The sequence below is a fragment of the Caloenas nicobarica genome, chromosome 2, assembly GCF_036013445.1.
Source record: "Caloenas nicobarica isolate bCalNic1 chromosome 2, bCalNic1.hap1, whole genome shotgun sequence".
NCBI lineage: Eukaryota > Metazoa > Chordata > Aves > Columbiformes > Columbidae > Caloenas > Caloenas nicobarica.
Genome location: NC_088246.1, coordinates 16128018 through 16188965, shown reverse-complemented (window position 1 = coordinate 16188965; position 60948 = coordinate 16128018). Strand labels below are relative to the sequence as shown.

At 39.1% G+C, this 60948-nt stretch overlaps 1 protein-coding gene across 2 annotated transcripts; it reads right to left on the bottom strand.

Annotated features, from left to right (window-relative positions):
- Positions 1 to 9933: 9933 nt before the first annotated feature.
- Positions 9934 to 45028, bottom strand: KIF5B (kinesin family member 5B). Of its 2 annotated transcripts, none has more exons than XM_065628052.1 (26): positions 44658 to 45028; positions 35935 to 36022; positions 34206 to 34279; positions 33630 to 33734; positions 33169 to 33217; positions 32777 to 32832; positions 32582 to 32669; positions 30982 to 31106; positions 29359 to 29463; positions 28786 to 28931; positions 27141 to 27289; positions 25636 to 25829; positions 24769 to 24837; positions 23454 to 23660; positions 21428 to 21571; positions 20590 to 20778; positions 19612 to 19729; positions 19207 to 19268; positions 18955 to 19064; positions 18665 to 18766; positions 17903 to 17963; positions 17724 to 17795; positions 17443 to 17547; positions 16716 to 16932; positions 14766 to 14898; positions 9934 to 12443 (listed from the first exon to the last, which is right to left on the bottom strand). In XM_065628052.1, exons 1-26 carry the CDS (start codon positions 44781 to 44783, stop codon positions 12437 to 12439), a joined length of 2901 nt encoding a protein of 966 aa, XP_065484124.1. In that variant the 5' UTR covers positions 44784 to 45028; the 3' UTR covers positions 9934 to 12436. The 2 variants fall into 2 exon arrangements, with proteins under 2 accessions (XP_065484124.1, XP_065484125.1); XM_065628053.1 differs by having other exon boundaries at positions 20590 to 20775.
- Positions 45029 to 60948: the final 15920 nt, after the last annotated feature.

Genomic DNA, 60948 nt, shown 5'->3' with positions numbered 1-60948 from the left:
GAATCAAAATAAAAGGTGGTCTCATTAAACTTTTCTAAAATATCTGAGGTCTATGTAAGTCCAAAAGTTCCCAGTGGACACTGAATTTTCTGTTCATGATCCTGCCAATGATGCTGCCCATTGCTAGTAGCAGCACCAGGCAAACTCTTCCAGTGCTGCTCTGTTAGAGGCTTTAAGCTATGCTAATACAATAAAATACTTGCTTAAGGTGAAAGGCTTTTCCTTTTTCAGGAAATATAGGGGCAGGGGAAGAAAGGAAATTGAGGAAAGAAAAGCTCTATATACCTTTAGTCCTTTCTAGCCCAACACAACACCCACTTCTCTGAAGAAGTCCCCTTGACATTGCCTCAACCACATGAGCTGTTTTGTCTTTGAAATTCTCTCCAGGCACACTGGTTCTGTCTGCTCTTAGGGACATACTTTACTCTTCCATTTCTGCTCTCACCATATAAAATTGCAAACTTTTCACAGTGACGCACTTGACTGGCTGAACTGGAAGCAAAGTATCACAGAGCCCAACCTTAACCACGCAGCAGACTGGTCCTTCCCGCTGATGTTGTACCCACCACCTCAACTCTTCAAACTTCTAAGTGTTAAAGCAGCGAGGAACCTGCCCTAGCAGGGAGGAGTGCTTCAACTAGCAGAAACAGATAACAGCAGAAGTATTTTGCTGTGTCAAATCCCTGGCAGCGCCATCACTACATATTTTCCTGATGGTTATCTCCTTCCCCGGGGTGCTCTGTGGGTGCAGCGCAGGGGAAACATGTTTCACCACGTCAGCGCCAACGCGTGCCAACTCACTCTTTTATTCAGCAGCAACAAGGTCTTAGCATCTCTTCCAGCACCTCTTCCAGCAACCAGCCCTTGGTATCACCCAAAGCAAAATGGAGACACAATTCACCCTCTGCCGCCGTCTGGGATGGGGTGGCATGTCTTTCCTCTCTCTTCGCCATGCCTTGTGTTCCTGCTTTCCCCGGGCTCCGGAGGAACAATCCCTGCCTTGTTCCCGCTCAGTGACCTGATGCTGGGATTAACACGCATGAGCGGCTGCATCATCTGCGCAGGGAAAAAACGCCGGGGCTGCGGTCGGGCGGAAGTGGCAGCCGCCTTTGCCCCGGCCGCCGCCTTCCGCTGGGATGGATGGAGATTCAACATAACCCAGGAAATACGTGTCAGAAAACACCCTCCACCCAGCCTGGTTTTTGAGCAGGATGAGAAGAAGTCGATCTATGTGTTTCTTGGATGGAAAGGGCATCTGCAGGGAAGGCCTTGTGCCGCCTTGCCAGCGGGGCTGTGGGGAAGAGGACTGCACAGAAGTGGGGCTCAAATAGATGATATTTAGAGCAGCAGAGCCCGCAGATGACTTGCCCTCCAGCTGCTAGCTGGATTTCGGTAATAATAATAGAGGTCCTTTGTGGAGTGCTGCCAAGAACCTCAGGCCTGCCTGAGGCTGTACGCCCCAGGGAGACCTCCCACACCAGGAGTGGGACTTGGGGAACACAAGTGCCAATTGAGGGAACATGTCAAGGCCACCAAAGCGTTTTGCACTGATCACCTGCTGGGAAGTTGATGGGAACAGTTTCCAGGCCCTACCTGGGGAGCGGTGGGGGGCCACAGCAAAGGAACCTGCCCTTTGCCCTGGGCAATTTTCTCAGGGCTGTGCTCTCCAGCACTTCCAAAGGGCTATTTTATTCAGCTGCTGAAAAGATTATGTCAAGGGTTGAATCTCTAAAATTTTTTTATACCCATATGTAGTTTCTTGCAGACCTGAAAAAGGCAGGCAGCCACAGCTGGATCTGACTTTCTGCTCTGGCTGGAGGCTGAGGGCGGTTCTCCACTTGCCTTGCTGGAAAGCCCTGAGGGAAAGCAAGGGAGGCAACAGCATCCACCCACCACTTCATTTGACTGTCCCAGCATCGTGATTTTCAAGTGCTAGCAGGATGCCGTTGTTAGGCAGGATGAAGAAATGCTGCTCCAAATGCTCTCAGAGCCAAACATCAGAGCTGGAAGCAGAGGGAAGAGCCATCCCGCACTGCAGACCAGGTTACCTGCAGGGCCCCTGGTTCAGAGGTGACTTGTGTGTGGACACAAGGTGTTTAGAGGTGTTTAGACAAACCTGAGAAAATCTCTGATAAAAACAAATTGCTGGTGCCGGCCTCACAGGGGTCTTTAGGCATCAGAGTGCACTTACAGAAAGTCATAATTTCAGTCTGCACCATTTCACCCTAACCCTTCGGCACATTTTGGGAGCACCTCTTGCCCCTGGGAGCTGGAGCAAGCCCTACTGACATGGGCAGTGTTTGAGACCCCTGCCTGGTTGGGTAGGGGAGAAAGGGCTGCGAATACATTCTCTGAAGTGCTGCTGCTCCAGGGTCTGCACTCTCAGCCTGTCTGTGATGCCTGTGGCCCAGCAGAGGACAGGACCAAGCACGGCCAGCAAAAAGCTCTCTCAAGACCCCACATGCATCCATGTTATTCTCTTTCATGAGCTTCCACAGCAGATGTAGCTGTCAAAAGATTTTGTTCCTATCCATTATTTACACTGTCAAATTAGAAAACTCAGAATTGGTTACAGAAAAAAAAGAGTTATTAGCTGCTCAGTAATGTAAATTATCTGCTCCCTCTTACTCCACTTTTTGCAGCGTTATGTTGACATTTAAAAAAAAAAAGTTCTGTTGCTATAGCTACCAAGATGAGCTTCCAGCCATGAGATTACGATCAATAAAGCATGCCAGATGTGGCTCCCAGGGCTTTCATTAATAAAAAAACCCAAGTGTGATGAGAATCTTTAGAATAATTTTAGGGGACATGAATGAGATGCTTTTAAATAACTAATATGATGAAAAGAAAAAAGCAACTACTACCCATAAGATTTTATCCCAAGCACTAACTGAAGCATTGGTCTCACTGAGAATATATGCAGAAAATAGCCTGTCACAAACATGCGGCACATACAGCTGAGCACAAGTGAAAGGGGAACCCTCTGTTGTAAGATCCTGCAGCTGGTCCTCCTCCCCCTGCAGAACTGCTGATGTGCAGAACAAAACCCTGGGGCGAGTCTAATAATGAAGGCTGAATTCCCTGTCCTTGCAAAATCTCTCTTCTTTGCAAGTTGTCTCAAGATCTCAGTATCTTGTTCCCTCTAGTTACCCATGCATATTATAAATTGAAAAGAAAGATGCACTCACTGTTGGGCCTAATGAAGGGCCACCAGATACGCATCCAGCAGGAGGGGACAAAAGCAGCAGAGGAGAAGCAGAGAGAGAAGCCTCAGATCCAGGGCTGGCAGAGGGCCAGCAGCTCCCTTCCCAGCAGCACAGCAGGGTGCTGAAGGGCTTCAGTCACCCATCAGGCTTCTACCACCCTTAGAGTCTCTCTGCTATGGATATCTGCTCTTGGCTCCTTCATGCAAGAGTTTCCAAACACCTCTGCGTCTGGTTCTCTACAGCTCTGCCTTACCCTAGGTTGCCAAACTCTGACCAAAGAATATGACAAACTCCACCATTTGCCAGGCTGGCAGCCCGATTTCTACCAGCTTCATCAACCAAGCATATGAACCAAGGATCCTCTTCTTCATCTCCATGCATACTCATACTCCTGCACTCAGGTGTGGATACAGTTCTCCTTCCCTGACAGCTCCTGCAGAGGTTCCAGTTAGAGGAAGATTAGAAGGAATGTTTATTAAAATTGACCATGCTTTAATGCTTATTTTTATGCGCCTTGGCTCTTTTTTTTTTTTTTAATGCACATTCTCTCATTTCCCGGTTCCCAGCTCATCTTCACTAGTGTGTCTCCAGGTTAATAAACTTACTCTAAGCTATGTAGATGCTTTGAGTCCAATTTGAACACTCCACATCCCTGATTAGCCCATAACAGGCGAGGTACTTGTTTGCTGCCATATTGCCATTGAATTATCCTGCGCTAGAACTAGATGCCACCGTTTGTCACCATGGGAATGAAACATTAATTTAATGCTATCTGCATTTATTAGAGAGCAAGCCCATTGTATGGGCTGCCAAGGGAAACTGACAGTCCTCTACAATAATGAGCGTGGGGGAAAAATCTATTTCTCATCAGGAATGACTCTTCCTGCATCTCGTGCTGCTCATGTATCTGTAGATCAATAGAGACAAGTCAGCTGGAGATGAGAGGAGAATATAAAAATGGCTCAAAGCTTCACCTATGACTGGATTTGATAATGATCTATCCACTGCACAGGTCTGGCTTCCTGCATCTTATATCACTCTTTTGCAGTTCAAATACAGATACCAAATTTTGTGATATTGCCAAGTATCTTCCGGGGGAAAAAAAAAAAAAAAAGAGTGGAAAATGTCTAGGAGAAAATTCTGGTACTTATTCAGAAATATGTAGCTTTTCATAATATTTTAAGGTTGAGATTCAATTGCATGCAGGTCTGTAGGATAGAAGAGCTTTACACATCACGATATACAAAGACACACAGAGGACGTGCTCCTGGTGCATTTCTTTGTGACAAACGGCACTTGGTCTGCATGCCGGCAGTAAAGCTACTTGGGCACTCAGCATAAGTATGAATTTTTCAGGTTTTAGTTAGATGACTTTATAAAGGTCACGCACGAGGGCAGCCCGCAGTGGTTCCTACACCTGCGGGAAGCCCACAGGGTTTCTCCCCACAGGCCGGTGCCTCAGGACGGGCCGGGAACCGAGGTGCTGAGTGGAGGAGGTCGGAGTTCTGGGGCACACGAAGTGTGAACTCTGTGTGAGCCAACAACGTGTGGAAAAGGCGAAGTGCTGAGCTGCTGAGCCCCCCCAGCTCCCCTGCAGGGGCCCGCGTTCTGTGTACGCGGCACCCGGGAGGCCAGAGACAGTTTTTCTGTCACCTGGGGAAGCGTCCCTTCTGGAATCAGGGACGGGGAAGAGGTTTGTGGGTTGGGAAGGACCTGTACAAAATACAAACACGTTTAAAGGAAGAAAAACACCCAGCAGGTTGCAGAGCGCTGGTAAAGCCTCAGCCCCCTGAGGAACGGCCGCCCTGCTCCCGGCTGCTGGCCGGCGAACTGAGGGGGCGAGAGGGACACAGAGACACAGGCGGGCAAGCAGTACCGCACAGGAGCCCCGGGCTGCTAAACACAAACCATCTGAGCTGCCACCTGCGGTGATCAACGCCTGGAAGTCCAAACGAACAGCCCTACAGCAACACCGGGCTCCCGCGGGCCGCGGCCGGGCCCTTGGCGCCCTCTAGCGCCCTTGGCGCCGGGTGCAGCTTCCACACGGGCTTCGGGCCTGGGTGCCCAATCTGGATTTCAGATTAAAGGCAGAAAAGAAAGCCGGGGCAAGGGAGTGAGCAGGGATTTGATAATCTGTCGATTTGGACAGCTGGATCCCTGGACCGGCGGCTCCCGGTGTGCAAGCTCCCTCTCCCCCGGGGCAGCCCTCTCCTCTCTCACTCACACATTTTGGGTTAATAAAGTGTCCACAGAAGGGGCTTGCATGGGGTAGGTTAGTTTCTGGTTGTTAATAACTAGCTCTGCACAGCTGAAATTTCAGCCCCAGCTGGGCAGTTCTGGTTTTACTGCCCCAAGCAGCGACATGACAAGCGTGGCTCACGCTTCATCACGACCTTGTAGGCTCATCAACAAACTAGTCCTTGCCTGGGCAGCTGGGAAGACCCCAGCGGTGACAGAGGAAGAACTCTTCATTTTTTACTGTAAGATGAACAGACCTAGTAAGTCTCACACATCAAACTTGGGACTTTTATTACTCCACAGCCTGGACTGTGTTTGTTCTTGTTCAGGACCTGTGCTCCAGCCCCTCTCCTGTTACACGGCCCTGTGGCATGTGGCTTCACAGTGCGGAAAACAGACCCGCAGGAGCAGGGATACAGATTTCTTCCAGGACAAGCACGCAGCTCCTCCTGTCCACCAGCACAGTGACAAGTCCCTCACGCCAGGGTCCCAAGGTGGGCAGGGGGAAGCCCTCCGCTCTCAAGGGGAAAGGCGAGGGGCTGAGGATGGCAGCAGCAGCACCAGGACTCCTGTCTGACCATTCATGAGCAAAGCGAGCTGAGCCGTCTCTGCAGAACCACCCACCAGGACAGGGAACCTGACAAGGCACAGCTCTGTGAACACATGTGAGAGGAGACCCTCTGCCAAAAGAGCTTTCCTTTCCCATCATCACCCCACTGCAGTCCCCACTGCAAACCAGGCCCTGGAAACCACAGACCATCACCAGGCTGCTGCACGCCGCCGGTACCAGAAACAGAAAGGCCTCGCAGCTAAACTGTGGTTGAAAGGAGTTTTCCTGGGCGGCAGACTAAGATCTGTCGTGGTTTCTGCTGAAGGGTATTTCTTGCAGTAAAAATACTTTAAAGAATCATTTACACCCTCTCAAGAAAAGACCAGCACAAAATACTCTGCAAATACCTGCTTTTTAATAGGATGCTGAGTGATCGTGTAAAACTGTCATGGCGGTACAACACCCCCACCCCGGGCTGATCCAAACTGGAGCTGTTGACAGAGGCGATAAGCAAATAGGAGAACACCGGCATTTATGCTTTGCTGAGCTAATTTGCTTTTTAACACACTTTTTAATGCCGCTGGCAAAAGCCAGATCAAGCATCCACTGCAATAGCGAGTGGCTTTGCAGGTATCTTCAATATGGTGTTATCAGGTGTGAAGTGTATTTGTCTCCAGCTGCAGGAGACAATGTGAGCTGACTTTCAGATCAGGACAGGGGCTCCCAGGTATTTGTTACTCACAACAGAGGCTGTGGAAATAGCTCTTCGCAACACACACCTGGGGGCACCTCTGAGTCATTTCCACACCTAGTTTTGTGGATTTAGGAATGTGGAGAATGTGGGTTATGCTGCTGTCTTTACTTGCTGGAGTTACATGTGAACAGTTTCCTGGGTACCTTAGGTGAAGACAACTGGTGGATTTAGCTCTATCCTGCAACACTGTTCTGCCTACACTGTGCAGAGCACCATGGACCCTGCAGGGACTATTCTCCTGAAATGTACACCTGCAAGGCATTGGGGGGCAGGTATGCCACACCATGCTATGCAACACCCCTCTCTTTCCCCTTTATAGTCATTAGCCTCTTATTTTCCTTTTCAAAGTTAAATAGACTAAGTATGCTCTATTACAATAGTCTCATTTGCATGTATTTTTCTTCTGCTTTCTTTTGCATTATATTTTTCTTCTTCAGGTAACTCTTCCTCTCCCCAATACACTGGATAGCCCAGCTGATACCCTCTGCACCTTCGGCCTTCATAATGAAACACTAAAAGGAGTTAGCAGCTCAAATTACTCTCCCTGCCCAGTCCTGCTTCACTTTGTCACTCCCTGCAGCAAGGACTGGTTAAAGGTAAAATGATGAACAGTCCTGTAGGGAGTTCAGAAAGATTAATCAGCTCAAAACTCCACAGGCAGAAATTCTGATGGACCCATCGGTCTTCAGTAATCATCTTCCAGACATGCTGTTATGTACTTAAGTGACTCGAGACGGTTTTGCACATAGCATGTGTTAAATATAGTGATGCATTTTGACACTTTGTAAATTGGCATTACAACTTCTCCATCCTTTCAAGAGGGAAGCCACACCAAGGCAGCCAACAGAACAAACTTGTTCCGTCAATGAATTTCTTACCAGTTTGTGGTTTATCAGTGTGGGTAACTGCAGATTTTCCCTTGTCAGAGAGGTATTAATATTTTTTCCTTATTTCAGAAGTAATTTCGGGTCATGCCATTGCTCATAAGAAACTTCAGAGTGAGAGACTTACTTTCCTTTTTGAGCATCCCTTAGTCCTTCTCTGCAATTTGTTTTGAGTTGGTCATCCCCTAGCAGAGACACAGATCTACTCAAGAGAGCACTTCACCGGCACGACAGAACCATTTTCTGTTAATAAGATATATTATGAAATATTTTATACTATCAGATTAGCTCATTATTGAGCAGTTTTACAGACATAGTATCTTCCTCCTGAGATCTTTTCTTTTACACGATTGTACTAGCAGACCTAAATCAGCCTCCTCTGTGCTTTTATATATATACTTATATTTCAAAGCTCTATAAATTTAGCTAAATCTTTTTCTGAGAAAAATATCCAGATGATTGCAGCATCACATAACTAGATTGCTCCATAAAAATCAGTTCAATACCACTCAGAAAAAGTAGAATCAACTGTTACAGATTACTGGGAAAGGAAAATTATGAGTCCTGAGGAACAAAAAGAGGAGAGGTCTGCAAAAGTCTAGGTGGCACAGAAAGGGACTAATCTCTCTTGAACAAGAACGAAGTGTGACCAAATCAGCAGAAGACAAGTTCAAAAAAGAGAGCAGTTCATTAATTCCTTTCCAACCAAAACCAAGTTTACATGGATTCCAAAGATTACTGTCCAAGCACATTGGATAAAAGGAGAACTTAGAGCATCCCCGTAACAGACAACTGACACCTGCTCAGGAAAGCCCCCAAGGTGACACATCTAGAGCAGACTGTTGAGAGGAATCATTGTGTTCGACTGATTTTCTGGGCAACCCATAGATCTGGCACCTCTGCAAACAGATTTAGCAAGATGAGCTCTTGGTCAGAGTGACAAAACAGAAGGGCTCCATTTCACTTCCCTCCTTCAGCGGCCAATGGGGAGCACCTAAAGCACAAGCAGCTACAGCTCAGGCTGAAGATACAGCAGGTGCTCCAGGTGAACAGGCAGTTGTCAGAACTGCGATCTGCAGGCTGAACCGCTGCAAGCAGACACCCATTCTTCATGCATCCCAACCCAGATAAATGCTGTCATCTTAGAAAGTCTTAAAATTGGACTTTACATTGCTCAGGAACTAAACCAAATGCGCATTGTGTGCCCAAATCCTCGATCAGCTTCTATGCTGTTTGATTTTAAAGAACAAACATGGAATGTAAGTGTATCTATGCTTCCTCAACTGCCAGTAGGCCTGAATTACGGCAGTCTCCTCTAGTTCTTAAATTGCCTTCTGCTCCTGGAAAGTATAACTGTCTCTAACCTGACTTCACCTTACTCTAGAATGTGTCCATTAAAAAAAAAAAAACCACCAACAAAAAACACCAAACCAAACACAAACAAAAAAACCCCACAAATCAAAAACCCCCTTGATGAACGGGACACAGCAATAACCTTACATACCTAACTCCCAATTACAGCTAAGAAATAACTACATGTAGACATAGCTGGAGGAGAGGAGACTTGGGTTTGTTGGTGAGGGTTTGGGGGTTTGTTTTTCAAGTTGTTGTTGTTTTTTGTTTTGGTTGTGTTTGTTTTTTGGGTTGTGTTTGTTTTTGAAGTAGCAGAGATCAGTGGTCTGGAAACAAACCAGCTGTTTGGAGCAAAAGAAGCAATCTCTCCTTTGAGAGAAAGAATGCTTGTGTCTGCACCCTGTGCCAAGGGAGAATTCTTTCAAGTGTGTCACTTACTGTATCCAAAATAAATAGTGTGGAAGTTGATGTTTAAAAAAACCCAACCAAACAACAACAAAGTAAAACATACACAACCAAGAGAAGCCATTAAAAAATGGCAATTAAGCTGGCATATTTATGAACCATGTAGTATGTGCCTTCAGGAGAGGTCAAAGTAATCCCAGTCTGATTTACCATGGCTGTAAGCAATTTCTGAACATTTCCACAGGAATCAGCGTTTGGGGGTTTTGTTGTTTTTGTTCTTTCCCTTGGTTTGAGGGTTTTGTGTTTGTTTTTTCTGTCATGAACAGTTTTTCAAAGACTAAAGACTTAAATATTCATATTTGTGTGAGGGAAAGCTTACTTGTATTAACAAACACTGGAATATGAGGCTAAGAGCAAGGGATCCTGATTAACCCAGAAATAACTAGTCATGAAACTTATCAAGTGGAAAATATTCTATGGAGACAATTTAACAAATAGGCATAGACACTGAATAAATGCACAAAGTTAAAGATTTTTCTTCTTTTTATTTAAACACAAATACATTTACAGCATGCAGGTAAGTTAAAACTATATGGCGTCTTCTCCAATTGTTTTAATGCATCTTAAGTGTACTGAAGTTAAATCATATTCCACAGGTAGACTTGTCCTCATGTCAAATTTAGAGTTACACACAGTAGTGAGTCAGCATTTAAGTTACGTAAATAATTTAGTTGTTCACCAGAAATAAATATTATTTCATCAAGTTCCTATCCTAAACCGTCTTTTAAAAAACATGATCTAGAGGAACATAAAAATAAGAACCATTTGAAGACTGCAAGTTGAAAGAGCAGTGTTGAACATTCCTCATATAGACTGAATATTTTAATTTACAAAAACCAGTAATTGTCCTGTCCAGCTGACCTAGGACAGCCAAATCAGGAAAAAAAAAAGTGTGGGTTTTTTTTTTTTCTTTTTTTTTTTACATTTCGAGAGGCAGTTCTCAATAAACTTCATAAAAGGTTTAAAATAAAAAGTTTAAATATAAAAAGGTGATGTACACTGAGCTACAGACTAGTTACCATTTAATTTATATTTTTAAACAGCAATTTTCAGCACCAAAACCTATTATAATCACCTATAGGAATGAAACCCCCATTCACAGGCATGAGGAAAAAAATCCTGCTTCATTTAAATGTATTTTAAAGAAGGTAGGTTTGTTTGTTTTTATGATTGTGTATTAACAAACAAAGGTCTGAAAACCTGTAGTTAACATTAAGATAACAGACAGTGCTGTTTGCATTATGAGAAATTTCATTCAATATAGTTTGTGGTTCCTGTATTTTTCTGTCCTCAGTATGCTGTCGTCTTTAATAGCGCTCAAAAACTGCAAGTTCGGAGTGTCTGACAGCCTTAATGAACAAAACAGTCTTATAAGCTGAAAACTCAAAAATAGTGAGATTTCTGACTGATGCACTCAATCTTTAAAAAACAAACTATTAAAAATTCAGACTACTGTAGATATAGAAAAAGGTGGTTCAAGGTCCAAAATCTGACTACACTCCATCATAATATAAATATTTTGTCTATTTATAAAAGTTGAAAGTGATTTGCTGCCTGAACAGTGAAAGAGTCTCTACTGTTTCCACAATAACTGATGAGTACCCAGCAAAAAATTCAACACACAAGGTGGTACCACCTGGGTCTGGGAAGCTCATTGAATTCTTTCAGTAATATAAAGTTCCACCTGGTGACTCACTTCATCCAGAATTCAGCTGTTCTAAAACTTAGAGTGGCTAAACCCTACAAATAAGTTAGGCAAATTATGCTATAAAACTTTAAAACCCAGATTCAGCTCAGTGCGAGTACTGGAGCTCAAAACCAAAAAAACTCCATGTTTCATTTTGTTAACCAGTTTATAGGACTTTATTGCAAAAAGAAGAAAAATATTCAACAATCACTACTTTGGACATTTCATATACCTACTTAGAAATGGATTACAAATACAATTCAGGGTAGCACTTTATTTTTTTTTTAAACACATCCCTGGGATTTCCAGATACATCAGTTTTAAAAAGTTGTATCCTTTATTAGTGTACCAGAATTCATTGGACAGTTGCTGAATTTTTTTTAAATTCTAAGTTAAAATTTTAGCCAAAAATTCCAGTATTGTGTATGCAGTGGAATATCAAGTTAAATTTTAGATTGCACTTACTTCACTATTATAAAATAGTGACAGTGAACCACCACAGATACAGACGAATGGATAGACAGGCTCATCAGAATGAAGCAGAATGTTTTCACTCCACCAGACTGTACTGTGTGCAGAATCAGGAACAGGACAGATGGGATCATCCATTGCCAAAGTATTTTTTGTAAACTTAGGTTTACTCTTATTACTGTACAATATTTAATTCTAAATTACCCAATAAATGGGCATTTAATGAGATAACAGTTAAACAGCCTTGTTCATATTGAACTCTTCAGCTCTGTGGTGTAGCGATCACAGTGCCTTATGGCAGTTGTCGTAAGCACACTTCAGTATTCTTACACTGTACAAATAAATTTAGTTCCAATGCTCCATGTAGCATTCCAAAAGAAAACTGCAATGTAGAGTGCCGTTCTAATTCAGTGGGACATGTAGTGTTATATGAAGTGAAAAAAATGAAAGTATACTTAAACACTGTTGCACATACCCTAAGACGGTAAGATGTACACAAAGTAAGCTAGAAAATTTCAACTAAGATTTTCTCAACGCACATTCAGCTTGGCACAGTGCAGACTAAATTTAAGACATGAAAGACAAACTGTGTGATGAGCAGAGCTACACTTTAAGTAACATGTCATTTTCAAGACGCCAAAATTGCACTCTAGGGTTTTTTTTTCAGAATCAGTTAGCAGAATTTGTAGAAGGGGGAAGAGCTGTACAGGCCAGGTATAATTTATACATTTTCAAAAAATAACCCTACAGTCCCCAAAGGGAGAGATTATTGTCATGGAATGACTCCCTCTACACGATATCCAATCCTTCTCACACTGCATTTCCTTTTCAGCAACTGCAAATGAGAGAAACAACAGAGTTAAATGCTTGTACCTCATAAGCCAAAAAAGCAGAGTTATTTACATTTACTGTAGACTATACTATTTACATAGCCTTTAAGAGTCCAATTCTTAGACCACTCAGACAATTGCTAACAAAACACCTACTTTATACTAAGAAATGCCGCAACGCAAAGCATTTTAGCAATACTGTCTCTTACCAACAAATTTACAGTACGATAAACTGACCGAGCATTCAATTCTGATTGCCTTAATAGAGTAAACATTACAAACATAAACCAATTACATGTTGCTATTTTTCCAGGCCAGTGAAAACTGTCTGGAAACCACCAACCAACTGCTGCAGAGTTTTCACTTTACTGTTTTGTGAAGATGAAATGGGAATGAAGAGATCATTTGGCATTAATCATCCTAAAAAAGTTTCATTTTCAAAGGCAAATCACAATTTAGAATCTCTGTATTTCTTTAATGTTTCCAGAATAATTTGTTAAATGGTGGTCTCTGAATGTAAAGTGGTACATCATGTTCCTACTGTACCAAAAGTTCTTCTCTAACCAGAAGTTCAGATGTTTAGTATCTGTATTAATCCCCCCCAAAAGTATAATGACAATACTACAGAGAAAAGCGATACTGGCTGACTATTCGGAAGCTCAGAACAAGTTTATATTGAATGGTAAAATAAAGTTCAAAAAGGTTTTGTTCCTTTACTTGTGTAAGGGACAGGTTCTGCCAAAAATAAGATAGGAAAGCTGGAGTAAATTGTGTCCACTCTCCTGCCTTTAAGTGCTAAACTCTGCATAGTTCTACAGAGAGAGGCAACATGCTGACATTAGAAGAATTATATGACAACTTGACAACTGTTTAAGAGATTCTGTAAGCATATTATGGAGTTTTTTTAATTTGTTTGTTAATACTTAGCAATTTTCAACTCCTTCATGATTTATCTACACATAGTCCAAAAGTCAAAGTGCTAAGTCTCCTAGATAAATTCCCCAGGACCAACAGTGAAAGCTCTTCTCCAAAGCAAGAGACAAGCTCAAAATTTAGTTATTTATTGTTCATTATATCAACTATTCTAAGTACTCTCAAAGTAGTATGAGACTAAATAGGTCCTATTCAGTTAGAATTCCTGGCAACATGAGAGCACGTGCAAACTCAGGCTAAAGTAGGCATCTAAAATCAACTGGGTCAATCATACCACGAAATGTCTCTCTATTGGACAGCTGAACTAGATTGCCTTTATAGTCAAGAGTAGCTTCCTGAAGATGAATTTCACCATACTAACATAATCAAGAATCCACAAATTGCCAGTTCCTTGGCCATTCAAGGCAAATGTTTACTAAGAGATACTACTGAGCAGAACCAGGTACCCTAACTAGCACTACAGCCTGGTTGTCTCTAAATCAGAGAGAAAACTTCGAAAAAATCAGTCAGCTAATAAAAAGAAACAAATGGAAACAAGATTAACGTAAGCCACTCTGGAGCCCTTGAGAAGAAAAGCACCCAGTGTTCAAGCACCACACAATCATTTTAGGAATATTTTCAAGCTGAAGACACGGATAACCTAAACTACGGGAATGCCTCGAATACATTTCTACAAATGTTCCAAAGTGAAGATGACAGAGTGCAGCAAAGCATCACTGTTAGGTGACCAACATCTATAATGCAGATGTTAAGAGACATGATTCTGTGAGCAACTTAAGCATATTAAGTACCAGACAATTTGTAATTACTTAGGAGATTAGAGACATTTTCATATAAGTGCACATATTAATTTCAATTACTGTATTTTAGCTAGGCTAACATTTTAATTTTACTGGATTAACACATTAATTTTTCTGTCAAATACTTCCAAATCACTGACACACGACGTAGTGTGCAAACATAGTAAAAACAGCAAGTAAACAACATATAAGAATAGCATCATTTTTTTAATTTCATCACTGAATGTTTTCTGAAGAAAACTATATTTAAAAAGATACTAGCAAGCCAAAAGAATTTAAACTGTCCAGTCCTTTCCCAAACAGTAGCTATTGGCTGTGACTGGTAACTATCTCCAACTGACTGTTTTCACATTTTGTTCTATTCCAGCAGAAAAACTCCAGAACTACCGTTTTACAACGCCAGTTTAATAACAAAAGCTGCAGCAGCATTAATCAGATGTACATGTATGCTGTTCCTCTAACCATAACATTCTGTAAAAAAAAAATATTAATCTGATTGTTCAAGTGATTTTATGTTGCAGAGTGAACTGTAACCAAAACTAATACAAAACAGCATAGTCACATATTTTAAAAAATGCTATAAGACCAACTTACACTTTGTCTTGCCGTCCTCCACCTCCACGCAGTGCAACTGGCTGGCTGTTCTGAGTGAACGCACCTCCACCACGAATTGCACTTGGATGGGTTGGAGAAGCTGCTGGATGCTGGCCAGGACGGATAGGCTTAGCTGCATGAAAACCAACATGACTTACGAATATGTACATCACAATTTTATCTCTGATTATTCACAATTACTAATGCTTTATTTTAGAGCATCTCAAATGTAATAATCAAAATTGAATGCACTTTGAATAAGAAAACAAGTTTAGGAGATGGTTTTCTGATAACCTAAAAGATTAGTGTCAACTATAAAAAGCCCTGAAAAACAAGACAAGGTTTTGCTTTTATTGTCCCTATTAGAATTAAAGCTAGCAAAGCTTTTGCTAGTGATTCTCTGCCCCACCTAATGCAATTCCCTGTAAGAGGGGCATTTCTTGGCAATAAGAATGAAATAAGACACATCACTAGACAAAGTTCCATGAGTTTTATGTTCCTATAAGGAGTCATTATACCCTGCCTTATTTTCCATATCTACTTGATTAATAAGCCACTAGTTCCTCTGCTCTGCAAGTGATTCTGCATACTGATTGCTCCACAGACAACACTGCTTCTTCAACTTCCTACTGCCATACAAAAATACAACTTACTCTACTACTGAATTAAAAACCAGTAGTTCTGACAGGTAATTCACAAGCTGCATACACTTTGAAAAATTATGTTTTCAATCAGTTTTGCACAAGCTCTTAACAGGACACACACAACAGTATGACTTTACAAAGTTCTGTAATAGGTAAACAGAAGCATTTAAAGTTTCAGTAGGTAAGAGTGGATATGAAGTACCTACAAGCAGCAGCTGTATCAGAGAAACACTTCTCAGTTTCTGCCTTTGAGCAACTGATCTCCAGTAAGACATGACTAGTTCATCTAGACATATAAATACGAGAGGCTTTATACCTGTGGTAAGCTCACTAGAGAATTCTGTTTGTCTTCTTGGAGATCACTTGAGAGAAAGACAAGACAGGAAAGCACCTGCCATCCAGCCACCACTTGAAGCGACCAAGAAAAAACTTAAGTTTATTCTGCAACAGCTCTTTGCAGACCTACAGAATATGAGCCAGGTTTAACTACAATGCTGACTTCAGTTGCATTCAAGGGAAATATATTGATTACAGAAGTCCTGACACAGGACAACAAAAAGGCTGGAACACATAGTTACATCTACAACAATAATCTAATAGGCACAGTGGAGTACTCCACAGATCACACACCCTTTTGGCCCTCATTGCTTGACAGCATAAAGGCAGCTGGAGGACCATGGGAATGTGACTGTCTTCCCACCACACAGTAAGAAACATTATTACCTATTACAGATTTTTTTTTCCATCCTTTTCCCACAGGGAGTGCTACAGAGTACTGCATGTTTTGGAACAAAGAACCAAAAATGTAACTAGGGATTTTAGGATGATAGCTGGGGGTAGAGGGACAGACAAACCCACAAGATCAAGAGATAGCAAGACATTTTGTTTGTTGTTTAAGGTGATGGCTTAATCTCTCTCCTTGCTTTGGAATATCTGCTTAGTCTTACAAATTGGAAGGGAATTGGCATCATGTTACAGACTTGAGACTCGCATTCAGTGTATTGTTCTGTTCTAGGGAATGGAACATGTGTTCAGGCTAGAATTCTAGGTCGATAAGCCTTTCCCAGTATGTGCAAAAATCCAGCTACCAGGAAAAGACCCATTTCAAATAAGTAAAAAACAAACAACCAAGCATACACCACCACCCATAACACACAGTCTATTAACCAAAACATAACCCATGGTAGAAAATACATCATGTTCATGCATGCAGTTCCAACTAGGGTTGAAAGGTGCACACATACACAAAGATCACAAAAATCAGGAGACAAATGAAGTTTTACAGGGCAAGGGATTCTTAACTAACCAATTTGTGCAGAATGTCCTCTTCTGGCCATATTCTTGGATCTTACAGCTTCCTTTATACGATCAACTTCTTGCTGATACCGTTTGCGATCACGAGAAGCATTCTCTTTGGCTTCCTTCAGTGCAGACTCCAAAGCTTTAACTCTTTCAGCTGTAGCTCTAAGTCGCTTCTCCAGTTTAGGAAGTTCACAGCGAAGATCTGCATTATCACGTACCAGCTACAAGATCAAAATTATTTTCTTGATATCACTCTTAGAAGGAGAGCCAACCAAATGGCCTCCAGCCCCTACACAGGTGAAGCAGTAGGGCTACTATACTTCTTTGCTTAAGCTTTTAGTAAATCTAATAGCTCATCAGTAAGATTGTCATTTGAAAATCAGTTACTGTGGAAGAACGCGCTAGCCAACATCAGCACTTAAAGTCTACATTCTTCTTCAGAGACAGGCAAGTATCCCCTAGGCCGACACACTAACTCTAAACACCAACTTGGACCTTCTTCAGTTTAAATGCAGCTATTTTGTTACATACCCACATGTACTTAAAATAGCTATTAGTGTACTTTACAGGAAAACCTGAGTGTGTCTCTGAATATAAAACAGACTAAAGATGTAGTAGTATTTAGTTATAAAACAGTTACTTTATAACCAATATGCATCCAATCATTTCTATAACAATGGATCTAAAGTAGTTTGTTTTTAATAAAAGCTTCAAATTAAGCCTCATTGTACCTGCTTGTGAACCTTTGTAAGCTGTTCGAGATTATTCTCAAGGAAGGAAATCTTCTGTTTTTGTGCAGCACTGCCTCCTGTATCATCTGAGTCAATCTCAGCACTCTGCAGTAACAAAGGCATGGAGAGGAAGAAAAGAGGCTGAGTACAAATCTGAACTTGCATATTAAAATTAAGCAAAAAAAAATACACTGCATAAAGACCAACTCCTAATTTAGTTCTAAACTGAAATCTACATAGCATTCTCAGAAACACCATGTTTCACTACAGCACCACATTACCTTTTTCACTCTAGTAGCCAGATCTTGAACAAACAACTTCCGAAGATTGTGAAGGGTCTGAAGTTCTTTTGCCTACAGTTAAGGACAAGAAATGATTAAAAAAATTTAAAAATAACTCTGAAGGGGAAAAAAAGCACAAGTATTGATATTTGTTTTGGAATATATTCTGACTATCTTACCACAGTCTCTTCCAAACCCTTTAAATCTTGTCTTGCTTGCTCCCGTCTGTCCTGCATAACCCTAAAAGAGAATAAATTCACCCTGAAACATCTGAGCAAAACTGGAAATTTTAATCTTTTAGGAGACTAGAGTGATAAACACTATATGGTACAAATGAAACATGTCTTTCAGCTGAAGACCTCCATTAAGGATGTAACCATATTGAAGGAATACAAACAAGCATATTCAGATACATAAATCCTAAGTTTCTAGAACAGGTAAAGACAGACTCAGAATCAGGTCCCGGATGAAGACTTGGAGATCTTATCCTACAAATGATCTTTGCTCTGACCAGCTGGGATTGTAAGTATCGCATGACAGATAAAGGATTTTTCTTTGTTTTGTTCTCCCACCTCACCACCAACCCATTTGCCAAAGCTAGCATCAAAACACAAGAATTAAAAAAAGAGTGTAATGGAACTGTTACAAGCCTCTTCCAGTCTTAAAGCATGCAATATTTACAGGCAAACTGAAAAGTTACTTACTCAAACCCACAGCATATTAACAAAGAAAAAGTTGTGGCCTTCATATCTTTCTTAATTTTACTTCCAATTTAAAATATTAAGGCAGTGCAAAGGTTTTAAAGTTAAGTTCAAGAAGGCTCTGGAGCCTCTCTAGTAGGTGTATCACACAGTGAGAGTCACTTCATCATACTAGGTCACTATGATTTAAAAATCTAAGTGTTCCCACACACATTTGTTTTATGCACCATAATCACTTACGTAAGTTCATGTAGCTTTCTACTTTTTTCCTGATCAGTCGCTTTCAACTTCTCATGCTCAACTCTAAGACGTTCCTGTTCAAGCATCATCTTCTGGTTTTGGCTGAATACAGAAAGTAAATATTATATCAATTATTCAAACTAAATCCTTCAGACATGACATTCAGTAAAGTAACACAAGTTAAAAAGAGACTGCTGAAGGAAATCTTGCCACGTCCTTCCCACTATACTGTGCTTCTGTATTCATGCAGTCTGAAGACATTTGGCACTACTAAAATAACAATTACTTACTCTTGAAGTTCAGTGATAAGTTTCTCCTTTGCATCAACTTCATCTCTTAGGCTACTGATTTGTTTCTGATGCGTCTCACGATGGCTCTGAATTTGCTGTTCCACAGCTTGCTGTTAGATAAAACAGTATGTATTATATGATTTTAGAACTTGCCATACTTCATCTTGTGGTTTTTTGTTGTTGTTGGTTTTTTTGGTTTTGTTTTTGTTGTTGTTGGTCTTGGTTTTGTTTTAAACGATGAAATTAACTTACCTTGACTTCATTTGCAGTTTGAACCTTATTTAAGTGCTCTTTCTCCATCTCATGGACTTTTTCTAGTAGGGATAGAGGAGAGAAAACACATTTCAGCCAGGTAACTGGGCCATCACAGGGAAGACACAGTTAATGCCCCCTTCCCAACACCTTAAAATTTGGAAGAAGTCTCCTCTCACCACAGAGATCCATCAAATCAGTAATATCTTAAATTTAATCCTATCCATAGCAGTTCTTTCAAACAGCAAACATGCTTTCCCATTGATTAATTCTACATATTCAGTAGCAAAAAGACATTCTACAGCTCTGCTTTTCCATCGATCTGGAACAGAACAACTCTCTGTTTATCACTATATACTTAAAATGGTTGTGGTGCTGCCTGGGGTGTAGGGAGGCAATTCCTACCCTGTGCTCGGAGTTGAACTAATTCTTCATTAAGGGAATCCACAGACTCTTCCAGTTGTCTCTTTTTCTGTTCCACATTCTGAAGATACTCAGTCAATGACTTGATCTTGGCTTCGTGCTTGTAGAATGGAAAGATTCATTTACTTTGGAACTGGCTATCACAGAACTGCATTTGCATAAACAGTTTATACTTATTTTTAAACAAGTAATTTGATCTCAAAACAAAAACGATGCCAACTAAGCTCTAAGACAAATATGACAACTCAATTAGATCTGTAGTGCACCCTGTAAGAAAATGTCATTATCCTGGATTGGAATGAAATACATTTTGGCTGGGAGAAGAGATGTTTTGAATGTTAAACACCATCAGAGGCAAGAGAGGCCCACTTTATTTAGAAGACTGCACTGAAATATGCATCTCCTGATTTGAAGAGAGATGACCACCTGTACGCACATCAAAATATAGAAAAATTAAATTGCATGTGTAGATCACAATTTTCAGAAGTGGTAAAAGTCACATTACTGATCTTTTCTAACAATCGCATTAAAATGGCCTTTCTCACATTAGAAGTAAATTTAATCTGCTGTGCAAACCTACTATAATTTTACTGTGCTATTACTACCTCTCCCACTTCCAATTTGCTGCACTAGTAGGCAGAGTGCTCACGAGTCACTGCTTCTGCAACACTTTTGTCAATGATCCTGTGATGGAGAACGTATGGACCCTAGTATTTAATACAAGCACTACAAAAATGTTATCGGGCTACAGACATATTGCAGAAACTTTGACATCCTGTCACACAATTACTCAGAAGCATCTAAACCAAATAGACTATTGAGGATACAGTTGAGCATTGTGACTGTTCGATCACCATGTACTTTGTTAGGTGACAAAAAGAAATTGCAGCTTCCCCACCCCCTAGCAGGTTAATAAATTCGAAAGAACATTTAGGAAGTACACGGTAAAGAAACATTTACCTGTGAGATTCGGAGCTGGCAGGCAGCCAACTCCTTTTCATTTTCTTCCATTTTCTTATTGCTTTCAGCTTGTGTGCCTTCTAACTGTTTGCAACGTTTCACCATTGTTTTTACTTCCGATTTCATTTTACTAATGTACAGTCTCGCAACTGTGAATTCTTCATCTATCATGCCAGTTCCCTCAGGCTGCTGAAACGCATGGATTGACAAGTTTAGAAAGCTCAGATAACAAAACAGAATTAAAGATGTGCTGGAGCAACTTAGTGCCCAGCACAAATCCCCTGCCTCGACTAATCATCAGAGCATTTAAAGACCAAAATGAAACTTTAAGTTTTCTGATTATTTAGAAGTTTGTACAAAGGTAATGAGTCACTTGAAGAGGGAAATACAGTTCACTACAGATTTCTAACACTGCCTGCATTCTTGTCCTACATTGATCTTCTAGAGTTATCTTTTAATTTCCTCATTCCATTTTTAATACAACATAACAACATAATAATACTTATATCGAAATCCTGATTGCCACTGTAGGTCAGCATTAAATTTCCAAGACAATGCTGTTGATTATGACCATAGAGCAGTTTAACAGTATGAACGAAAACACTCCTTCAGAAAAAAAAAAGTCATACTTGCTCTTTTTTTTCTTTGCATAATCAAATTCTGCTTAGGACCTGATTATGTCACAGTATAAGCAATGGATAAGCTTATGCCCAAATTATTAATATACATAAGGCTTCCTATGGTGATTATTTTTACCATACTAAGAAAATTGACCCCATCTGGCCACAATGTATGTGTGTACTATAAGGCATTAAAACTTGCAGTGACTAATCCTTACCTTGACATCATTATTTCCTACTGCAATTCCTATCTCTGCAAGATCTTTTAGTAAGGAGGCCATCATTTCTGTTGCTCGTTTCTTCTGGTGGTTGGTCATTTCCTTGAGTTTCTGAAGCTCAGCATCTATACTGGCTAGGGTGACCTACAGTAAAAAAAGTTACACTTTGATAAACAAAACATACTCCTGTTTTTAGAACTAGTTTCAAACTATTTATTTAAATATAGTAAAATATGGCTGCCTACTGAAACGTCCCATTTTTATGGCTAAAATCAGATTAGTATCAACCTAGATGAACATACCATACAGTAAAAATTTAGAAGTCTTAGAGTGACAGTATTTCTTCTGAAAGAAATGTAAAGTACTGGGGACAGAGGCCCTCAGCCTATAAAATGTAATCTTACAACTCTACTACAAAATTCAATGTTGTTAAACAGTATTCAGAGTTATATACAGTTAAATATTACAGAGAATTGTTTTTATAGAAAGAAGGTACGTGGACAGCAAGTCTAACACTTCTCACCATATTTTAGTAAAGGAAAATAATTTCAGCTTTGCCTGCAGAGCTCTTAACTATTTCCTACCTGCAAATCAAAAAATGGCACCCAATTCTGAGAGTTCATAAGTACTACACTTACTCTAGAGCAGTTTTTCAGCAAGTTTGAGCTGCTGTGGTTGCAACAGCAACTCTAAAGTTGTCTGTTCTTTGTTGTCCCGTTAAAAAAAAAAAAAAGTTTTACAGTAGAAAAGTTTCATCCAGTTTCATCCAGTAATGCCAAAGGATGGTTACTGCACAGGTTAGCTGTGACAGACTAAGAACACTGAATGTCTTAATTTTACTGCAACTCAGAACAGTTGTTGCATTCTTGTGGATTGAGTTATTCATGACACTCAATGGACATGAGCTATATTCTCTAGAATCACTTGACTATCTATAAACTAATCAAAACCAACAATGCAAGCAAGTAATAATTAAAAAAACCCAAACACGGAAAAAAGCAAGCCACACACTTAAGAATCATATACATACACAGCTAGTCTATTCCATCAAATTTTAAGTGCTGCTCATAATAGGAAGACCAGAGCTGATATGACTTTCTGCTGACCTTTAAATGAGGTAAGTTACCAATAAAGATTACTCAAATCAGCATACTTAGAAATGTGAAGAGAAGTTTCATGATCTTATGAACATCAATTTTAATGCCAGTGTTCTGTCTAGTCAAATCTTTCTAACTGAAAATTGAAAGCCACATTCAGTAGAATACCCAGACCCACTTGATATTCACGTTCAAGAACGTGTCCACAATGTCAGCAAACACGCTGATCCTTTCTAGTACTTAAAATTTTATGATAATAGGTAGAGTATTAACTGTTTAAAACTCATTGAAGTCTGCCAAATGATTGGCTTCCCAAACTGTTAGTCAATTCGGAAACTATGCAGGTGTGTAAGGAGGTATATCGTATTCATCCTGTGGGACTGAAGCTGCATCTGTACTTATTCCAATATATCAGCCTGGTTAATGTGCTCAGCATTCAGGACTACTCCTTGCAGAAGGCAAAACAAATTGCTTATTTTTGAAGGCATCGAGGTAAGTTATTTTACATGCCATAAATACAGCATGCAAATACACATTCCTTTCATGAAAAGCTGTAGTGTTCTCACTGCAATTTCAAGATTGGAATGAGCAGATTCTTAAGTGAGGATTAACCTAACTGCACCAGAGAGACAAACAAAACTGAATCAGATCACCAGCACGTAATGAAAGTGTTAACTTCTGACATCTAAGATTTTTCTGAATACTCTTCAGGTAGTAAAATGCCATAGGTACTAGAAGGATGGGGGCTATCAAGGTCAGTATCCACTTCATTTTTCTGAAGCTTACTGGTTTTAGAAAATCAATCTTTGCAAAAAACTAAAGAAGTTTTAGACTTAGGCTCCCTTTAAATGACTTCAAGCAAGAAATACAGGTAAGGCAAGAAAAGTTACTTTGAAGACTGTCAGTAATTTCTCATCCAAATTTCATACCGATTTTTGATTGAGTTCATCACTAAGCAGTTCATATTCCTTTGCTTTATCTTCTACTTCCTGAGACTTCTGATCATAATTGACAGCGAGTTCTTCAAGGGCTTGTAACACCTCTTTCACTTCCTCTTTAGAGGCATCATTTTCAGCCTGAAGGCGATTCAGCTCTGCTTGCAGGTTGTCTTGGTCCCGTCTGGTTGACGCTAAGAGCTGCAACATTGACAGAGATTTATTTGAAATTACAAAACCAAATCATCATCAATAAAATTCTATGTAAAAGTTGAATCTTATTAGTGCTTTTAACCACTACGCTAGCTTATATCTACATTTGTAGTGTCTAGCGTCACACAATAGGGATGCCAAGCACAGGTACAGTGAGAGTACAATGAACAATTAAATTTATCTATATCCATAGTTCTTTAGCTTTTAAAGTATTTTGAAAGTGGAAATGCTTACGAATCGAGACACATTAGGACTACAACTGACACACAAATGGAATATTGCAAGTTCGAAAAAAAAGCCATTGGACACTAGTCATGAGTCTGAAACTGTCAACAGGCTAGGGACTAAACTTCCAGCATTTTAACTCTGTTAGCTGCTGAAGAATTACTAGACAATGTGAATAGTTGTTAAAAAGGAAGATTTGTTTATTTAAATGAGATTAAACAGTAGCTCCAGCTTCCTGAGTCCTCAACCCATTTCCTTCTTGCCATGTACACAAAAATATTTTTTTTTAATCTTTGTCCTATATAGAATTATGTTTTCTAATATCTTGGCTAAATGAAATTAGCGATTACTAATAGGTACTTTCACCATGTAATTAAGTTACATCATTGGTAACGTGCATACAAATAATTTGACTATTCTAGCAGGTATGGTCTGAAGTAACACAGATCTTTTCCTTTATGGGCCATTACATTTCCCTCCTCGCCCTTCTCTCTCTGCACAGCAACTGACCAAAAGTAAACCTTATAACAGATTTCTTACAGTAAATGGAGGTATCTTCAGTTTTGGCAAACTGCTAACTTTGCATCGGGAATGCAACTGCTGATGTTTTGCATAAAATATTTCAATTCTGTTTATCTTCATGGATACTTAAGGTTCAAGTAAACTGGTTTAAGTTTAACCACTAGCACAGTGTAAGTGGGGGGAGTGAATACACAGAACATTTAGATAATGAATAAAACACAGCTATTGTACAGCAGTAAGCTGTCATTCTACTCCCTGGTCATAAACTTGCAATCTATTCAGAACATCTCTAATTTATTTAAAGGAAAGACAAACAGAAAGAGAATAAAGATGCAAGAGCAAAACTCACCTCTTCCTGATCCAACATCTGTGTTTTCAGTTTTTCTACTAGTTGGCTCTGCTGATTAATTTCTTCATCCTGCAGTTGAAGTAAAACTGTGTTAATAAACTGACAAATACCACTCAGGAAAAATAAACTAATAGACAGCAGATGTTAGGCATCTAACATGTTGATCTTCTGAGACAACTGCACAACTGAGAGCAATAAAATTTAAAAAAAATAATCCTTCTGATTTCACTGACTGATCCATTAGGTGCTTAACCTGGCATGTATAGGTAAAACACCATGCTTCAAAGACAACGCTCTTATACCTGTGCTTTTGCAAGTCTTCTCCAAGTTGTTCTAACTTCTAAGAAACAATTAAGATTTAATTACAAGATTTTTTTCCTCTCCAAATTTAGTACTACTGCTTAAATTTAAAATTACATTCAAATAAAATATGCATAACGTGGCAGGAAAAAACTGCGGCCCTCAAATTATTTGTTCTCCTGGTTTCTCGTTATTTTCCTTTTTCAAGCGCAGTAATATTCCAAACAACCAGCTGGGAATGTTCTACACCCAGAAAGTAGAAACATCATTCAAGATTCTCATTAACTTTAGCCTCCTAACATTAACATTTTTTTCTTTTTCCCCTACGTACTCATACTTTAGTTTTCAGGACATTTTTAGTAGTTTCAGCAAAGGAAGAAGAGCAATTACAAATATCTCAGCACCAGATAAGGCAATTTTGATTTCTCTTAATCAGAGCTTCAGAATTACAGTAGGCACTCCCAGCAAATACTTAACCAAGCTGTACTAACAAATGAAGACTGGCAAATTAAATATTACATAATACAATTCAAGATATATTTCCTACATTAAGTAAGAATGGCACACCTTGTCATCCAGTTGTTTGTATAGTTTGGCAATTTCTTCCTCACATTTTCTTCTCTCAGCATCAGTGAAGTTGCCAGTTACTCCAATTGTGGTAGCTGGTGTATCATTAATAACAGTAATATCCTTGTCCGCTGCAAAAGCTTCTAAGTTGGCCTTCTCCTTATCGAACTGTTCATCAACTGGTACAGTCTCCCCTTAAAGAGAAGAATATACTTTGTTTTAGTACAGTCAGCCATGAAGTATCTTCCACAAAGTCAGCCTTGAGAAGTGTTACATACTCCCTACTAACAGTACTGCTCCACAGTTAATTAGCAATTAAGTTCACATGATTACATTATGAAAAAAAATTACCACTAGATCACCCAAACTGTCTCCTGCCCACCACAGAATATTATATTTCACCCAGTTACTGCTATGAGCTCCAAATCTCACATCAAACTATGTTCTAGAAAAGCACCAAACTTGCCCTTTCTTTTTCGCTTGGCAGTTTGTTTTCCTAGGTAGCCATATTAATTTTACATTGCTTTTCTTCCAATTTAAAATATTTTTTCAGTTACACTTTTCTCCTCTTATGTTCATCAAGCCTTTTCTGACGAGAAGACTTTACTAACTTCACACAGAAAAAAACCCGCCACATGCTAATCAAGACACTTCTCTGGTAAACTAAATTCCTTAGCGTCTTACTACAAAACATTTCCTTCAGACCTTTGAAGGTATGGGCTCTTTCTAACACTCCAGTATCTTGTGTCAATATTCTGGAAGAACTATACTTAACATTTCAGGTGTGGCCTCACACCATCTCTATAAAAGATTTTTAAAAAACCTCCACATTCTACTGAGCTTATTTAAGTGAACCCATTTTTCTCAGATTTACATCAGGATGTGGTGCAGTTGTCTACAAGATTATAAAATCATCTTCTATAACTGCCAAACTCCAGCATAGATCTGTAAGTATGACCTCTGTTCTCCTGAATTTAAGGCTTCATATTTAACTTGTGTTTTGTCAGACACTTTAATCGATAAGAAGTTAATTATTTAGGAAGAAAGAACAGGCACATTCTGCATTGTCATAGATTTGGCATTTTGGGTGGGATTTTTTGCCTATTAACATGTTTGAGTTTTAAACAAGGATAAGATCTTGTGATATCAGTTTGAATTAGAAAACTAAACAAAATATTACCCTCAGTTTCTGCATTTACAATATCATTTTTTCTCCCTCAAAATAAAATTTTTAGATGTAACTCTAGCTCTGCTAGTAAAGCAAGTGTTGAAGAACCTAACACCAATATACTTTCAGACATTTTTGCCATTATGCGGTTTAGAAGTTGTTCCAGCTGCAATACGGTGAAAGACATGAAGTTCCAACATCAACTTAATATCTTAGCTTTAATATTGTTATTACCGTCTTGCATAGTGCTCTTAGTTATTTTTGGTATCCTGAAAACGAATTCAGTGTCTACTGTCTCGCCTAAAGTTTGTAGAACAAAAATACAATTGCTTCTCACCATTCCGCCATCTGTTGAGTTCATTTTCTAGCCACTGTATAGTGTTACGCAGAGTCTTGTTTTTCTCTTTTTCCTTCTCATACTTTTTCTTCCACTGTTCTGCTGTGAGCTCCACGTTGACACAGACCGTGTTCTTGATGGTCTTTGCTCTACACAGAGAGAGCAAAAAGCTCTGAAACTTCATTTTTAAAGAAAGGAATTAAAGGGTATTAAATAAAATTTCTACATATCACTAGTGAAAGCGTAGACATTCCCACCTCTTCCAAAAGATTATTTCTGCTCTCTGACAACTTACTATTCTTTTCATTGCATTGGTACAACTGTGAATAGATGGGGCAATACAATAAACTTTGGGAAGGCTGAAAAATCTCAAGCTGGTTGAGTTGGAAAAATTCAGCTGCAGACTTTCACCTGAAAGAATTCTAGTCAGGAGAGTATTGCACAGCTTTGAACAAAGGGCAGCATTCACCACACGTAGCAAACATTTCTCCAGTAGAGAACATAATACCTTTAAGGTGTAAATGATCTAGCTTATTTAAGAAACAGCTCATTTCAACCTAAAAATCCAGTTACTAGATCTCCATTAACCAACCAGGTGTACAAGCTATAAAGTTCAGATGTGATTATTCACATTCAGTCAAGCGAATCTCATTCAAATACATTAGCTTTGGAGACGAAACTATAGCATTAATAGTATATCTTCATGAAGTTAACGTACAGTTTTCACTTTAGTGCCATACCTCACTTCAGTAATTTTTCTGTATAGCCTCCTACCACCAAATATCCGCCCCCACCCCCCACCAAGACTAAAACAGGAAAAAAGCTTAATGGTAGTTAGAAATTCCACCCCCCGTATTATGACTCCTATAAGCATCTTTCTGCAAAGATATTCTGCCAGATTTTTTAATAAGTTTTGCAGTCATCTAGTCTACTTTCCATAACAAAAAGCTTCTCTGAGAAGACCAGTGGGAAACTATCTTGTTGAACTAAAGTGGAAGAGGTACCCTAACACAGAAGACTAGATGAACTAACTAAAATGCTGAGGGCTTTTGTAATGTGCTCCAACAAATTAAGTCATTAAATCCAGTGGTCAGGAACTGGAGTATTACGATGAAGCATTAATAACAGCAGTAAAGAAGTGATATCTAACAAAATACCAAATTTGAGATGGGTACTTATAAATTCAATTACAAATGACAGAAGTAGAATTTAGAAGTAGTAACTCAAATGTTACTGGAATGCTAGATAAGGAAACAGACCAGAAGACATAATTCAGCACGCTATCAAAGAAAGGGTGGCAGGGGAAATAGATTCAACTTAGCAGGGGAGAAATCCTTCCTCTCTCCTTCCACTTCAGGAAAAAAAAAAAAAGTATTAATTCCTGTCCAAGACTATACATTAAACTGCATTTTGAACCAAACTATACACTGTCCTACTGGAAATATACAGTCTTCAGGATCTGGCCCAGTTTAAAGATTTTTATATAAGAAAGATCTCAACACTTAGCTATGCATGCACTGAAGAATGACAGACAAAATAAATATTCTAATTGATTTGGTTCAGGAATGTTCACAGAGTAACTTATTTCTCATTCTGGATTTATTTATGAACATAGTAAGAACAAGATATCAAGTCATTTGCTCACCTTTGGCCAAACAGAAGAGTAGACTTAGTTTCAGATTCATTGTATGAAGATGGAGAACAGCAAATAACTATAGTGGTTCTACAGTTACCTCCTAGTGAATCTTGAAGGATTCTGGTCATTTTGCTATCACGATACGGAACATAAGTCTACCAAGAAAATGGTTAAAAATCAGTCAGTCATGTTTTTTTCAGGCACATTATTTAATTTCTTGAAACAAGAGCTATACTTTTGCTAGGTATAACTTAAAGTAGAATTTAATGTCTTTCTAATTAATTCATAAATCATAAGACTGAACACACACGGGTTGGCATAAAATTCTCCTTCCATGTATGGTAACTTCTAGAGTACAAGAAAACTTTCACTATGATGCTTAGGTGCCTCAACATTAAATGTAACTTTATTAATCATCAGCATCAACACAGTACAAGAATAACAGTCATTTGCAAAGTGCAATTGGATTAGTTTAAGAGACTTCATGCATATCCCTGAGATCAGGAAAGAATTTCTGTGTAATATCTTCAGAGATGCAAACCTTTAACCTTGAAGTATAAGAATACAAAAGAGAACACTTACACTGCTTTCAGCCAAAGCTGAGATGACATTTCCAAGAGCAGACAAAGACTTGTTGATGTTCTTGGCCTCATCCAGCACAGCACCTTCTGCTCCAGTTTTACTAACCTATACAATATTTCAGTAAATTACTAAATGCATCTTCAAAAAAACATCTTCCACATTTAATATAAGACTTGAGTAATTTTTTCGCTTTTAAGTCAGTCTCCCTGACTTTATGAACTACTCATAAGCAAGTTGGATTAGAATAAGCAAACTCCTCCTCCATCTCTTTCCCTGATTCACAATCAATTTTTCATTCAGAACTCAGTGTTTAAAGATATTTCTGTTTTTTTAAACTGAAGTGAATATCTTCCCTGCAAAGTACACCTTTTCATAGCAGACACATGTGTAGTTAAAAACTTCTATCAAACAAACAACTTCAAAAGTTGTTTGATATTTGTCAAAAGGTTTTAATTCCTTGAAATAGAAGGAAATAAGTGTTACGAATAGTTTGTCCAGAGGTCATCCTTAAACAAACAAACCACACCAGACACCAGCACTCCCCTGGAAAATATAAACAGAATCTATTTTAGCAAAATTTGGGAGAACAAATTTTAGAGGCTGAATCTGACCTATGCGAGTGCTCTAGGAACTTAAGTAGATATCAGCAGAAACGTGAAGGGAATCTACTCTGACACCATTCTATTTACATCAGCTCTTCTGCCTCCAGAGCTGAATTTGACTTACAGTTCTGTAACCCTCCCTTTACTGCTCTTCTCACCAACCTGTGATCACAACCAACCCAAGACAAGGAATCAGAAAACATCATGTATTTCAAAAAGACTGGTAGAAGCACAAAAGCAAAGTTTGAAATGAACTGTGAAAGGAACAAAGCTACAGAGAAAGGAGACCTGAAACCCAGGCCTTTTAACTTTGTTCTTTCTTTAATGAGAATGAAATTGGAAGCACTAAAAAAAAGACCATTACTAAGAAACACATGTTCAGAATAAACACAGTATCAAAGACAATAATCAGGCCATAGACCAATGACATGAGGAAAGACAACAGCAAGCAGAAATGACTGGAAAAAGCTGGAGACAATGATTGGGATAAACCCAGAAGCGAAGATACAAAGAACATCAAAAATCCAGCTCTTAATAGGCTAATCACAGTCTATAAGAAGTGATAGAGTAAGCAAAACGGTAGATATTTCCTTCTCTGCTTTAAGCCACTGACACAGGAATGCAAGCTGTCATTTTAAATAATGATAATCAGAATTTCAAATACAGAAACTTGGTACCACTGGATAAGAAAATTCAGATATTTCACGTCCATAGAACTCTTCATTCCAGCACCTGGCTAGCCAACATACCTGTACACTTTTTTTGCTCTCACAGATACTGAGACTGAACTCCAGGCTATTTCCCCATCCTATTCCATGTTTACAAACCCTCACTGCAGAAATGCAGATCAGCTCAAAGAGGTAGCATCGAATAATCAACCCAGACTAGGATTCAGAAACCACTTTTCAAAGTCAACATTAAAACACTTCAGAGATGACAACTGAACAATCAGTACTACATCAACATAAAATATTGTAAATAGTTGGAGATTTTCAGAGCAGAAAAAGAAATTTAGAATTACCTTTTCACTACCTGCCAAGTCCACAAGGTAAAGTTTTCCACTTAGTTTCTGTTCTGTTTGAGTATTCTCTTGTTTTACATTAATAAGAAAAATACTATGACTTCGGGAGCTGTGTTCATTCATGTCTATAATCCAAAATATATAAATTGTCAAAAATATTTGTACAACCAAACTAACTTAACAAAACAGTATCTTCCCACAGTGAAGCAACAAATCCAAAGCTAATGAAACTGTACAGAGCAGTCTCTCAATGACAATAAAACTAATAGTATTGTCTAATTGAGTAACAAAGATACAGTCTCCCTTGGGCTTCTGTTAATACCACATAAGCACACTGATAAGATTTGCTAGCCTGTCAACTATCTGTCACACATTTAGTTTACTCTATTAAAACATAAAGCACATTTACATTCTGGCATCAGAACTCTTTGTTTTTGTAGATTTACAATGTATCATATTTTATCCTTTTGTGAAAATTCAAACTAGACAGCTATAACCTCTCACCCCTTTCTGATTTAAATACCTGCTGCCTCCTCTGCTGTGAAAAATGCAGAGTAAATAAGACTTATTGAATTTAAAAAATTATTTTAATTCCTTAACAAAATTAAAGCTGACTGCAATCTGAAGGAGAATATCTGCCTGCTTCTTCCTTTTAACCATAAATTCCTCACAGATCTAAAAGGACCAGCTTATTGATGCCACAGAAGCAGCTCAACATAGAATAGCATCCTTCTATCCAAATTTCTGTTATTTCACCACTACTCCATCTGGTCCCCACTTTAGAACCTTATCACCTAGGAGCAACAAAGTAGAAGTGCAGGACTGAGTCATTTCTTAACAGAGACATCATATTTTAATTTTTGATCCTTAAAGAAAAATTAGAAGAAAAATCTTTTATTTCCTCAATTATTATATATTCTTCCTTTTCCTGAATAAAGAACTAGAAAGGTTGTGAAACTCACCCTTCAAACCGGCTCTCAAAGATCTCAGACAGTCACTTCAGTTGCTAAAAAACTGAAGTATTATTTTGCATGCACCTCAGTTTTCCTTGACTTTTTATATTTTTTTTAAACCCCTCTGTCACGTCCTAATCCTGCTTCTTGTAGGAATTTGGAAACCTATGACATGGCTCCTTGCAAACAAGTTGCACACCACAGGCCAAGAAGCTTTGGACACTGGAATGCTGCTTAAATCTGTAGCATGTCAGAATATATATTCTGACCAGCTTTTCTTAGAATATGCAACAGAATGGCCAAACTGGAGACAAGCCACAGTGCCTTACTTATAGATTCACACGTTAATTGAAACAAATTCCACAAACTGGGATTTTGGACTATTTCTAATACAGAACTACACCTTTTTCTCCTATGATTCTGAGCTCCTCACTGATCTCTTACTTTCTCCTTTAAATCCAAGCGTAAGTAACAGCATCTAACAAGAATTGAAATACTTGTTTCTGAAAGACATGCTGAAACTGTTTATGCTAGATCCTTTCAAAAACCTGAATGATTTAGCTCATTACTTTTGTCTTACCTATTTTTTATAGCATACCAGAAATAAACTGACAAAGCACTAAAATGAAACAAAAAAGAATACTTACTTGTAACTGCTACATGTCGGTTTGATTTTCCTTCATCTATAGTATCCATAACTTCTTCTGGACTACATACAAAACGTTCTGTGCAACCCTTTAAAAATAAATAAAAAAGGTAAAAACCCACCACATCAAAAACCCAGAAGAGGATGATATGCACTAGAGAAGTGTAAGACAAAACCAAATCAGATTGACGCTCACCTTTACATAGGGAACTCTATTTTTGTCCTCATGAACAGAAAGATTGGTCTTTGAAACTGGAAGAGAAAAAGTTCTAAAGCTAAGGTATATATGATTTCTAATGCTAAAGTACATATGATTTCTTTGCAAAACAAACGAGCTTTGTCCAATGTACATCCGAGTCATAGATGTTATTTCTCAGCAACACTTTATAAAAATTTAATATACATGAAACAACCACTACTGAAGCTTTAGTTACATAGATTAGCTCCATGCTTTCTCATTTTGATGTACCCTTATCATGTATAGGTTACTAGCATACTGCATACCCATACCATGATAAGCTTTTTTTTTTTAAATATCTCTCTCCAGAGCAATTTATTTTCTATGTTCAACACAAATAAAAGGCTTACCATCCAACAGGTCCCTTATTTTATCCAAGTATATTTCAAAATATGACACCTAGAAGAGGAAAGTGGAACAAAAAACCAGCATCATAAAGCAAAAATGCTTTGCTTTTTGATCAGAAAGATCCAGCGTGATTATTATGACCTCCCACATAACACCACATCTAGCTCAAGTCCTTAAGGCTGAACTAAAATACACCTTTAAGAAGAAACTATTCTGATCAAAAGCTTCAAGCACTATTAGTGCTGCCATAGGTTATCAGGATAGCTACCATCAATGTTTAATGGAAACAAGATTAAAGTGTTAACGTAATTCTTCTTTAAGAAGAGTGAGTTACTTCAGAAATAACTCACATTTCTATTTTCCAAGTTACAGGCATTTGAAACAGATACAGAACATCCATTTAACCATACACTACTTCCAGTTTTGATACAGATAAAATAAGTAACAATGAAGAAAAGTTTACCTTAATATGAAACTCAAGATTCTCATCCATTGAGTAAATATAATTAAAAATATCTTGCACTATTCTTGGAATAATACCCATTCCATCCGGGTCGTGAAGCTTTCCCTTATTAGAAAAAGATGCAGTAAGTTGAAACATTCATACTCAATTGAACATCACAAACAGTATCCTGAGGCAAAACAAACATACAAATAACATACAAATTGGTTTTAAAATGCTGATGGGTATGATGCACTTATTTTATCTATAAAGGAAAGTCTTGACCATCTATTTAGGTTCAGAATTTGCAAGGAGTGAAAAGAACTGCCTCAGAAATCTCTCAAGGTGCTACAAGTGAAAATGTACTATTAACATTACTCTTATGTTTCTCATCCTCTTACTGAGGGCTGAAAAAATACAATAATTGCCATTCTAAGTCCTAAAAAACATTTTGGGTATCAAAATGTTGCAACAGAAAGAAAATTAAAATTGCAAGATGAAAACAAGCAGGCATCTTATTTTTAGAAAGACAAGACTACTATGATGAAAAGAGTTAACAGTGACATTAAGAGGAAAATTATTTTAAAGATTTCTTACTTCCATAGTGTGTGTCTTTCCGGATGACGTTTGCCCATAAGCAAATATTGTACCATTGTATCCCTCAAGTACATCTAAAGGGAAAGAGTATTTTCATTAGGGCTCACTTCCTTCTTCTAAAGGAAAGTCAAATGAAATAGAATGCAAGCAGGCAGTTCCTAAAGTGTTCAGCAAGTTAAATCATTCAACGCTTGTGTGCTAGAGCTGTGCTAGAGCTGGGGGGAAGGAAGGTGTTATTCCACACCCCTCTTCTGCGTTACATCATCAACGACTCCATTTTAGATGTTTTCTGTATTAGAAGCATCTGATCCTTCAACCAGAAAAATCAGGACTTCAGAGTCAGGAACGAAAAGGAAATTGATACAACTGCCAGGCTGAACAGAGAGTCTTTTATAATTCAGAAGAAGAGACCATACCCAACAATGCTATAATATATTCTGCCTTCAGGAAAGTTTAATTGTCCAATTGTGAAGAGAACGGGCTATGCTATTTCAAGCATCGTACTCCTTGGCTGCAAGCTTATGTTTAAAATTATGAATGAACCAACTCAAAGTTTTAGATTGAGGGGTAAGGGGCTGGTTTGTTCACAAGTCAGTTACTGTAGAATCACATCCTTCAAGCAAACTCTTGTTTCCCAAAAACAAGCATGAGATACTCCAAATGGCAAAGTCTGTGCCACCTCATCATACCCATAATCCACTTGTACCACCACTAGAGCTCACTTGCCACACAATGTAGCACAGCCTAGAAATGCCGCACAGAGAAATGGCAATCAGATTTATTGATTGAGGAAGGGGGCACCACTATAATTCTTAGTTAACTCCCGTTTTTAAGGAACAAACTTCTGATCTATCCTGATTACTATTTAATTCACTGAAGGGCTAAATACTTGCAGCAGCATGGATTTTCCACAGCAATTCACTTTCCTAACAATCAAAAAAAATCCTACATTTACCTAATCTTCTCTTGTCAATAATAGTTGTTATTTCAGGGGTCTCTGACAAGGTTTTGTTAAAGTTGTTTTGAAAGTTGTTTCAATCAGAACTTATCACTCATCTCCTGAAGAAATTGATGAATTTCATTCTCAGGAAACTAACAATTGCTTACTACAACTTACTATGGTATAACCTTCCTTGTGATAAAACTTGATTTCCTGAAGTTACTAGGCCAATTCTGACAATTCAAGTTTGGAGAAACTGTACATCCTGATGTGCACAGTGATAACTCACATTTAAGCTTTTAATTATGAAGCTAGAAGTGACATTAAAAAAAAAATCCTCCTTAAACTGTGTATTAAGTAAAGAAGCTTAGAAAAGATATATAGCATACACATGATTTCACAAGTTTCCTCCAAAGAAACTAATGTAGGATGTTTTCACCAATAAATTTGAGGGAGAAAAACAAAACAAAAAAACCCCAAACCTGGCCCTAGGAGTTACTTCAGTTAAATACTGATAAATTGTTTCAAACAATCTTTTGCAGAGAACTGCAAAAAACCTCAAAACATGACAGGTGTTATCAAATATTGCAACTGAGTGAAACAGCAGGTTAAGCATTGATGCAGTTTATCAGCTCAACTACAGGATGCTTTTATACTGCTATAATTCATGTTGGCTCTTATTAAAGATGCAAAAGGTAAAAGGGAGCAATAGTAGCATCAGTTTTAAACACTGAAATCCACACAAATACGAGACATTTCCTTATGGTTAAAGTTGCTCTTCCACCTTACCTTTGACAATCTTTTTAGCACAATCATTGTATACTTGTTCCTGTGATGTGTTTGACTGGAATACACGGTCAAATATATATGGCTTGGACTGGAAAAAAAGAGACACAGAAGAGCTATTAAAAAACAGCTAGTGGAAGGTGTTTGGTCATATAGTTTAGAAGTAGCCATTACTGCCTCAGCCCAATCTTTTGGGGTTTTTTTAGCACTTGAAGACTGCCACAAGGAAATCAGCTTATTTAGTGTTGCCTAAATCTTCACTTGCTTGCCTACAAGTAAGGCCTTGAATTACATATATTTGGTTTTGAAGTGCAATCTAAATAGTTCTCCAAACCTACTCTGCCACATGACATCAATTTACTCAGTTTACAAGGTAAACCAATGCCTAGTCTGTACACCCGAAAATCCCTTATTGTCTTCTACTCTGGCAGCAGGTTTGCTTCGGTAAACCCAAATTATTAAAAACAGCTTATACCACATCACACAGAATATACATCTTGGTAGTATTTGTTAGAAACCTCAAACCAAACAGAAACATTCAGATCACCTACAGTCAGCACATGAACTATTTCCCCATGCATGATATCCTTAAAATAAAGCTCCATAAGCAGAAGGAAAAGGCTGCTTGGGAGGAAGGGGAGTGTTCACTGAAGACTCATTTTGGAAGATACTACAAGAAGCAGCTCCAATATATCTTTTTGAAAGGAATGTTGGATTTTGCTTTGTTTTAAAGAGATTTTCATGACACAGTTCTAAGCAGCTGACAGTCCATTAGGCTATGAACTGTTACGCTCATCTTACGAAGTTCTAATTTTTTTTCATTTTCAGAGCTTGATTCAGCAGGTAGCCAAGCAGACAGGCAAGGTTTACAAGGGACCAGGGCCAGTTCCCATTGCTAAACTCACTGCCACTGTTAAGTGCTCCTTTTTGCCTACATTTAATTCACTGTCATCCTTCTGGAAGGATGTGTCCCTGGCAAAAAAACAAGTGTAGCTTCCACTTTTCACCCATCCACCACATTCCCTTTCCCAGCCTGACCTCCCATCTAGCATAACACCAAACAAAGCTTTTTAGATTCAACACACATCTATCCGCTGAGAGGGCTTGAATGCAGGTGGATGAGCTCCCTCTCAGAGAGAAAAAAAAAAAAAAAAAAAATTTACAGCATTCACTGTGTAAATACACTGAAGAAACCACAAGACTCAGCAGGCAGAAACTATCCCTAAGGTGCTACAGTTTGTCAGAACACTTGTTTCACAGCCGGGAAACCACAAGCCTCCTCAATTAGTCATTTTAGCTTCAAATGCAGCTCAACTTCATATATTCTACAGGTAGAATCGAGGCCATTACCTACACCAGAAAGCAACTAACAAATTCAAGTAACCCTGAGGTAAGAAAATGACTGAGAACATGTTACATAAAAAGGTAAGTTGCTGTAGCAAAGATAACACTAGCTATACGTTTTCTTTCCCACTAGCAGCTGTAGTTTCAAAAAGCCTCCAACTTCACAAATATCAATTAGCTACACTATACACTGCAAGTCATCTACATCACAAAACATTAACCAGATCTGTTTCACACTCAAGTTCTTCTGCGTATGTGCATGCACTGAAATAGTACCATTTTGGAGGATCAAATTTACTACTACACATTGGAAAAATACGGTGAGATAAGTGGCAGTGTCCAACATCACTGCAAACAATCTGTGCTGCATTAGCAATTTGTGTGTTTGTAGTTGTAAGATTTCAACTGTCCTCCAAATTATCACTCCAGAAAATATATTGATTTTAGAAGCATTTGGGAAAGTTCCTAGGTACAATCTTCTGACAGTTGATGCAGCAACTGTTAACAATACTCACTAGTTCTCACAGATCCAAACATATCTGATCTTTGCTGCTTCCAACAGAGCATGACAAGTGTGAGAAAAGTACCTTAAAATGCAAATGCTATTCTGCATAGTATATGTGTTTGAATGTATACAAATACATTGTGTATTTATATATTACTACAGAATATTTTTGATGCCAAATAAAAGATTTATTTACTTCAAAGAAATCAAACTTTAAAAAAAAAATATGAAAAAATAAGCCTAGTTTCTGGTTCAAGACGACACCTTTTTTAGACAGAACTGTAGGCAAAACAATTCGCACTAGTCTGCAACCATCCTGCAATTCACAGGTATTTGGACCAGGTTCTGAAAAAGCTTTCCTTTTCTAAATTTTTAAAAAACCATTTTTAGGGTTTTTTAGTGTTTTGTGTGTGTGTGTTTGGTTTGGTTTTGGTTGGTTGGTTGTTTTTTTCCTATTTGTTGTTGTTTTGGTTTGGGTTTAAAAAAAAAATCTTCTGCCAAGCAAAAGTTGACTGAACTGAACTCTTCTTCATTATCCTTGTAAAAGGAAAGCCATGTTTACTAATTTGAGACTAATCCATAGACAAAGAATACTTTTAGACTCTACTCTCTAATTGCCATTCAAATGTCTTCATAAAAACACAGACAAATTAGTTTCTTTTGTTTTACAAAATGTTAGTCTACAGAATAGCATGTATGATGAATGCCATGGATTACTAAGAACAGAAAACCAAGTTGCAAGGACTTCACTTGGGCAGTAATGCCTTTAATTGATCTTGTTTATTTATACAGTGAAAGCTGTTAGGCACATGACAAATTCCAGCTCCCTCCAAGTTAACAACTGCGATCAATATACAAAATTTAATAATTCTGAACAAAAGAATCCTCACAAGGGGCATCCTGTTTATGCCACCTGTCATTTCCCCCTCTCTTGCAGGTGGAAAGTGGAATATTTGTTTACATGTTTCCAGTATTAAAATTTCCTAGATGAAACCACAATGCAACTTCAAAGCACTCAAAAATCCAATCACACAGTTCACTCCCCTCCCAGGTTGCAATGCATTTATCACACCTATGAAAACCCACTTTAGAGGCACATCCCTGCTCCATCACCACTGAATCAATACCTAATCAAGTAGGTTTAGCCAAGTAGATTGCATGATAATTATCTTTTAAGAATACAAGTTACTCCCACTCAGTATGGTTTCCCATCTTTGACATCTGCAATGCTATGTCTTATCACTCCTATTTACAGTCTACTTTCTGCTGTAAACAAAGCTAAAACAGTATTACAGATTACCCTGCCCTAGAAAGCCTCCTCATTACCTTTAAGAGATTAATCAAGAAAGATTAAAGTGTCAGATATTTTTTCTATACCAGATGCCTTTTCTTCCTCAAGTAGTAAACAAGCAGATATTATGATGGAACTGAAAACACAAAAGGTCCAAGTGTCATTACCACATGCTGTTTGCAAGTGGAAGCAGCAGTACCATGACACAATGCTGTCTTGACATACTCCAGAAAATTTTAGCAAATGCTACTCAAATCCTAAGAAAAAATTAACACATACCACCTATAAGCAACACGAAATATCAAGCAAACAAGCAGAGCGTCTGACTTCCTCTCTCCAGAGAATTAAACACATGCATTTGCTCCTTGCCGAGGGTTTGTTCCACCAGTGATCAAGTACAGGAAACCTCAGATCCCATAGGTGTTTGTACTGAAGGGCTGTGGTCCCACAGCAAAAACACTGGCAGCACCCTCAGCCCTCAAGAGAGTACATCTGCCAACACAATTTAGTGGTAGTTAAACTGAATCTTGGTAAAGCATTTATGTTTAAGTACACAGTTCCGCAGTTCAAGGCTAGTTACCAGTTACCCTTATATAAAAGGATGCTCCGTCTATCTAAATTATACAAGATTTGGGGCATACCTGAGAGTCTGTTCTTCAGAAACATTAAGTTTTTCCTCAATATCTTCAATGAAGACTACACAAAAATCTGTGATCACAACTAGACCGAAATCTTACCTTCAAAGCCCTAGAAATACTGAAAGTTATCTCCAGAGAAATAATTTTAAATATCTTTCATTTTCCCATTGCAACTTTCTGTAAACTACAGAATTGGTTACTCATGACACTACCTTAGTTCACCTTATTTTCTCTGGACTAGTATCTGAGGCAAAGTCAATAGTGAAAATTTACTTGAAAATCCATAACACATTTTTCTACCACAACATATCCAGATGCTCTTTACTGGTTTTTGCTAGAATAGACTGCTAAAGCAATATTATGCTTACCCATGGTTACCTGATTTTTGGTAAGAGGTTGAAGTAATAGGAAATGGGCTTACCTGCCCTTTAAGTTTCACATCTTTATTAAAGAGCACTCTTCTCATCAATGCAAAATCCTACACTGAAAAACTTCTGGAAGCTATGATGCCAAATATCTGACTCACTTCTTCCTATTACTAAGCTAAGGTATTGCTGTTTTCATAGAATCATTCTGGTTGGAAGAGACCCCCCGGATCATCGAGTCCAACCATGACCTAACTCCAGCACTAAACCACATCCCTAAGAACCTCGTCTATACAGCTTTTAAACACCTCCAGGGATGGGGACTCCACCACTGCCCTGGGCAGACTGTTCCAATGCCTGACAACCCTTTCAATGAAGAATTTTTTCTTCACACCTAACGGAGTGCACCATTGTGAATGAGTGAAAAGGCACTGTTTCAAATTACTATTTTATTTTTAGGACAAAGAAAAAGGATTTTCTTCCTGTCCTAGCTCTATGCATACAAAACTGCAGCTGATAGTAAATAGTGAACAGTTTGTGAATCTCAGCTCTTTCTGCCCTATTTTTCTTATTTCTGTGCAAATACAGCAACTCATGTATCAGCATATACAGCAGTTATTTATTATTATGGAAGGACTAAACCATGTAATTTTATTTTTTTTAAAAGTCACCAGAAACTCGATTTGCAGCATCAAAACAGAGAGGAATTTTGCAACAAGAGTTTGAGCCAAGGTTTGCTTTAGTAAAAAGTTTATTCTAAAGAGAAAAGTAAGCACTGCTGGCATAAAAATGGTCACTGAATTTCAGAACCACCACCAAATATGAGTGAGGTGTTTCTATGGAAGGGGTACAGCAGCCAGGGAGGACAGCTTTCCCTTTACATATTACTACAAGCTAGATATTTGCTTTCTGTTAAATCGTCATACTAATATCATCTGAAAAACTTCTATATTATCCAACATTTCATGGAATTAAATAAAAAATACTTCAAAGAGTAACACTGAAAGAATACTAGTGTTTCAACTACAAATTGCAGTTTCTGATTCATGTTTAAGCTGCACTGTAGACATTAAGCATTTTTATCGGTGTGTTTCCAATTAAATGGTACCTGCCTTCACACTGGCAAAATAATTTTTTTAAAAAGTTGTTTTAAGAACACACCATGTTTCTTGCTTTTATACAGTCTGGCACAGCCTTTCTTTCAGCAACATACATGGATTACATTTTCCTTTTGAATAACCTGCTGCCAAAAGGTACAGTAATAGCAAGTGATCTTCATTAATCTGATTCTAACATAACTTACACCCAGCCTTGTTCTCATTTACTATCCAATATTAGTTTAAAAGATAATGAAAAAGAAAACTGTCTCAAGCTTTTCCCAGGATCACAGGGGGTTACACCTTACACATTAAAAAAAAAAAAAAAAAAGTACTCTAAACAAATAAGAAAATACAGGCAGGTAGCCACAACTGTTTATTAGAAGTCATATAAATAAGGAATACAATGCGATCATTACTAGAAACGTTTGGACAGAGGCATATTGTCCATTTGTGTGAATGCCCATAACACCTTGCCACTTCAGTCATTTGACAGAACCGTTTTCAGTTTAGGCTTCAGTCTGAAATCACCAAATGTCACTGTATTCAGTAACCTATCTTATCTTTTGGACAGTTGTGAGATGAGCAATACTAGGTGTAGAAATGTTTTTAACTAAGTATAGATATGTTATGCAGAACTATAAAGCTACTCAGTTGCAAGCAGTTTTGCATTTGAAAACATAAAGGATATAATCATATAAGCCTGTTATTCCTCCTTGTTTCATCTTACTCAAAAGCCTGAAATCCATGAGCAAATTGCTACAAATTTTTGTGTATAGGTACATTTCTGATATTTAACATAAGTCATATACTTATAACGAGTCATCCTATTATTTGTTTTAACAAACCCCTTATATTTAATTAACAGGAAGAACCATTACAAACAAAATATTTAATAAAGTGGAAAGAAGACCCCTTTAATTCATAATTTAAAAGCTCTTTACTAGTTTTTTTTACTAGTTTTTTACTAATTTTGTCCTGTGGAAGGGCAATCTTTTTTCCAGTTTGCTCTTTAAAACAGACCAATACTGTACACCCCCTCAAATTGCTGTTACACATTATCTACAATTAAAACAAGTATTTTACCTAACATAAATCCAAATGACCGGCTTGTCCAGAAAGACAACTGTGCCAATAATTACACAAGAGCTAGGAAGAGAAGGGAGAATGGATAGGTCAGAGATGACAGGGGAGTTAGGGAAGCAGAAGGGTCTGGTCATAGTCACCGATTTCCCTCCCCACCCTCCTCTGCAGTGGAGTCAAACCTGTGGTCTGTTATAAGCTCTGCTCCCAGTTTTCACCTCTCATGTCCCACCACAGGCAACTCCCAGGCATTATTAAAGATGCTGTTCCAGCACAGACCCAGGTGCACACAGAAGGTGCAAGTCCCTCACACAGCTGGGAAAGGAGCTATAAAAAAGTGGCTCCATTACTGGTCAGCAGGCAGCCAATACAACATGTAGCAATAAAGACACGAATCAAACACCGGAAGGTACCCAAACAGACAGCTTATTGGGGAATGTTTTTAGAAACTGTTTCATGAGAAGGACTGTTGCTGTCCTCCCTTGGGCATTCAGCAACACAGGTAAGAGGTGGCTGGCTGCAGCCTCAACTTGGAATGTTCATAACTTTGTAAAAACTCAGCTTGTTAAATAAGTAAATAAACAAACTGCAAGTTAAAGTAACTGTTTTAGAGAATCAAGTCATAACTTGGAGAATATCGATCTTGTCATATATCCACCATTATAAAAACAAAAATCACAGGAATAGGATTTTATGAAACAGAACTCAAATATTGCCACTGTTACCCAGTCTAATAATTTTGGGGGGCATTTTTCTCAAAGTCAGACACAGCAAGTCCTGGACCTAGGACCACTGAAGGATTTTTTGTTGTGATTTTTACCAGTGCAGAAAACACCAAAGTACAGCTGTAACACTAAATACTAACCCTAAGCAGGAAGCTGCCCAGGCTCCCCCAGGAACATGCCATCAGACTGTTCTACTCAGATACAGCACCATCCCAGATCAATCTACATTTCAGATATTTTTAAAGCATACTCAAGGAGTATTTAAACAACTTAAGTTTTCTGTTCTTTTTAGACTAGAACTACTGAAAGAATATATGGAAAAATATTTTTGAGAAGCGAGAAAACACCAAGGTTTCTGAACTTAATCGTGGATTTTAAATAGAATATGTAGTGTCACAATGAATGAGTATTCACTGATGGAAGTGAGATCATTTGTTCTAGTCAAATTTTCCATTTTCCAGGCTTAGTTCCTTACTCTGAGGAGTTTACCTGTACAACCTCAGGAAGAACAGATGTACTCCAAGATACAAACTCGCCAGCTAAAATAACCCCAAATTACCTCATTTCACAAGCACGCTATCATTCTTGTAGATCCAGACTAATGGAATTCCATATTTTATTGACAAATTCAGTTGAACATTAACAGACTAGAGCACTAGTATTTAGTAAATCATACTAAAAAAAAAAAGAAGTATTTTATTAACTGGCCTCCTTCACCTTCAGATTCTGTCTGAAAAAGGTATTATTGGTAGCCTGAAGAAACAATATAAAAAACAAAATCTGAAGACAGATAATAAGTGGCATCTAAGTTACTTTCAGCAATGCAGAACCAGCACTGTGTCTAGAGAGAAAAGTATTTCTATGAAAACATATTAAAAGTTAGCAAAAAAACCCCCAAACATTGGGAATAAAGTGTGTTTATACAATATCAACCAGACAATAAACTACTGTACTTTATTCTTTTCCCCTGTAACATCCAGATTGCTTTATAACATGTCTCATATTTTGCAAGGTGACTTCGGTTAAAATACACTTACGAACATGTAATAAGCCAAACTGAATGTTTATTCTGATTTTAAAAGTTACCAGCCGCAGACGTTTACAGATCACAAGCACCAACGAACTGGAGCCTGCGGTGTTGTTCTGCATTTTCTTCCCCCCAAAAACCTCTCTGTACACAATTACTTCGGAGGTAGCTCCCAAGCACGTATTTAGCGGTCAAACTCCTCACGGCGGCCCAGGGCAGGCCCATCCCAGCCGGGGACACGCTGCAGGGCTCGCCCGCCGCTCTCCGCCCGGTGACCCGCGCATTTCCCGCGGACACGCCGGAGCTCGCCCCGCGGCCCTTTGTCACAGGTTCCCTGAGCTGCCACCACCGACGTGTCCCGCCAGCCCAGCGCCCGCCGCTCCGGGACCTCTGGACCCGGCGGCTCCTGCTCTTTGCCCGGCCGTGCCCGCACCCAGACCAGCCGGCCCCTCCGCAGCTCTGCCTCCCCTTCCCCTTCCCTGCCCCCGCCCCAAAAAGGCCACCCCCCCTCCCCGAGGCGGCCCTGCCCGCCCCGGCGCCGCCGTCCCGCCCCGCACCGCGCCCAGCCCCGCGGTCCCTGACCCCGCCGACCCCCGGCACCCCCTCCCCCCGGCGCTCCCCTCGCCCTTCCCGTCCGGGGCGGCCCCTCACCGCGATGACGACGGTGTCTTCGCCCTGAAACTTGGCGACGTACTTGTCGCCACGGGCCACTTCGGACTCGTTGAGGGGCCTGAAGCGACACATCACTTTGATGTTACACTCCGCCGGGTCCGCCATCTTAGGCCACCGCCGCCTCCGGGGCGCTCAGCTCCGCCGCCACCCGCTGCTGCCTCGACGCCGCCCGCTCCGGGGGTCTCGCAAGCCGCCGTTGCCGCCGCTGCCGAGAAGCCTGTGCCCGCCCGAGCAGAAGGGAACAGGGAAGGGCTCCTTCCTGGCCGCCGCCGCCGCCTCCCGCTCTCACTTCCTCCCCAATATGGCAGCCATGGCGGCGCCTGCAGCCGGCAAGTCCCGGCCCCCCCCGCGCCGGGCAGAGGCGGCGCCGGCGGCAGGGCAGGGAGGGTGACGTCACCCTCTGCAGCGCCCAGCCCCGCCCCCTCAGCCGGGACCTGGTGCGCAGGCGCGGAGGTGCACGGGCAGCCCGGCCCGGCTCCACCGTCGCTCTACGGCGCAGGCGCGAAGCCGTTGCTGGGCTGGCGGGACAGCTGCCGCCCGCGGCCTCGGCGCCCATAGGGCTGCCATTGGATGGAGGAGGCGGGGCTGGGGGGGGGGGGCGGGGCCAGGCGGGGCGGGGCTTGCGAGGGGGCGGGGCTTCACCTCAGAGGTGGGAGGCAGGTGCGATGGGGAGGGCGTTGGGTGCGTTCGCCTTCGTCAGAGAGCGGGTTTGCGGCAGCACGGCCGGGGTTAACCTCGGCCGAGGTGCTGCGGGAGGGATGGAACCCCGCCCAGCCGGCTTGGTGGGGAGCGGTCGAGCACCGCTTTGCGCGGGGCGGGGGCAGCAGCGTTCTCCGCAGCGGGCTGGGCTGCCGGCCTGGGGCTGTGAGGGGGGCAGGTCTGGTCAGAGCCGAGTTCTCTGAGTGCGCCCGAAAACCGAGGGGTGGAGTGCGAAGTGAAGGATTAAAGCAGACGGTTGGGACAGAAATCCCCAATATATATATATATACTTAGCTTAGTTTATTGCAAGTTTATTTATTTGTTATGGGGAGCTCTAATTCTATTCAATCAAAACTTACGGACTGTCTAGACCGGGAGTGTCAAACTCATTTTCACCGGGGACCACATCGGCACGTGGTTGCCTTCAAAGGGCCGAATGTAATTTTACAACTGTGTAAATGTAAGAGTAGTTGCATTTGTACAAAAAACGTCAGGTAAACCATCCTGATCAGAGATGTCCAAGTAAGTGTCTTGCAAGTTTGCAACTATATCTCTTAACATCTGGATATGAACTTTCCAACTGGAACAAGGTACAAACTCACAGCTTGCTAAGTTAAGTCTGCTTCCTGACGGAAATCGCGATTTGTACTGGAAATTTTTCAAATATCCTTGAAGTTAATAAAAAAAAAAGGGGGGAGTCTCTCTCCTAAATTGGTAAATTTTAGTAGGCCAGAATGACTTAGAACAGCAATGTACTTCCCTGAAAGTACTCTCCTTTTCATTCAAAAAGAGAAAATACTGTGAATTTTAACAGGAACCATCTGAAATCAGGCAACCTCCATTTTCCAGACCCTTCTTGGTTTAGGGATTTCAATGGTGTATTTTCATTTAGGATAGGTGTGCAAGGTGAACGCTGCTTCAAAACTACATGACAGAAGATTTACCTAATAATCTAGTTTCGCCTACAGCTTCTTTTCACACAGTAATACAAAAATATTTTTGTGCCTAGTTTATCTCATGAGGTAAGCTAAGTCTTCTAAATTAAGTTCATGTTGTAACAAGTTTATTTTTCTGCTGTGGTTAAAAATTCTGCAGGATTGTGCTGTTGTATCCAGGGCAGAAACAATTACACTTCCCCACCAATCAGTACATGTGGAAATAGTTGTCTGGGAAAGCTGAGGTGTATACTCAGTCTTTAGAAGGTGCAGTGCTGCTCCACAACATCTAGCATATGATATGTATAGACATCTGTCTACAATTCTGTTGTGTTTTCAATAAAATGTTTTAAGCATCATTGTTATTACCCTTGAAGTATCAGAAAGCCTATTTTTGTTGTTTGCCATTTCAGAAATTATGCATTTATATTGCAGTCAGCAATATATTTTAATGCATCTAACTCAACTATTTCTGGGATTATCACATGCGTATGGCAAGGGATGTTCTTATGCAGCTGCTGGATTTGGATTCTTACAGATTTTTAGGAGGTTATATCTTTCATGAAAGGTGTGTAAGTGATTTACTATTTTTTCAGTTAATTTGTTTTCATACATGAGGAAAAAGAAATGCTAGCTGCAAAATGAACAGCTTCATGATTATTACTCCCAGAAATAAATGTTTCAGCTGCTGAGATGTCTTGTATCCCACCTATTTAAGAAACTACGAATTCTCACTGTCCGTAAGCAAAGGAGATGTATCATTAGCTACACTTGCTGACATACAGTACCCAATGAAAGAACATCGCAGTAAGGGAAGAAACCTCGTATTGACATGGTTCTCAAGAAAATAGGTGCTTGGGCATGCTTACCTTTTCAATGACAGCATAGTCCACAAAGACAGCATAGACCCATGAATAGGTAATTACTCATTTTACTGATGTTGAAACAAAAAATGTCAGCGTGTGTGAACTATGGAGAAGAAACTGCCCACTTCTAAGCTGACGGTTCTGTGCAAACTCTCAGGAGAACTGACTGACGGTGTCTCATACTGGCTGTGGGAGCCCTCGCTAGATGAGCCCTGCTGAACTAAACATGTGTGCTCTCATATCTGTTTCAGGTTTTCTGCCGTGAAGTTTCCCTTCTCTGATCTGCTGTTCAGAATACTCAGCAACCCGCCCTTCACATGACCTACTTGAGGTCTGACACAGCGGTGCAGTGCTCAGAGGGCAGTGTGTTATCTCCATTGGTGCTGACATATGCCAAAACAGCAATCTGGAGGACTGGGGTTTAAAGATGCAGTGTCACCTTCTTGAACAACAGGACAGAGACCAAACATCCTGGTGAGTTTCCCTTTCTGTCACAGTTACAAAATATTCCTTCTTTGACAACTGGAAATATTTTACTGTCATCTGTATTGTTATGGAATGTGTGTAGCATGCTTTTTTGGTCAGTTAGGATAAAATACTCTGTTTAAAAGTAATCTATTGCAATAAGAAAAAATGATACATCAGTTGTCATAAAAAGTGAATCTGTTTGTTAAGCCTAGCGTGACCACATAAATCAAATAAATTAATACATTACATTAATGAATTTTTGTCTGTTAGTTCATTAAGCTTGTTTCTTTCCATTTCTGATCTGTGCAATAAAGATCTAGAAGCTCTTTTATGGTTTACAGCTCCTTTAGTTCTCCAGTCTTTCTCAGCAATAGAAGCATGTTAAGCAAAGGGAATTGGCAAACCTGGGCCTTAGAGTGAAGCTATATCTGGATAATGATGTAATTAACCACCAAAAGACGCAGAGTAAAAGTGATCTCGATTTGGTCTCAAAAACATACTACATATTCAAATAAGTCTTTAAACCAGGTGTTTGTGGAGAAGCAAATTAAAGCTGCTTTCTCCTGCCATTTAAAAATTCTGAGATTCATCAGTTGACAGTACTTGTTGACATTCAGTGTTCCTAGTGCAAACACAAGTGCTCTTCTCATTTTAATTTGCAATGTGCTGGGAAAATACAGCACATGACTTCTGAGAATTTAAGGTACATTCCAGGTCAAATTTATTCCAAATTTGCAAGTCAATTTTTAGGACAAAAGAATTATTAATCTGCCAGATATGGTGTACCTCAAACAAAATTATTTGTTTCTTGTAACACACACTGTAAATAAAGGCTATTAAGATGATTTATGAAGTCTAGCATCATTGCCTGACACTGGAAAAGCATAATTAAAAGTAACAAAATTTTATGGTTTGGACAGCTTATGCAAATACATTTTAAAGTCTCTTCAGCAACAGACTGTGTCTGGTCAACTCAGTAGGTTGGCAGATGGAGTTTAGGAGTCTAAGATACTATTGGAGTCCAACTAGATTATCTGCAGCTCTCATTCAGTTACAAAATTATAAAGCTTCGTTTCACTCCAGCAAACAATAGGATGTAGAACGTATCCCCAGTTCCAATCAAGTTTAGACTTTTTTGTGAACTAGGAGGATGAAATATACTTTGGGGATGCATCTGCTAATATACATTAACTTCTTCTTGACAAAAACATGAATAATTCTAAAAATCAGTTTTATTTTTACTTTTTAACTGGAAATGCATAAAACTCAGAAAAACCTCTATTTTTTTCCCCGATCATGAAAATCATATTTAATTCTTTCTAATGGTGTTAGACTAATTAAAAGCAAAAGCAAGCTCTGGGAATAGCATCACATCTTGGATGTTTATTTTGGCTAATTTGTGCAAATTCATGCAAACATCTTGTCAGCTCGCTACCTAAAGCATTGACACTGAATTCTCTTTGAAGAAGGAACACACTTTTGAACCTTGTTTTTATTTTTAGCATTAAAAACATCCGGCATCTGTTGTCTGAAACATCGCATCATAAACCCCTATTCTCAGTTGCTTTTCATTGTTTGTAACCCTTACTAAACTCACCACTGGATTGTGTTTTAGCTTGCTGGGTGCCTGCCTGAAGCAATTTTTTAATAGTTGTGGCAAATATGGTTTAGATGTTTCAAAGAGTGAGATCAGACCTGCATTGTTTGCCATTGTTGCTAAAGGAAAACTCTTGTAACCATTTCATGTGGGAGTTATAGCAGAGAACATAAGGATCAAAATTTGTTAGGGAAACCCATGTCAGGCTCTGCTTTTGATTATCTAGAAGTACTCAAGACTGACCTTGGTGGAAAAAACCTCATATGAACATGTTCTTCGGAGTCCTGCTGAAGCTTTTACTAGAGGTGAGACCTCCATCCCATTGCAGCTACTGTCTGTGACTAATATGTATATATGAATTACTGAACGCATGAACTTGCTCCATGTCTAGGCAACAGGGGTTTAGCAGGCTTTCCTTTTGCATTCTTTATATTTGACTTGGGAGCCGGAGCTGAAGGCAAGGAGCATGACTTTCTTGAAGTCAAGAGGAAGGAAGGTGCTTTATTCACAGAAGGAATGGGGCGAAGTAGTCGGGATAGAAAAGGCAAAGTGCAAGAGCCAAGTTTGGGGACATGAGTAACAGGCAGATGAGCCTGTTTGCTGCAGGAGCTCCTTCAGCATCAAGAATGGGATCTAAGATCCCCATTTTCTCCTGTCTGCAGATGTGGAATGCTTCAGCAAAGCAGGTGAAGCTCAGACAGTGCATACGCAGAGGGAAACTGCCCTACAGCTACCATGTGCTTTGTGAGTGGAAGGGCCAGGGGCAATGAACGTCAAGTGCAATTGTGGGGAGTGTCTGTGTGGTAACTGAGGTACTCCAGGAAAGAGTTGGCTCAGGTGCTGCAGAACAAAATCGATGCCAGTATGGTGTAATATAGAGAAATCTCTGGGCTTTTTAAAAGACAAATTATGCACTGCAAAAGCTTTGCAAAAATTGGCATCCAGATGTTTAAAAAGGACACAAAATTGTTCTTGGCTGATCTACCCATAAAGATATCGTATTGACAGGAGCAGTGGTCCTACAACAGCCTGATTTCAGACCACTGATGGCTCTGAACATTATTACTTTGCATCTCAGGTTGCATCCATAAATAAAAAGAAATCCCACTGAGATAATCATTCTGCCACATACTTAGCTGGTGGTGAAACCAGCATTTTGTAGGAAGCAGAGACAAGATCCTTACATGAGGTGCAAAATGGAAGACAGCCTTAACTCTGTAGCACCAGTATATTCAGAATACGACATTTTTCTTTGTCCCCATTTTAGAGGTTTTTGTTTTGTTTGGATTGTTTTCTTCCTGTTTGGCTTCAATTTTGTTTTTCCCTTCACTGCAGGATTGCTCTTCTGAAGGAGCATATCCCAGTAACTTTGCCTGGAAGTAGCAAAAGTATGGATAAAAGATTTGCATTTGAGAATATAGGACTGCTTATTTGTTCACTTCTAAATGCAAAAAATTTAGGGGACACAAGTTATGTTATGAACTCTACAAGCAACAATAGATCCAAAGATTGTGCCTCCTTTGAAGTGTCAGTCACAACTCCTTATTGATATGGTGTATAGATCACCTTGCTTTATTAATCTAAGTGCTTTTATGTGCCAAAACACATCAGTCTAATATAATCCAAGTTAGGTTATAGCTAATTTGCTTTCCTTCAGGCCCCAGACTCGGAGAAAGGAAGGAATGGAAAGGAGGTTGAATGACAAAGAAATGTCAAGCTATGTATTATGATCGTATGTCTATATGATACGTGTCATCTATAAAAATACATTAGTGTCGTATAGCTTTTGTACTTCAAAGCACATCACAGTGTCTCCAGTGGGCTCATACCACTGGCTGTAAGGGTGTCAGAAATTGTATGCAATGTCCCATCTTGAGTGTGGAGGAGCAAATCCCTGGGTCTTTTTTTTTTTTTTTTTTGAGAGCTTCTGTCTGTCTTGATATTGTGCAGGTGATTCAGCAAGGTCCAATGTTCAGTGATTAAAAAAAAATTTTGATGTAGCTTATAGAGTCTTCCCTAACACTTTTCCCTCCACTGTGCTGAAGTATTTCATTAAGTACTTGCAAAAAAAAAAAAAAAAAGTCTAAATTCATGTGTTTTTCTGAATTTGAATTTACAGGTACCAAAAGAACAAAAAAACCCTAAATGTTGCAGTTTGATCCCCATCTTTTCATATGTTTCTTCAAAATCTAAAGCTTGAAAGATTTTAGTACTTGGGAAGGTCTACTTGATTTCTTAGGGAAGGACCTAAAAAGCTTGCTTGAGCAGAGCTAGCACCTTGCCTTCCTTCTTGTTTGTTAATTCTGATGGCCAACGGGCCAAGCTTGTGATGCTTCTATCAGCCAATGAAAATCAAAGACAGAATTAGTTTAAGATGTATGGTGTTGGCCTCCCACTGATATTGTTCCAAAAAATTATACCTTACTAGGTCTTTTTGTTCAGTTCATGCACCAAAAAACATCAGTGTCTATGACTGTTGAAGGGAACGGTGTTTTTTACAATCACTACACAGAGACACAAAGTGATTGTAAAATCCGTATTTGCTATTTAAGTGTCATTCTGTTTAAAAAATGACCATGCACAGCTTTTACTCAGCAAATTTTAAACATGCTTTTATACTAAAAAAAAAATCATGTCTGAAATCTATTGGCAAAAATATATTTTATGAATCTGTGCTTTATAAGCTCTGCAGAAATAATGCTGGAGGAGAGGAATCCAAACATTTTCTTAGTTCTTTTGACAACAGAATTATCTCAATTCTGACATTTATTGTTGGTGACAGCACATGAGATATGCAGAACAGAGCTGACTTTCAAAGTCCAGTTTGAAATTGCTGGGCTGAAAGCCCTTTTTCAAGTTGTACGCTGAAGAAATTTCTCTGACAGTCGTAAGCAAATCATTCGCAGGGTGAGAGAGTGGGACAACTGTGCTTCAAAATCAACGTTTTGTATTATGTTCCTGCTGATCTCACACAAACTCACCATCCTGACTTCTAATCTTCCCATAAATGGATGTGTACCTTGCACGCAGAAAATGTAAAGAGTCTTCATGAGCTGGAGAGCTGCCCTAAGGGAAGGGTGTGGGGTGTGTGTGCATGTGTGCGCATGTAGTTGTCACAGTGCAATTCATACAGTTTTCTCCATCTCCTCGGAGTCATATTTTCATCAAGCTCATTTATTGTGCTGTCCACAGGATACAGTAGAGAGGTTTCATCAGCTTTTCAAGATGTTTAATAAAAGTCTGTCTTTTATTTTTTATTTAAATCTGGATGTTTGTGAGATCTTACAACATGGAGCTGCTATGTGGGAAAGCAGCAGTTGTTAGTAGTTATTCAGAAGCTTTGGTGCTGAAGTGCTGATCTAGCACACTAAGGAGTGGCTGAGTAAAGGAAATAAAATCAGGTAAGGGATGAGACAGGTACTAATCACTTTCTGGCAACATCTACAGAGCTTTTGTCATCCTAAGTTCCATCACATCGGAATTTCATTCATGTAGGCTGTCAGTTTTCAGCTTTTATATAGCCCTGTCTATTCAGCCCTATAATGGTTTTCCCTGACTTATTTGTTGCTTTCCCGATGTCCAGCAGTCATCTCAAGCAGTTCGAAAAAGAGTATAGCTACTAATATAACCTTTCTTGCCTCTTGCTTTAATTATATTTATTTCTATCTTCCTTAAGTAACTTCACAGCATTAAAGATCATCAGTTTTGTGTTCTGTGATTTGTGTGACTTTGCCACTGTTCGTTTATCTGTCCTTGCCTCTGCTCGTGGCTTTCCTGTCCTCTTTTCTCTGATAGTGAAGGCAGGATACAGTGTTTCTCTCAGAGTTGTCACAATGTTTTCTACGGCATCACTCCACCTATCAAATGGTCTGGAAGAATCACTTCTGTCCTGATATCTACCAAAATGTGGAATACTATGGGCAAAGACAAAAGAACAGTGAGAATAATTTATGAAAACCCTTTTATTTCTGATACTAAGAGACATAGATTCATCTTCGAAGCTATTAATCTTTTTGACTGTGGTACTTCTAAGTTGTTCTTCACTCAATGACCTTGTTGTTTTCCTAATTATTTGGAGAACATTATAAAGCATTGCCAGAAATAAAGAGAAAAAATGGAATAGTGGAACTGAAATTGCCGTTGTGATTCCCACACCTCGCAAATAATTGTATTCTGATTTGTCCATTTGTACCTCTTTCAGAAACCATAGTATCATCATTCCTGGCAAAGAATGTTTCCTTCCTTGGTTACAGCTGTGAAGACAAGGTTTGTACTTCGATGGAAAAATAAGGAAATTCATTGCTCAGTTGGTATAGTCTTTATTGTTTGAATCCCCCAAAACCATTAGACTTGCCACCGACTAAAAGGGAAGAAAACATAATAAAGTTTTCAATAAGCTTTATGCCTTTTAAAATGGAAAACAGCACCCCTTGCAGTAGCTTGAGCTTACATAGCATATTGAGAGCAAAATCAGAATTTTCTATATGCCCTTTGGTCTGGCCAAGCATTGAACAGGCAGCACACATGAGTGATAGATCTCTCAGTTCCTCTGAATATGGTTCAATGATGTGGGGTTAAAGGTTTGGCTTGGAGAGCGTGTGAGGGTTAGGAGAGGAGAAGAGGCCTGGGGGCTGAGAGGAACGAAGCTGAAGCACATGGTTCACTGGCCGTTGCGACTTGGCAGATCAGCCTGTAAAAGGTTATTAAAGCCACTCTAGATCTGAAGCCTTGGGTGACCTTTAGTTCCTCTTATGTCATCCACCAGACCTCAACCTGGTGATGGCTCAGCAGGTTCATCTGCATGGACCTCGTGTGGTCACACTGAGATCACTAGGGCTATCCATGTCAGCTGTTGTTCACTTGAGGTATAGATATATACGTGTACTCAAAATACACAGTGTGGCACAGATGAGCACTGGTTTTGTAGCCTGTTCAGAAATGGAATTCTTACAGTGAGAACTTAATTTGCATAAGGACTATCATGGTTTTTTTTCCTTCCAGTACTGATATCTTGTGTTGATATTAGTTCCCAAAGGGATGGAGGAATGTCTTAACAGAGGCAAATTTAAAACATCTGGAAAAAACTTAAATGAAACTTTGACGGGAAATACTTTCACTCATCATAATCAGTGAAATACTTTTAGATAACTTGTAAAAGAGTTTTATAGATAGACTTTAAAGGTCTTCAGAATATTTTCTAAAGATAAGATGTATTTGAAATTAGTTGAGCTGATGTCAAACTTCTAGTCTGAGACATCAACAGTCGTTGTATGCTGTAGGCCCAGTTTACGTTGTTCTTAGCACTGGTCAGAGTTAGCAGCCTTGTAACAGATATGTGTATGGGTATCAGCATTCTTTTTCAAGGGTTTTCCCTGGAACAACAGGCCCTTCTATGTTTCTGTCATAAAATTCCATCTTTGTTTACCTGTTAATTCTAAGCCTTCTCAGCATAATCTTTCTTTTTAGTTCCAAGTCGATAATATTGGTGTTTTCCATTTTCAATAGTTTAATTCCCCTATTTTCAGAGATTTCAACAGCATTAGCAATATGCCGAAGTAATTTTAGTGCAGAAAATTTACACTTCTATTGTTATGTACATTTGTCATTATTCAAAAGTACATCATTTGTATTTGTTTACTTTGTAAATATAAGATCAATATTTTGTATATGATACTAAAATTGTACATGTATCTCTCACTGTTAATAAAATTAAGTACTGATAATTGAGTATCCAGAGCAGATATAATTTCCCAAACTCATTTAAAACTGAGAGAGGAAATAATACTTCTTTAATTCATTCAAAGTTTCTGGAAATCTTCCCTCTCTAACATTATCAGCATCTTATGGTTCACAATGGCATAGGTGAGTACCAGACCTGTATGCTTTGAAAAAAATCAGGCATATATGTATTTTGCATTTAATATAGGATTTGCAAGGTTAGTTGTATCACTCTTTTATGCACTAATTGACTATCTGGAGCAGCAGTCCTTTCTGTGTAAGGATTACAGATTACCCTGATTATAGACACATTGGTCCTACTTCCATTGCTGGAAGGTACAGCCTGGTCTACACGAAGCAGCACTGGTTGCTTTTATTTTAGACATAACATTTAACAGAATAATGTAAGGGTTAACACACAAGTTCATGTTGTTTTAATAGAAAAAATGCATTAAATTCCTGTTATATTCCCCACGGCTAGGTTTCCCTGGGAAAAGATAGACAACAATGGTACATTGTTCTAAAAAACTCAAAGTGTTTTAAGATGAAGGTTGATAAGTTTATGGATAGGGATCACAAAATAAGAACAACTCTGAAGTTAGAATTAAAGCTTAACTGTTCTTTTGTATGCAATTTATTAGTCGGGCTGGTACCCAAATGCCTTTTTGGGAGGAGATTCCGTGTGTTTGCAATGTTTTAGTCACCCATTACAGGACTTGGGTTGCTTAGTTGGGAGTTAGGTAGGGGGTGGTGGGTTTAATGCTCGGTGAGATGTGCTGCTCTTGCTTCTGGTGTCAGAAGCTCTTGGAATATCTGGGGATCTTTTGGTCAATTTACTTCCAGTTCTTACTACTTTCATGGTGCTGGGAAATGATCACTCCTGCTTTCTGTGTATGGTACACCAGAGTTGCAGCTTTCGTCCTTTTTCTCTGTGTCTCAGGTCTACAGGCCGTCAGGAATCGTGTGCACCTTGAGGTGTGGTCTTCTTCATGGAGTAGTTGTATGGCTCTTTTAAGACTAAATATCTGTTGCAGTGGTTCTTGGATTGCCTGGGGCATCATTCGGTGACCCAAGTAGTCTTTTTCAGTCCTCTGTTGCTCTGTTCTAGACTGTGCTGAGCTCTGAATCCAGGGAATGAGGAACAGTGCTTGTAAGCTCGGAAGTCTGGCCGTTTGTACCTCTGAACTGCTTAGGACTCTTCTTTCTTGGCCAAATAAAAGATTCCTTGAGAAATCCCAACTGAGCATTTTCTGGATGTTGAACATATAAAAAGAGCTTGTTTTTGCTCCGAGTATGAAGTACATTTCTGTTTTCTGTTTGCATGTACATGTGGGAAGCAGCACAGCTCTTTCCCTGGGAGGCAGGCATTGCCTTTCTTTCCTGTGCTGCACAGTTCAACAGCACGACTTGGTCTTTAAATAAGACAAGTACCAGCATGCTGGTTGCATCACTTTAGAATTAACTAAAAAAACCAATGCAGTATAAGTGTTTATTAAGATCACTGAAGGCTTTATGAGAGATACAAGACTGTAGAGGAAACCCTTTCAGAAAATCTCATATGTCTTAATTAAAGTATAGCAGAGTCCTCACACCAGTGTGTTCTGATGCATAAACTGTTTCACTTTAAATAGCATTTCTGTTCTGAGAAAAAAATACATGAACATGATAGATTTTTACTTCGCAAACCAATTTCTTTGTAAGAACTTTAGCTGCACACACAAGTGACAAAGGTAATTTTGCTTTGTTTTTTATTCCTGTTGGACATGGTAATGATGTTTTAGGTTATAAGCTGAATTCTATTCCTTTCTATACATGGCCAACAGAATTTACTGCATTGCCAGCAAATTTGTTTATGTAACTTAATGAGAACACTGAAAAAGAGGCAAAGCTTTGGTTTGCTTCAGACAGGCTTCCCATGAGATTACCAGTGTTCATGGCTTTGATCTCTCCTCAAGGTTAAACATTAAAATAAACAAAATCATATAAACAAGACTTTAAAGTTGCTGTCAACTGGTTAATTGAGTATTATTTTTTCCAGATAACTTTGCTCCCACAAAATAAAACCAGCCAAAATAGTCGTCTTTTATCTGTGGGAACACTGTTCTTCTGCTAAGAACTTTTGTTTTGAGAAATATCAAGAGTAAACAGATTGTCTAAAGGAACATCATATACCATAGTGTATAGGAACCTTGGTATTCATGGCCTGTAGTCTGGCTGGTGTCCAGGAGAGTCTCTTCAGCATTTTGACTGGGGAAAGCTGACTTTGGTCTGACAGAGAGGTGTTGTGTTCTTTTTTTTGACCTTGCCTGAGGCAGCAGGCTTCTTAGAATGTTAAAAAACAGAACAGTTAACACCTAGAGCAGATCTCAACTAATCTATCATAAGCATCTAGAATCTAGTTTAGCATCTAGTCTAGTCTTCCTAGTCTCCTCTTATAGTCTATGGAGAAATTTAAATACCCCAAAAAGTGATTCATGTCATCATAAGACAGGTCAGTTAAGTTGTCCTTTGGAGAGGGCCGTGTACCTTCTTTGGACTCTAAAAGAGCCCAAGTAAAGTAACTTTGCTTTGGCCAGCCAAGTCCTAGGTGCCTAAAGCTTAGGTAGGATGGGTACTGAGTTGGACTCCTAAGTAGGGCTATTTTATTCAGATTCTTAAATTTACTTATGGAGCTCTTAAATGTAAATTTGGATCCAACTTAAGGGGATTTTCAGAAAACTGCCTATAGCATCAATGCATCAGTCTCAGAACATCTTTTTTTAATTACATGATAGTCTCAGATGTGCTGCACATACTTAGGACACTAGTTAGAACAGTTTTTCCAAAGTAGAGACTGTATTTGGCACTCATTTGAAGTGTTCAGATGACATGGAATCAGATTGGTTCTCTGTCTGTACTTCGCAAAGATCAAATAGAATCCATTAAAATGTTATTGATTCCAACTTTGTGCTGAAGAACTCTCCCTAAGAGCTGTCAGTAACAGTCTGGAAGGGTTGATTAGACTCTGACAGGAGTTATGAACGGATGGAAGATGCAACTACCAAATCATGTTAGGGCACATAGTGCAAGGCGTAGGACATCAGCAGGGGTAGGATGGGATGATCTCCAGAGCTCACGTCCAGGCTCAGCTGTCCTGTGATTCTGCGATAACCGCATTTCTGGCATGTATATCCCTCCCCACCTCCCCCCGCACCACGAATTCTCAATTGCTCTGTCTGACCTGTGATTGCACTTTCTCTATTAAAAACATCCCAACCTGAAATTGGCTTTTAAAATGTTTTAAAGCAACATTTAACCTTTATGCCAAAGGCACAAATTTGGCAAATGCCTGTGGTATGTTTGAAAGAAAAGTAAGGAGCAACCAGGTTCCAAATGGAATCCTTTACAGATTGACCAAACAGCCTGCCGGTGACAGACTGCCATGCGCTTCTCCCACCAGGTGGGATCGATGAATTTATGTCAAACTGAATGAAAGCAAACCCTAAGTACAGAATTGTGTAGTGAAGTTATCCACCCACACAGGGTTAAAACATGGTTCTTCTGGTGTACTACATGCATTTAATTGACACTTTGCGGTGATGGAAATTAGACATTCCACTGCCAGAGCAAAGCATAGAATTTTTTTTTTAATTTATATATTTTTTTATGTGGGTATCAGAGGGATCATCTTTTTTGGAAGAAGCAATAAAGACAATCACATGAAAAATAAGCTGACATATGTTAGGGGATATTTTTGCTGTTTTCTTTTTGTCTCTAAATACACAGTTTGTTTTCATAAGTTGCAGCTTATGAAACCTTATGAAATGGTCCTCGTTATAATTTAATGTATTTCAATAATTTAGAATAGAAACATAAAACTCAGCATATCCAATCATAATTTTATTTAAACAGAAGAGCACTATCAATGTTTTGAAAATTTCTGCAATCTTTTCAAGTTCATTTTTCCAAGAAATAGAATGTCTTCACTGTTGCAATTGAGCTATAAGTGAAAACAATCCAAGATGTAGGATTTGAAGACAGGAGACCATTTGGTATTCTAATACCAGACTCCTGAAGCAAGTGCTCACAGATTGATTCATCTATATGCAATAGTCTTCATTCAAACAATCTCTATGAATTTTTTGTCCATTTTTAAACCTACAGCAATGCTTATGATTTCCTAAGAATTAGAGAAAGTTGATGAATAAGACTATGGAAGTTTTATTTACTGAAATCAAAATATGAAAGAATTATTTTGATCAAATGATTTTTTTCTTTTTTCTGCTTTGCCACATTGTGTTTTTAGATGAGTCAAATTGATGACTGAAAAGTATCATCTCAACATTACATGCATATGATGACACACTATCAAAATTCAAGTTCTCTGACTGTATTACACTTGCTTATATTTTCAAATACTGTTAATAGAGCTTCAGGGCTGTCACAGAGATAATCAGTCAGATAACAGATGATTTGCCTTTCAACTGTGCAAATGAATGCAATGGATGTCTGTCATAAATGTTGGTATTTCTGAGGTTGCCACAACAAGATATCCTTTTCAACAGAATGCTAATTATTTTGTCAGACAAAAAAAATACCATTGACAAAACTTGAAGCATTTGCCTTCGCAAGCTACATAATTTTAAATCACAAACATTAGGTCTGTACAATTGACTGTATTATTTTGTTTTCACAATATGCTGATTACCTGCTGTCTGACAATCTATCATGAGCAATTCTGCATAAACTACTGCAAGTCTGTGCAGAAAACTTTTTCATTCATTTTGAAAAGTACAAACCGTTTTCTTTTCTTAGGGCATGTATTTTTGCTTCTGAGTGTGAAATTATCATTGTCATCTATCATCTTGCAGTTCAGGCTGGGAATGTAACGAGGTAAAATTGCGGAAAGAATATGTAGACTCAGCCAAACTCATAATCATTCTGTTTGCTCTGCACCCACTGTATTTTGCACCAACAGACGCCAAGTATTGGCTTTTTACAGCTAGCAGTTAGCTTGGGATGCATGTTAAAAAACGCTTTCAATATCAAAATGTTAATTAATAGGGGAATTCTAGCTGCAGATCAGTCTGAGCTATTTTGCAGATGCATTTTAATCTTACCTTGTATGTCCGTATAAAGTTCGTAAAGCAATATAGGGCCCTTCAGTGTTGAGGGTGCCTGGGTATTCACCCAATCTCTGTAAAAAAAAGCATTCCAAGTGCCCAGACGAGGCCAGAACTGCTATTTGCATTGGCATTAATGAGCCTTTCCAGTACTTTTCTCCCTCACGTGCCATTTCTCTGCCTGGGTTACAAGTGCAAAGACAAAGTCCCAGTGGCGCTGCTGGCAAAAAATCAAACACAGAGCCATACCCCTGATCTCTAGTACAAGACACAGACCATCTTATTTTAATCCATTTATTGAGGTCTAATAATTTTACAAATTGGGTTTTTCTTTGGTTTTCCATTTCTTGGTGATTTTCTGCTCAGTGAGATAATATCCAGCCCTGTAAGGTTTTCAGAAGCAGTTGCAAACAGTTCTGCTTTATCTGATCTGGAAATAAAAGCCATTAGGCATAGAGTTCATTGGCGGTTTTTTTACATTTTGTTTTACTTTGTCTTTTCTGGCTTTTAATTTGGAGAGCAAAACATCTGTATTACCTAAACAAGCAATGAATTGAAAGATCCCACACTGTCTATATGTATTTGGAGGGTATAACAGGTCAGCTGCATGTGAAATATGCATGTGATATATTTCGGGTTTTTTATCAGAGGAGAAGTGTTGAATAGGAACCAGTTTTTGTTTTTACATTTTAAGGCCAAGATTAGGCTCCTCATCCAGTAAATGGAACAAAAATAGGCAGAGGTTTGAGCAGTTTCCTTTCATGCTCAAACAGTACCAAAAAAACCTTTTGAATTTCTAAACTGCCCAGGCACTTTGCAATGGGAACCGTAACCTCGTGCTTCTAGCAGCTTGGTTCAGCTCCCTCAGCAGCAGCACATCACTGC

Coding starts and splice junctions, on each gene's coding strand:
- KIF5B (XM_065628052.1), bottom strand. CDS start 44,783: ATGGCGGACCCGGCGGAGTGTAACATCAAAGTGATGTGTCGCTTCAGG. Junction 33,735..34,205: donor GAAAGACACACACTATGGAA/GTAAGAAATCTT, acceptor TTTTCTAATAAG/GGAAAGCTTCACGACCCGGA. Junction 33,218..33,629: donor ATCTTGAGTTTCATATTAAG/GTAAACTTTTCT, acceptor TTCCTCTTCTAG/GTGTCATATTTTGAAATATA.